The sequence below is a fragment of the Melanotaenia boesemani genome, chromosome 7 (assembly GCF_017639745.1).
Source record: "Melanotaenia boesemani isolate fMelBoe1 chromosome 7, fMelBoe1.pri, whole genome shotgun sequence".
In the NCBI taxonomy this organism is placed as follows: domain Eukaryota; kingdom Metazoa; phylum Chordata; class Actinopteri; order Atheriniformes; family Melanotaeniidae; genus Melanotaenia; species Melanotaenia boesemani.
In genome coordinates this window covers 19559125-19631213 of record NC_055688.1, presented here as the reverse complement: position 1 = coordinate 19631213, position 72089 = coordinate 19559125, and the positions used below count along the sequence as shown (strand labels likewise).

At 41.1% G+C, this 72089-nt stretch overlaps 1 protein-coding gene across 4 annotated transcripts; it reads left to right on the top strand.

Moving 5' to 3' along the window:
* Positions 1-14093: 14093 nt before the first annotated feature.
* pcdh19 (protocadherin 19) lies at positions 14094-67660 on the top strand. 4 transcript variants are annotated; one of them, XM_041990691.1, is made up of 5 exons: positions 14094-17349; positions 19797-20124; positions 42948-43006; positions 44800-44972; positions 64847-67660. In XM_041990691.1, exons 1-5 carry the CDS (start codon positions 15203-15205, stop codon positions 65404-65406), a joined length of 3267 nt encoding a protein of 1088 aa, XP_041846625.1. In that variant the 5' UTR covers positions 14094-15202; the 3' UTR covers positions 65407-67660. The 4 variants fall into 4 exon arrangements, with proteins under 4 accessions (XP_041846625.1, XP_041846624.1, XP_041846623.1 ...); XM_041990690.1 differs by having other exon boundaries at positions 44788-44972; XM_041990689.1 differs by having other exon boundaries at positions 19779-20124.
* The last annotated feature ends 4429 nt before the right edge of the window (positions 67661-72089 follow it).

The following is a 72089-nucleotide window of genomic DNA, read 5'->3' as shown; positions in this document are numbered from 1 at the left end:
TGGATATGCAGATGGACGGACAGTTTCATCCATCTTCTGCATCGATTATGCACGTAATTTACTTGGTTTTCATGGAGCTTAGCTATCTGTGAAATGATGCAGAAAATGGAGCAATACCACTGGAAATCAGAATAGCTGACATGTGACCAGCGAAGAAAACAAACCAGAGAAGAACAGGAACAGGAAGAAAAAATAAGCAGAAAAAGAATGAAGAGGTAGAAAAGAGGTAAATAAGATGTAACATCTTTCCTGATTATTGAAATGACAGCGATTTTAGCTTGAATTGCATAAGGGTGTTGGCATGGGGTTGGTAACTCGGTGAGCTGATGGGCCTTTTGGGGTTTTTCTCAGGTGAGTGACCCTATGACTTGGCAGAAGGCTGAGCTCTTTGAGCGCTTATTCATGTTATTAAATAGGAATAGCTGTTTACAAATTCTTTATCTTAGCAAAGCCATTTGCACTACAAGAGATTATGTAAATAAAGTGCACTAAAACTTAGACCTTAGGAAAAAATTACTAGGTTGGAAATAGTTACTTTTAAAATTAAGTATAACAGAGTGTGCACTATATTATGCTTCTTGCTCTTTGCTACTCTATGCAATACTGTAATTTCTCTTTTTATTTATGCTTAAATATTTATTTTCAAATACATGACTAGAATTAAGAGCACTGAACTCTGTTTCTTTTGTTTTTATTTGGATATAAATTTGATAAAGTTAAACAAAGATTAAATTCTGTTGTATGCTGCTGTATGCAGTTACTTTTGTATTTCACCTTTCTACCCTTTTTTTTACTGCATGTTATGTTTTGTTATAAGTTCAAGAAATGTTTCCTTAAATAATAATAATAATAATAATAATCTCCTCCCTAAGCCGCCACCTTATCGTTGAGGAGGAGTTTGTGCGTCCTGATGATCCCAGCGGCTATGTTGTCGGGGGCTCATGCCCCTGGTAGGGTCACCCATGGCAAACAGGTGTCTAGGGGAGAGACCAGACAAAGTGCGGCTCAAATCACCCCTATGATGATGAGAAAGCAAGGACCAAGGTTTCCCTTGGACGTGGGTCACCGGGGCCCCCCCTCTGGAGCCAGGCAAGGAGGTGGGGCACAGAGGCGAGCGCCTGGTGGCCAGGCCTTTGCCCATGGGGCCCGGTCGGGCTCAGCCTGAAAGGGTGACATGGGCCTCTCCTCCCGTGGGCTCACAACCTGCAGGAGGGGCCATAGGGGTTGGGTGGAGTGTGAGCTGGGCGGCTGCCAGAGGCGGCGACCCTGGCGGTCTGATCCTCAGCTGCAAAAGCTAGCTCTAGGGACGTGGAATGTCACCTCTCTGGTGGGGAAGGAGCCTGAGCTGGTGCGTGAGGTTGAGCGGTTCCAGCTAGATATAGTTGGACTCACCTCGACGCATGGCTTGGGCTCTAGAACCACTGTCCTTGAGAGGGGCTGGACCCTCTTCCATTCTGGAGTTGCTCCCGGTGAGAGGCGCCGAGCAGGTGTGGGCATGCTCATTGCCCCCCGACTTGGCGACTGTACGTTAAGGTTTATCCCGGTGGACGAAAGGGTAGCCTACCTCCGCCTTCGGGTAGGGGGACAGGTCCTAACTGTTGTTTGTGCTTACGCACCAAATAGCAGTTCAGAGTACCCACCCTTCTTGGAGTCCTTAGAGGAAGTGTTGGAGAGCACTCCTCCCGGTGACTCCCTCGTTTTGCTGGGGGACTTCAATGCTCATGTGGGCAATGATAGTGAGGCCTGGAGGGACGTGATTGGGAGGAACAGCCCCCCTAACCTAAATCCGAGTGGTGTTTTGTTGTTGGACTTCTGTGCTCATCATGGACTGTCCATAATGAACACCTTGTTCAGACATAAGAGTGTCCACATGTGCACTTGGCACCAGGACACTCTAGGCCGCAGTTCGATGATCGACTTTGTAGTCGTGTCGTCGGACTTGCGGCCGCATGTTCTGGACACTCGGGTGAAGAGGGGGGCGGAGCTGTCAACTGATCACCACCTGGTGGTGAGTTGGCTCAGATGGTAGGGGAGAATGCAGGTCAGCCCAGGTAGACCCAAGCGTGTTGTGAGGGTCTGTTGGGAATGTCTGGCAGAGTCCCCTGTCAGAAAGAGTTTTAACTCCCATCTCCGACAGCTTCAACCATGTCCCGGGTGAGGCGGGGGACATTGAGTCCGAATGGGCTGTGTTGTCGAGGCGGCCAGCCACAACTGTGGCCGTAAGGTCGTCGGTGCCTGTCATGGTGGTAACCCTCGAACTCGTTGGTGGACACGGGGGCTAAGGGATGTCGTCAAGCTGAAGAAGGAGTCCTATCAGGCCTTTTTGGCCTGTGGGACTCCAGAGGCAGCTGATGGGTATCGGCGGGCTAAGCGGAGCGCAGCTTCGGCGGTCGCTCAGGCAAAAAGAGGCCATGGAGAATGACTTCCGGACAGCTTCGAGGAGATTCTGGTCCACCATCCAGCGGCACAGTAGGGGAAAGCAGTGCTCCATCAACACTGTGTGCAGTGGGGATGGGGGGCTGCTGACCTCGACTCGGGACGTTGTGAGGTGGTGGAAGGAATACTTCGAAGACCTTCTCAATCCCACCAACAGGTCTTCCGATGAAGAAGCAGAGTCTGGTGTTGGCTCTGGCTGGGCTGAGGTCGCTGAGGTGGTTAAAAAGCTCCTCGGTGGCAAGGCCCCAGGAGTGGATGAGGTCCGCTCAGAGTTCCTCAAGGCTCTGGATGCTGTAAGGCTGTCTTGGCTGACATGCCTCTGCAGCATCGCGTGGACATCAGGGACAGTTCCCCTGGACTGGCAAACTGGGGTGGTGGTCCCCCTCTTCAAAAAGGGGGACCGGAGGGTGTGCTCCAACTACAGGGGGATCACACTCCCCTATAAGGTCTATTCAGGGGTTCTTGAGAGGAGGATAGTCGAACCTCGGATTGAGGAGGAGCAGTGTGGTTTTCGTTCCAGTCGTGGAACAGTGGACCAGCTCTACACCGTCTTCAGGGTCTTTGAGGGGGCATGGAAGTTTGCCCAACCAAGCTACATGTGCTTTGTGGACTTGGAGGAAGCATTCAACCGTGTCCCCTGGGGACTCCTGTGGGGTGTACTCCGGGAGTATGGAGTGCCGGACTCGCTTGTACGAGTTGTCCGGTCCCTGAATGACTGGTGTCAGAGCTTGGTCCGCATTGCTGGCAGTAAATCAGAATCGTTTCCAGTGAGGGTTGGACTCCGCCAAGGCTGCCCTCTGTCACCAATTCTGTTATAGCCTTTATGGACAGAATTTCTAGGCGCAGCCGAGGTGTTGAGGTGATCTGGTTTGGTGGCCTCAGGATTGGGTCTCTGCTCTTTGCGGATGATGTGGTTCTGTTGGCTTCATCGGGCTGTGATCTTCAGCTCTCACTGGAGCGATTTACAGCCGAGTGTGAAGCGGCTGGGATAAGAATCAGCACCTCCAAGTCCGAGACCATGGTCCTCAGCCGGAAAAGGGTGGAGTGCTCTCTTTGGCTCTGCAATAGGGTCCTGCCCCAAGTGGAGGAGTTCATGTATCTCGGGGTCTTGTTCACGAGTGAGGGAAGGATGGAGTGGGAAATCTACAGGCGGATCGGTGCGGCGTCTGCAGTGATGCAGACTCTGCATCAGTCTGTCGTGGTGAAGAAGGAGCTGAGCCAAAAAGCAAAGCTCTCAATTTACCAGTCGATCTACGTTCCTACACTCACCTATGGTCACGAGCTGTGGGTAGTGACCGAAAGAACAAGATCATGAGTACAAGGGGCCGAAATGAGTTTTCTCCCCAGGGTGGCTGGGCTCTCCCTTAGAGCTAGGGTAAGAAGCTCCGGGAGGGCCTCAGAGTAGAGCCGCTGCTCCTCTACATCGAGAGGAGCCAGATGAGGTGGCTCGGGTATCTGGTTAGGTTGCCTCCTGGACGCCAACCTGGTGAGGTGTTCCAGGCACATCCCATTGGAAAGAGGCCCCGGGGAAGACCTAGGATGGACTACATCTCTCGGTTGGTCTGGGAATGCCTCGAGATCCCTCCGTATGAGCTGGTGAATGTGGCCGGGGAGAGGGAAGTCTGGGTTTCCCTGCTTAGGCAGCTGCCCCTGTGACCCGACTCCAGATAAGCAGCAGAACATGGATGGATGGATAGAATTATAATAATAATAATAATAATAATAAAAGAACTGTAACATTTATTATCATTGTGTCATTTATATGATGTAAATTGAGGGAGCAAAAGCAGTATTGCTCCAAATTGTGGCTTATGAAAAACAGCAGCCTGAATAGGTTATCGGCTTAAGGCTGATAAAAAAAATAAATAAAAAAAATAAATAAGTATCAGCACTGGCCATAAAAAAAATCCATATCGGTCAATCCCTAATCAAAAGACCATATCCCTAAAAAAATGAATAAATAAAAAAATAAAATAAAAATAAATAAATAAATAAAAAGCACCATAACTTAAATATGAGCCAGTTTGTCAGGAGTCCTAATACACAGAAAAAGTGAGGAAAGGATCACAGTACACATCAGACTTATATCCCAGGCCAGGGTTTAGTCCTATTTGGTACAGATTACAAACGCTAAGATGTTTACTTTAAAATGTAAAGGACCTCCAACTCTCTATGGATCAAAAATCAGTGTGTGATGCTAAAATACAATCTGCTTACCACAGACCACTCTGTACTGAATGCACAATTAGAGTATACTAAACAGCATGATGTGCCTTTCAAGTCCCATCTCCTTAATCGTTCATTGCACAGAGGGATTTGAGTCTCCCAAGGAAGTCAATCCTCCTGTATCCCTACGTTTTCTGTTCCTAAGATATCTGCAAAAGGAGCTGCCAGCTCCCCGTAGCACCTTACACCACCTTTAACGCCAAAGGCTTTGAAGACAGCTAATTTCCATACTAATTTCCTCCTTTTCTCCCTCCCCTCACCGTAATTCCAGACCAGGCATGAGGCAAGAAGACGTGTGTCGCTTGATCTAATGGCGGAGGACTAATTGCATTCTGGGATACATGCCTAGAATTCAAAATGTTTGACAAAAAAGCATGTTGTTCAAGCAGACCACATGCAACATGGACACAATTAATAACCATCCTTCAGGGGAGAAAATTTGGACTGTCTAGCCTCCCACAAGAGTACTGCTGCCTTTATTGATATCTGTGGCCAGATAGAGACAAGCCTGCCCTCCCCGGGCAGCGTGACTCCACTAGGGCTCCACTGTGACTGGATTGTTATGAGGCTAACTTAGCCAGCCTGGTCCAATCATAAGAGAACAAACAAGCCCCTAACCACACTGTATACTAAGCCAGATCAGGCTTGGGGGGTGGTTTGTCAGGTTTTGCAAGGATAACATAGCATGAGATTATTTTCTCTCTCTCCCACTCATGCTTGCTGACTCTCTCCCTCTATTTCTATTTCTGTGTCTGTTATTTTGAATTCATATCTCTCTGAGGAGAATGAATGCCTTTTCGACACATGCAGACACACACACACTCACATGCGTACATGGTGGCATAGACACAGATATGCCTGTGTGCTTACACCCACATACGCTCTCACCTCCTATCTACCCTCAACACAAGCAGCCAAAGCATTCAAGGTCTCCATTTATATGGTTTAGCTGTGAAATTAAGATGAGGTGTTGACAAGCTAATGTTGAAATAACTAGACCCACTAATTTTCAGCCAGCCTTATTGAGTCTGTGCCATCAAATGTTCCTGAGACCTGGTATTAAGGTGATGAAGTGTAACATTTTAAACTGGCACAATCATAGGGTAAAGTCCTCATTACCATGAATGCACTGGTGGAACATTATGAAAAGCAATAAACATGACCCTGTCTTGTGCTTCTGCATCTATCACACAGACGACATATGGGTGCCTGCAGGGGTGGCTGTGCTTACCCGCCTGGGGTTTGCTAACAACGCTGTCATGGTCAGTGTAAGAACCTGCCGTTTCACTAGCAGGTAGTCAACTTTTGTAAGAGTGAGAATAAAACCCTCTTACTGAGGTTTTACAGTAAGTAAAAATATGTGCATCTGTTCTAGATGTTTTTGAGAGACAGCGAGAGGCACTGGCAGGCAGAATGGATTGGTAGTGTGTGTACTTGTGCAGAGAGGTTGTCATCTGCAAAATCTAACCTTGTTGTCTCTTTTAACAGCATACAGCCCAGTCAGGCTAGTCAGGATTTAGAGTATTACCACAGCTAAACCAGACACAGCTGCTCAAAACATTTTGAATATTAGATTAGATGGACAGATTAGAGAAGGGGTGGGGGGAATTCCGACAATATGTTTTAATCTTCTTGGCTGCTCTGGCTTTGAATACAAAGCTCGGTGAACACGTTTACTTAAAGCTGATACATCACCACCTTTACAATGGGGTTAAGATTAGCCAAACATATACCAATTCAAAGGCCACAACCACTAGACAGTGATGATGATGTCTCCCTTCATTGCTTCATTCCAAGAGGATGAAAAAAAGGACATGGCCACACTAATTTGTCTTGACGAAAAAACAGCTGTAAACAACCCCCATGTGTGCTGACGAGATAAGTGCCATGTTGTTGAGATGGTATCAGGTGGCAGCATTGTCCCACCCAGGCACCACACTTCATTTTCAGGTGTTCTCTCTCCCATGTTGTGCCTATTAATCAGAGCTGACAGTGAATAAACACAGCAACACAAAGCTAATTGACGATCCACCAGGTGAACAGAAAGTTGCACATTGATGTATCCTGCTGATTGTCTGTTTGTCAATTTAGAGTTTTGGGCTTGGGTGGCTTTTTGCATTATATATATATATATATATATATATATATATATATATGGAGAGAGAGAGAGAGAGCGAGAGAGAGAGAGAAAGAGAGAGAGAGAATCTGTATTGCAAACAGAGAGCACAGTGTGGTAATCCATGGACATGAATTTCCACTGCTTTTTTTTTTTTTTTTAACCAGCAGAATTTGCCTGCCTCCACATCAACCAAAAAAAGAAGAGTCCAGTCTGGACATCATAATCAAATCATAGAAGTGGTTCTATGATGAATTGGGTGTGTGCAATTTTCTCAGTCCTGGATTAAGGCTGTTTTGTGGTTCTGCATTTTTCCAGAATGATAACACACAGATTCAGCCAGACAAAATAGTAAAGAAACTGACATGATGAGCACAGTGATAATGTGAACGATGTGACTTAGACTAGCAGAAATTATTACCAGATCCTAGAAAAAAATATAACTTCTCTGTTGTGTTTTGGAGCAGGGGGAACAGCTTTTACCTGCCATAATCTCCAAAAGAGCTGGAACAGAAACCTGTATGACTGTTCTTTGCTATGTTATATATATATATATATATATATATATATATACTTTTTTTCTTGAATGGACCAGGCGTCCTGACAAAGAGAACTGATTTTACACTCTGGTGTAATTACATCAAAATGAAATCTGCAGCACAGCATTGTGCCTGTGATTACAAGCATTGTGCTTCATGCTATGGAAACGAGGAAAGGATGTTAACTGTCATGCTTTCAACAGTTAAGCAGTATTGCAGTCAATATAGCTGAATTTCTCAAAACCACCCTGATACCAAAGCGTCTCTTTTTTGCTTTTCATTCTTAACCAGTTCAGGGGGACTAAAGCATTCACAGCTACTGTAAAATATTTGTTTTCCAAATTCAGGGATGTTCAAAAGAATGTTGCAGGGAGGTCAGTACTTATCCGGAGAAAATGAAATGTGTTGACTGAAGCACTGGGTTTATGTGGGAGAAATTCTACTTTTGTTGTAATGGCAAATATCAACAATGACGCTAAATGTTTGTTTTCTAACAGACCTCCTTTTTGGAAAATGAAAAGAAAAAAAAAAAGCGAGCTTAAATGTTTTCCTGCTCTAACCCAATCTCATGATAGAACAAAAATATGTATATTGATCCCCAGTGCAAAACATTAATATTACACTGTACAGACTCAAGAACTGTAAATTTACTGTTTTCATGCTCTGCCCACCACCACACAGATACAGTTCTAATTTCAGGTCATCTTGCATCTCCATACCTGCTCAAATGATATCATCCACTTTCCATTTTCTTTGTCACATCTTCTCCATAAGTGTCTACAAAGAAAGACTGAGCTGGTCTAAATTCTTCAACCACATATGGTTTAAGTTACAGTAGTAGGTAGTTACATATTTATACACTGCCTATCAAACAAACAAACAAACAAAAAAAAAAGTCACACTTATATTTTTTTAAAGAGCCTTTAGCTGTGGTTTTGGCATGCATTCATAGTGGCATTGTTTTAGTAACCTGCATTGTTACATTTATTTGCATCCAGAGTTGCATCAATATTTTGCCAAGATCTTGTAGTGATGATGGAAGAGCACTGAGAACACTCTTGTTAAGTGACCAAAGTATAATTATGAAAAGAATTTTCACTTAATTCAAATGCTTTAATTTAGTGAGAAAGATTTTTGCTGACTAAATATTCTGGGTCAATTTGATGTATTTAGATTACTGTTAGTTAATTACTGTGGTTCACTCCAATTAGATTTGTAAGGGTAAATATAAACCAAGGACTTGACTTGATTTTCATGTGCCATGCAGCTGCCTAAAAAAGCAGCATAGCATAGCATGGCATGGGCTGCGCCTGTTTGTTGCTAACAGGCAAGAGAAGAGGGGACAGGGCCTAAAAGAGGTAGCCACGTGGGAACTTGTTGGCGCCAGGGTGAATTTGTCCAAAAGTAGGACCTGGATTTATCTGGATCAGTTTTGAGGTCTGCCATCAAATGATGACAAAAATGAAAAAATGTTCAACTTTCTTGTGTTGCATCGCAAGCCCCCATGTGCACTTCTACGTTAACCAACACAACATTTCCCATGCACAAATGTCACTTGGCTGGAGGAGGGCAGCGATTTTCACCTCATCGTGCAAGTTCCATAGGAAATTGTTGGAAATTAAGTGACGTTGCCTCTCGTGTATCAAGCCCATTAGACTTTAAGTCATTATTTATCAAAAAGACATTTAAGCGGAAGCAATGAGGGAGCATTTGGATCTAAACATTAGAGGACTGTACACAAAATTTGGTAATTGCCATCTAACAGTATAAATAGCTAAACCAATTATGCATAAATAGAACAAGCCTCTCTTAAACATATTTCATTTCATAAGCAAATGGGTCATTGGGTTACAAATTATTAATTGTTTAAACATCAACAAACCGCATATTTAATCTGTGTAGCTTTTGATGATCAGGAGCCCCACCACCCATGCAACTTCAAACAGCACGTTCAACAATTCTTTCATTTGCATCTGTATGTAACAAGGGCCACATCCATTCTAATACAAGACCATCTGCATCTATTTTATTCTTGTGCTAGACCAAGCAACACAAGAATGAAATAGTCAAACCTGACCAAACCAGAGCAAAGCTAATCAAGGAAATCATTGACATTTCCTTAACATGTGTCAGATCATTACCTAAATTTCCCTGAGGACTCTCCAAAGGGATTAATAAAGTATTTCTATTCTATCAGATTTGGGAAGGTCATCAACAGTTCTGGAGGACCAACAGAAGTTTTATCCCATGCTAACACTCCAACAGATGTTGCACAGTCTCACAGCAATTTGTGAAACCGTCATGATGTATTGATTTGTGGTCTTGGTTATAAGAAACAAATAAGTTCTCTTTCACAGACAGGTTTTCCATAGTGTTCACTTTGTGCTCACTTGTTTGATCAAGTTAAGGCAACTTGACCAGGTTCAAACTGGAGAAAGGAGAAGGGGGAAAAAAAAGACAGTTTGAAAGCAGTCTCAAAACAATCAAACAATCCTCTCACAGAAAATATATGATCTTGACCCCCCCCCCCCCCCACACACACACACACACACACACACACACAAGAAATGAAGTGCCTCCCTGCAACAAAAAAAAAAAAAAAAAAAATCATTTTGTACTTACTTTGCTATGAAACCAGAGTGGTAGACTTTTGGAAAGCACAGCACTCTTAATAGACCCAAACATATGCACTTGATTTTGACTTAGCTCAAAGACAAATGATGGGCAAGGATAGAGATGGTATTGAGTAGTATTAGGGGAAAGCTAAGCTGTGCCGGCTGTACTTTTCCTTCCTTAAGTCACCCATGAGTCTTAGGCCAGTGCTTTGGGGAGATTAAAAACAGGATTAAATTAAAAATCACATGACAGTCACCAGCGCATCAAGAAATAGTTGCTGAAAAGCACAAAAAGAGACAAATTTTAGTTTGAATTGTACTTTTAGCCATGCTGGTGAGCCCATGGGGCTGCATGAATCCTTAGATGGATGGTGAGAGTTGATACTAATTGATGTATCATGGACAGGAAAAGTGTGGAATGGAGTAGAGGGCGTATCGTCATTGACGAGAGGCCCATAGATTAAGCCTGTCAGTTCCCCTTCCTTTGTATGCCTCTGGCAAGGGGTGCTGAGGAGGAATCAATTTTTTTGTGAAGCCGTACGAGTGAGGATCATAATAATAACACCATCTTCAGCTGCAGCCAAAAAGAGCATGACCATTTCGCCCATTCAGAATCAATGTGCCACCACAAACTCTGCTGTATTTTTGCTAGCTTCTCTAAGTCCATGCAAGTGCATGAGCCAAGATGCAGAGCCGTACCGAACTTAGAGGTGATAACACCAACATCTGTCAGTGAAGCTTAGATATTCCTTTCCAAGCAACCAGCAGGGACAGACTACAGACACGAGCCATTCCTTGGCAGCAGAGGAAAAAAAAGTTATATGAACCAGAATAAGCCATTCTATGTGTACTTTTAGCTGCACTGGTTCAAGCTTCCAACTACAAACGCTTCAAATATGCTCAAAACTGATGTGAGGTTGAGAAAATCCCATGGAACCAAATAGCTAGCTCTGCCTTCTGTCTTCATGTTTTACAAAAAAAAAAAAAAAAAAAAAAAAACTCTATAGCTTTAAACTACACTCAGTGCAAAACAACATATGTAAACAATATATGGAATATCTTAATGGTACATGTGGAATCATGTTATATTTAATAATTTCTCTTATAGGAATGCTGATTGAACATTGAGAACACAGTCAATTAAGTGAATCGTGTTTGGGTCATTTTTCATTTCCATCACATAATGCTGTAAATAAGCACAAAAACTGAGCTGAACTTGTTATTTTCATAGAACTGTGTTAGGTGTTGATGAATGTGCAGCAATGACAAGTATGAAATGAACATTAATTAGGACTATAACTTGTCTCACTGCACAAAATAAATACATCATGTCTTCTGTGATGTATAGATTGTGACAACTATGGCCAGAAAGCTTGACAGACAGTTTAATGAAACGGTGGGCAAGTGAACACATCGAAACATTGATGCCAGTCAATGCCACACTGCTCACAAAAAAAAAACAAAAAAAAAATGAAGGATTTTAAAATAGTGGTCAAATCAATAAAGGACACAAAGGAATGTCAACAGCAGGAAGTATATTGGGGTAGTTTGCAGCTCATAAATGAAAAATGGCAGCGCTCTCTGAGAGAAAGAAATACATTGTGGCTAAATTACTGCTGTAGTTTATGGCCAACCCTGCCGGCTGTTGTCTGGATTCAAACTGCAGTTAGCTGCAGGGGGGGAAGACATCTGCAACATTTTTAACCCTCTTGGCTCTCATCATCTTCAGGCTCTCCAAATTGGACCAAACATTTTCAGACTTGAGGATGTTTAACCCCAGTGGTGTTTGGTTAGTGGCACAAAGCGCAGCTGAAAGATGAAAATGGTTGCACATTTACATGCAAAGCACACTAACACAAACCTATTTGTTGTTAACTGTTGCTCACACGTCCCACCTGTTCATACAGGCAATCAAGCAATGCAAACCTCTGCAACAAGAGAGGGAAATGCAAAATGTGCAATGCACTCTGCTGTACACATGGCTGTGAGAAAGCCCTGAGGATAAAAAAAAAGTCCCCTGCCACTGCCTACGGTTGTTTAACTCGCTGACATTAAGAATTTATGAGCTTAAAGATTCTTCTGGCGCACGCCTTATGCGACAGAATCATTTCTTAGAAAGTGTTGTGGCAGAGCAAACAAGTTACTTTGTTGATACTTGCTTGTTTGTCAAAATAGCATTGCATAATGCAAAAGAAGAGAAAATATTTTACAAAGAAACTAACAGAGACAGTGTCTTTACCTTAGTATTTGTATGTGGCAGTGAGTAATTTATCAGTTTCAGTGATAATAAACTAATTTGCTGTGGGGTCCTTTGAGGTGTAAGTACATTATTGTTCTTTGCAGTTTTATGTCAGCAAGGTCCAGATTTATCACAGAATGAAGCCAGTCATAGTGCCTTATCAGGAGGCGCTTAAAGATATGAACAAGTGAGATAAATAACACATGCATAATGCACAACAATGATCTTATTCTCCTTTCCATGTAGAGTTCAATCAGTATTGATTAAGTGTGGATGGATATGGCTCAGAACTAATTCACGTCGTGGGCAGAATATTAATGTGGTCAAACTGCAGACTTCTTTTCCAATAAAGAGAGGAAATTTATATACCGCTTAATTCATTATTCTTGTGGCGCGCTATTGTTTTTCATTGGGGTGAAAGAGTCCGGGGGCAAAATGGACAGGCTGAAATAACAGAATCGAGCGGCGGCTGCGGACGCTAGGTGTCACCCTTGTGACTTTGAAAGCTGCTTGCCCCGCGACAGGATGTGATGGCGGCTGAGCGCGCGCCGGTGAGAGTCGGGCAGATCGGCTATGATGACGAGGAGAGCGTGTGTGAAAACGTGTGTGTGTGCGCGCGCGTGTGTGTGTATGAGTAAGAGGTGAGAGCGAGCGAGAGAGAGAGAGAGAGAGAGCGTGGCTGTAAGCGAGTGTCGAGGAAGGCGATGACAGGCTGTACACAGCTTAGAAGGGGAACTTTATATTCAGTCCTTTTCTCATAGCCAAAGTAGTTTTCTGTACTTGTGCGGGTGCCCAGAATGCTTGTTACAGCGCTGAATTGTTCACATCACAAGGAGCCTTATGATGTCGTCCTGAATTACATGGAGATGAGAGAGAAGGGACGCTTTGAATAACAGCGTAATTGATGTGTTCCTTTTATTATGATGATGAGCAGCAGGCTGGAGGTCAGCACCCACCTCATTATTAACCTTAATAACAAATGTTTCTATTCAGAGACGGGAGGTTATTTGTTGGTTTTCATGTGTGCTAATTATATCTTTAATTAGGCCCTATAGGCTATGCGTTCACCTTAAAGTTGCATGGTTGATAAAGGAAAATAATAATAATAATAATAATAATACATATTCACTTACACACGTTGAAATATGAGCTTGATATTTACAAGAAAATCCAAGTTTTATTTTGACATATCTTTAAAAACTGGGTTATTGGCCTGTGAAAACCACCATCCGGACCTGCATTATTCGGTTAAAAGTTATTGCCTCACCATTGCGCCTGGTGTTGCTATAAGGTTAGGACGTAATGCGCATTAAACGCCTGGGAACCATGTTTGGGTGCAAGTGATGTAACGTGAAACCTACAATTGCAAGAGACGTGTAGATTATCGGGCCTTATACTGGGCTTCAAAATGTGCAGAAGGTAGCAGGAAGTCCTATTTGGTTCGGCAGCAAGATCTGCTCCGCGCATGCACGAGTGTGAGGTTCTCTGTGGTGCGGATGTGTCTTGTAAAAGAAATATGACTGAGCAAAAGAAAAAGAAAAGGAAAAAAGATAAACCCACTTCTGAAAAGTTGCCCCTATAGCATCTTGTCTCCTGGGGGAAATTATATTTTTCTCTTTATACTGTGGCACCCATGGGAGCTCTCTCAAAGGCTCCCCATGGGTCCCCCCCCTACCAGACCCCTACTTTTGGCATCAACTCCAATGATCATCTAATACTCAGCGTCGTGTTTCAGTTTGTACGCTGTAATTGCCCGTTGAGTCGTCCATCTGCAAGAGAACAGGTAGTTGGCCGTGTTTCATTGCTGTACTTTGCCCCACCCACCAGCAGCTCCAGCCCTCCTGTGTAACCCCTGATTGGCTGAGGGGATTGCGGGTCCTGAGACTGAGCGCACGGCTCGGAGCTGCGCGTCTGCCAGTGTGCACCAGTGAAGCGAGAGGAACGCTTGTTGGAGTCAACTAGACAGGCTGCTGGAGACGAGTAGTGATTTCTCTCTTTTTTTTCTGCCTCAGCCAGGCTGGATATAGGCTACAGTGTTTCTTTTTTGCTGCAGCTGAGCATGAAATGCGTTTTGAACATACAGTAGGTTCTGGAATCATTTAATCCCCCTGGCTTTTGCTTACATTTTGAGCGGATTTTTTATTGCATGGACTAATAACTGGGATATGTGTAGCCCTTTGCCAAGTGAGATACGAGGGAATTAATTAGTAAGTAAAAGCTACAAGACTTGCGGAGGGGACGAGAGACTAAACCTGCTGGAAAGGAAAAGGTAATCGGGACTTGAGTGATATGATGAGACATTCCTGCAATTGCACCTTTCTTTAGATAAATATATCCGGACTTTGTGATTGCAGACCCTTTCAGCTCTTTTCCATCTGATGTACTTTTTCTTGAAAGCCTATAGCTGCCGACCTGAGAGGGAATGTAATCACTCCTTGTAATATAGCTCATCACGCAGAACAAGATGTTTATCCAACCTGCGACTTAAATATTGACTGGCATCAGGGCGGAGAACTGAACACGGACTTTTGAGCCTCGTTGCTTCATCTGCACGGAAGATTAACATCTTTATGGACTTGCTCACAGAAGAATTCACATTTTAATTCTATGCAGTCCGAAGCTTTGTCCTCTTCTTTCAGCTCACTTGAAAATGGACAATGTATCCTATGAGTCTTGTGTAACAGCATTTTTCTGCTTGTTAAGAGCTGCACGGATATTTACGACTAAAAGACTACTGTGAGAAGATTCAGTATGTTTTCCCATATCTGCCGCCCTCAATGTTTCGCCCGCTGCAGTAGACCGGAGGATGCGCTGTGCCTGAGAAGAGCGAAATAGTCTAAAGCACTTGTTAGAATTGTAGCCTCCAGACCATGATTTAATCTGCATACAAAAGAGACATCCGAATACTTTTTTGGGAAGAATTTGAATGCGATGATTCATTTTTTTAATTTTTGCGATTCTCTCTGACGTGCATTCCTGTGAATAATTATCAAGGTCTTATTAGGGGAAAAAAATAAACTCAACAGGTACAATGCAAACCAAGGAGATGGAATTTATACAATTAACGGCTGTGTTCATTTTATTTTGGGTCGGGACTGAGGCTGTTATCAACCTAAAATATGGAATAAACGAGGAGATGAAGCCCGGGTCAGTAATTGGAAACGTGACAAGGGACGCACTTAAGCAAGGATTTCAGATTGCACCGCAGCCCCCTTATTTAAGGGTTATTTCCAATTCAGAACCACGATGGGTGGAACTCAGTCCAGCTGGAATCCTTACAACCCAAATGAAAATAGATCGGGATGTAGTTTGTCGACAAAACCCAAAGTGCATTATTTCTCTAGAAGTGATGTCAAACTCTATGGAGATCTGTGTCATCAAAGTTGAAATTGAAGATTTGAACGATAACGCGCCCAGGTTCCCAACGAGCCACATTGACATTGAAATATCAGAGAATGCCTCCCCTGGTACCAGGTTTCCCCTAGAGGGGGCAAGCGATCCGGACTCAGGGATCTTTGGAGTGCAGTCGTATTCCATCACTCCAAATGAGCTTTTCGGACTAGAAATCAAGACCAGAGGGGATGGGTCAAAAATTGCTGAGCTTGTTGTGCAAAAATCCTTAGACAGAGAGACCCAGTCCCACTATACATATGAAATCAGTGCAGAGGATGGAGGGGACCCTCCAAAGATAGGCGCGGTCCAGTTAAATATCAAGGTAATTGATTCTAATGACAACAACCCTGTTTTTGATGAGCCGGTGTATACTGTCAATGTAATGGAGAATTCCCCTATAAATACATTAGTCATAGATCTGAATGCAACGGATCCTGACGAGGGCACTAATGGAGAGGTTGTGTACTCATTCAACAGTTACGTCACCGAGAAAACAAGAGAGGCCTTCAAAATTGACCCCAGAACCGGGATCATCACAGTCAATGGGGTTTTGGATTATGAAACAACAAAAATATACGAAATCGATGTCCAGGCCAAAGATTTAGGTCCCAACTCTATTCCAGCTCACTGCAAAGTCACAGTGAATGTGATGGATACGAATGATAACCCACCTATCATTAATTTGCTCTCACTGAACACAGAGATGGTGGAAGTCAGTGAAAACGCGCAGCGTGGATATGTCATTGCGCTGGTGAGGGTGTCAGATAAGGATTCTGGGGCAAACGGCAAAGTGCAGTGCAGGTTGCAGGGTAATGTTCCATTCAGACTGCAAGAATATGAGAGCTTCTCCACCATACTTGTTGATGGCAGGCTGGACAGAGAGCAAAAGGACACGTACAACCTGACTATCCAAGCAGAGGACAGTGGCACTCCTCCTTTACGTGCCACAAAATCTTTGGTAGTCAAAGTCACAGATGAAAATGATAACCCGCCCCACTTTCTTAAGCCACACTATCAAGAGATGGTGATGGAAAACAACCTCCCTGGTTCATGTCTGCTGGCAGTTTCAGCAGAGGACCCGGACCTAGGGATGAATGGCACAGTTTCATACTCCATAGTCCCTGGTGAGATTAAGCACATGGATGTAAACACATATGTCAGCATAAACCCATCTGGTCGCATTTACTCCATGAGGTCATTTGATCACGAATACACCAGGACTTTTGATTTTAAAGTTTTGGCCAGAGACAACGGTAATCCCTCCTTATCCAGTAACGCCACGGTGCGTATTGTCGTGCTTGATGTCAACGACAACACACCTGTTATGACAAACCCTCCTCTGGTTAATGGCACAGCGGAGGTCTCCATCCCAAGAAACGCTGCAGTGGACTACATGGTGACCCAGGTGAAAGCCGACGACTACGATGAGGGGGAGAACGGGCGACTGACCTACACCATCTCGGAGGGGGACAGGGCTTTCTTTGAAATCAACCAGGTGACCGGAGAGGTGCGCTCCACCAGGATGTTTGGAGAAAATGCCAAATCCACGTACGAGATCACAGTGGTGGCAAGGGATCACGGCAAGCCCTCCCTCTCCGCCTCGGCCTACATAGTAATATACCTCTCACCAGACCTGAACGCGCAGGAGACTATTGGACCTGTCAACCTATCCCTCATCTTCATCATCGCTCTGGGCTCTATCGCAGCTATCCTGTTTATAACCATGATTTTTGTGGCGGTCAAGTGCAAGAGGGACAACAAGGAGATCCGGACGTACAACTGCAGGTACTGACTACATCCCGTGTGTGTGTGTGTGAGAGAGAGAGTGCGTGTGCTTGTGGGGATGCGCGTGTGTGCGTGCCTGCGCGTGCGTCCACGATTGCGCCTGAATCTGCCAGTGCATTGCTTTTATCATGCAGCATGTAGAGGCCCTGTATGTGAGGACTGCAGATCGTTTTCTTCCTTTCCTTTTCTTTCTTTTTTTCGCAGCTGCACAGCTGAAGTAAACCTAAATGAACCCGACTGCTTTAAATCAGAAACATTCTGCTGAGACCCACTGTTCTGTGTTAGGGAAACGTGATTGATGGATTTAATCCTTCCATTGTAACCAATTGACTCATAAATACGACGGTGCAACTGTCATGTTCAATTTGCGGATGTGTTGCCGGACAATTAACGTCCCACTGACTCAATAGCAGTCCCAGACATTTATTATTTAACGTCCACCGGCGGCTGATTGGCTGTTATCAGCTTTAATCTAGTGTGATTATGCATAGTCCTGTAGGATCACTCAGATTCCCCTCTGTTTTCTTGTGCATGAAAAGGAACTATAAAAAAATGCAATAGCCTATAGCTTGTTCAGATTATATAAAATTATTACTTCATAGTCATTAAACAGATTTATGGAAAGCATATTAGTTTCCTATCATGCTTTTATTCTGTTTTCTTCATCAGTTTGAACATCACTTTTAACTTTGATTTCCGGGCATGTGCCACATCACCACTGTAAATTTACATATAGATTGGATTTGAGAATTTAACCTGAAGCTAGAATCATATTTTGCTCCTCACATAATTTTTGTTGATTTGAGGCTAACTTCATTTTTGAAGCAGTAGTGATCATTGGACAAAAAAAGATCTAAAACTTTCTCTGTACTGACCAGATTTAATCTAATAATAATGATTTGGATTGCTCTTTTTCACTCTTGCCATATTTAGTTTATATAATCAAATGATTTCCAGTTTACAGAAATCAGGATTTCTTCATATTCAAGTGGACTTACCTTTAGATTATGGACCTGTTGAACCCATATATCTTGTCTCTCTAGAAATGTGTTCACAATAATATGTTCAGCAAGTGGGAAATTGAGCAAAAACTATGAGCTGACAAATTGATCAAAAAAAGTTTTCCTTGTTTTTTTAATGCCATTCAAACATTTTTTTGCAGAGATGAAACAATGACACACAACAACACATTCAAAATTCAAAACTGCTCCCAGTACTTTACTCTCCTAGTGTGAGCCTGTCTCCCTGCTGGGAGCTTTAATCAGCACTGATGTGCTCTGCTTCTCAGTCGCCACCTCAAATATGAGGAGCAGTTATCTCCAATTTATTGCTTGTCCTCTGTCAGTCTGCCTAACTCTGAAGTTTTTCCCTCCCAGATTTCAATTCAGGGACAGAGAGACAGCATGTTAAAATGCTGAATAAAAAAGCGATGCAGTGTTTTCTACCACTGCAGCTGCCCATTTTCTTTCCTCTGAATCAAAAAGGAAGGGGTGTAAAATGGGGACGGGAGCTGTTTTCAAGATGCAATCTAAAAGATAAATGAAAAAGACAAACGACAACAATGATTTTTGAATAGACTGAGGATTAGGTGTACATTTTAGTGAGGAACAGAAGCCAGTGAGGCCTTGTACTAATGAAACATTTCAGACAAGACAAGGGACAGGAACAGAGACATTCTAGTGATAGTATTTTCGGGGTATATGTAGGGAAAGAAATGTTATCTTTTATACAATGTGGTTACATTTAAACTCCAGAGTTTGAAACAATAACAATAGGAAAACATTGTGCATAATATTGCATGTCAAGTGACGTTTGTAGTCATCACTAGGGTACTAGGGCATCTGGTCTTCTGTAAAAAAAAATGTGCAAAGAGTGGATATTTCCTCAAATCTGATCATCCTTTGATAAAGCATTTCTGTGGTGCTCATTTAGTCTTATTAAAGTCAAAATACTCAGTTCAAGTTTACTGAAGTAAATGAGAGCAGTTAAGTGAATTTGAATCTGCAGTTCTCCTGCACTCTGCTAGTGGGCTTGCTTGCTAATGAAAAAAAAAAAAAAGAAAGAGTTGGTGTAGGTTGCGTGCTTTGAATATGATGGCATAAACCGGTAGTACTGCTCAGTATGTGTTCTTTTGAGTTGCTTCTGTGGTTTTGGCATGTTTGCATATTGTGTGCCTGTTTGTGACATGTGAATTGTTGAGCATGCAAATGCAAACAAACACGGAATGACAGCTCCATTGCAAACCGGGTGTGGGAAGTCATTTAGGTGTGCTGTTCCACCTCTGGACAAGGACAGTGAGATTTTGTCTGGCACCCATGGTTGAACAGCACCCTAGCTGGCACGATGGGCAAGCTTTTTTTTTTTTTTTTTTTTTGACCGTTTGGGCAGGGGAGGGGAAGGCAGAACACTGCTTTATTGAGTCTGTTCAGTTTCTTCTACTTGCGCAGGGTGGCAGAATACTCATATGGCAACCAGAAGAAGTCCAGCAAGAAGAAGAAGCTGAGCAAGAATGACATCCGCCTGGTGCCACGAGACGTTGAGGAAACAGACAAGATGAATGTGGTGAGTTGCTCATCTCTCACCTCCTCGCTCAACTACTTCGACTACCACCAGCAGAGCCTGCCACTGGGCTGCAGGCGCTCCGAGAGCACCTTCCTCAACGTGGAGAACCAGAACTCACGCAATGCAGCTCCCAACCATGGCTATCAGCACCCGTTCACAGGGCAGGGTCACCAGCAGCCAGACCTCATCATCAACGGCATGCCACTGCCAGAGGTGAGATACAATCCAATGTGCTCTGTCCTTGATCCTTGGCTGGGGTGCTTTGGCTGTCAGGAGTAGAATAAAAGAGGGAATTGATTTTTGTTTTTCTTCCCATGATTTAATGCAATGTAGCAGCAAAGAAATACTTTGTAGAATTAGCTTTTCATTAATGATAATAAATAGGTTTCCTCAATCCAGCAATGTTCAATATGCACGTCTTTCAACACATCTCAAGGTCTAGTGATATTTAGCATTCCATAGCACCAAAGAATAAAGTGTCAGTGAAATATTTGTCTGCTGCTGATGGAAAAGCTAAGCTATTTGAAATGGCAATGTGTCAGTCGAGTGGAATCCTTCAAGGCATTTCAAGGTGCCCAGACACTGGAGCTGACCTGTGATGAGAGTGCTTTGCCAAGCAGAATTTGGAGGCCTGACAAAGTGGATTATTTGGCCTCTCTCACAGCACTTGTTTTCTTTTTTTTTTTTCTTCTTCTTCTTTTTTTTTCTTTTGTGTGTACTGAGCTGCTGCAAAACGAACAGGAGTTTGTACACCTGCCAGATGTATTGACTCGGCTAATCAGCTCCACCACACATCATTTCAGGTGCTAACAGAAAGAATAATCATTGCTTAAATCTGTATGTCGTCCATTTGGCTGCAGTGTTGCCGCATGGCCGCTCTGCACAGCCAGCCATTGAATTACCCTGACATGCCATGTGCGGCTCCAGCAGAGCAGTGAAGGTCTGACTTGAAAGACTATTCAAGCTGACAAGTGTGTGCCAACCAGCTGATTTTTAGTTTATAGATTTTTGTATGTATGTACTCTTCTATTGGATTTTTCCTGTAATCTGCCTTATTCTGTTCATGACCCATTTCTCTCATGGGGAAGAGGGATATTTATGTTTGTTTGTGTCTGTGTGTGTGTGTTAAAGAGAGGGAGAATGTGCATCAGTCTGTGTGTTTGTATGAGAATGTGTGTTATGCTTACTTGTATAGACAGCAGCAAATAAGCTCCAGCTCAGTGTACACACACTACTGTAATTGATGAGTCCAATCTCCGTTTGACATTCAGTGAGGAGAAGGTGGGGGTGTTGGTATGGGAGTGGGGGTCTTAAAACAAGAAACACAAGATGGATATTGATATATTGACTGGATGATCCAGAGAGATCCAGGCACCATTGGATCCTGAGGGGTCAATGAGACCTACTTACAGGGATGCTGATTTACTGGGTCTGTCTGAGCTGCTTCGTGTGAGTGTGTGTGTGTGTGTGTGTGAATAACACAGGTGGAAAGAATGGGAAATGTTGTGGGGGGTTGTCTTATGGTGTTATGCGGTCAGTGGAGGCCGAGGTGGGGGATTCAACATGTACATGCAGTGACCCGTATGCTGTGATTTTGTTTGCTGGTAGGTAGTGCTTTGCAGGTCACCACCGCTATTCCTCAGAAAAAGAAAGAAATGGGGATGTGAGTGCAGAAAGAAATCAAAAACCTCTTGCAGCATCCTGACTCTGGCTGAAGCATCCAATAAAAGCGCATTAGCCGCAGGATTAGGATACCCTTTATTTGTTTCAGCTAATGAAAAAGAGGAGAGGGAGATAAATAGGGAGGAAGATTGATTTTGATGATTCATTATGCAAAGCTTGGAGTTGTCTTGATAGAGCGGTGTGAGGGCAGATAGATGGATAAGGAGGGTGAATCTTGAGTCTTAGTGCCAGGTGTCTGAGCCCAGACCACGTTTTCTCATTTTCTCAGAGGCAGTTGATCGGCTTGATAGAGACCCAGAGCTGTTTAGCATGCAGCCTCCACCTCTTTCCTTCTTGCACTAGATGTTGACAAACATCTCTTTGACCCAGACTTTGCACATTTTCTCTGGACTGAAAAAAGAGAGTATGTGTGTGTGAGATTGGGAGAAAGCAGGGAAGAGCGGCAGCAGGAGAGTGCCTTACCCTCCAACAGAGTAACCCAGCGGAACAACAGTTGTCATTGTTTTCTTTCCTCCCCATTGTGACATTTGCAAGAGACAGAAGCTATGCAGTGTGTACAGATGTTGCTCTTAAATAAAAAATGTGCCCAGTTTAATTACAGTGCCATTTATAGCACAAACAAACAGCAGCAAAATGACTGATAATTGCTTTGTTACAATGAGCAAGCATAGGCTTGTAACCACTTGACTCCACAAGTCCTCAACCCATATCCCATTGACTGATTAGGACACACGAGTGGCTGTACTGTTGTGATTACTGAGACTGCTTTGTCCCCAAAAATTATTTTCATCCTGAGGGCAACCTCACAATTACCCGTGATTCATTTATCCTCAGCAGAAGAGCCTTTTGTTTTTACAGCAGGGCACAAGGAGGTCCCTGTTTTTGTTTATTTTCCGAACAGGCAGTTTAAAATGATCACAGTCATCAGAACGTGGTCAGATTTGGTTTGCTAATAGATGGAAGGAGGATGTGGACTCCTGGTTATTTGTAATTTGTGCATTTGATCGATACAAAGTTCTCCTCCGTTGTTAGTTTATGTGGGGCAGCGAGCATCCTGCTTATGTCAGACCAGCTGGAATCAAGCTTTTCCTCCTACAGACAAAACAACACTCGCACACACGCACATTGCAGACTTGGCCAAGATAACAGTGACAGGTCTCCCTGTAGGCCTCATACCTTGAGTTGCATTGTGTATATAGTATTCTCCCTTGTGAGACTGTTCACTAGCATATACCTCCTTGAACATCACTATCCGTTGTTTTGCAAAGCATCAGCTGTGAGATGTTTGTTAGACCTGCCTGTGGTAGCACTAATATGAATGCTCACAGGAGAATAGAGCTGTCTTCCATGGCTTAATTATAGTGAATCACTTGGTGAGGGAGACAATTATACAGTAAAGGAATAGCCTTTGGCTAGAATGTGTTTTTTGAATTTGTAATGCACACTAAGGCTTCTCACACCTGTGAATCCAGATAATGAGCAAAGCAGGGAAAAGAGCTCTTTTTTCTTTATCGATAAACCTTTTCCAGCTAAGAGAATGATGATTTCCCTTTAGATGGATGACAAATCAATCTAAGAAGATGATGAATGAATAATAAAGTAGTGGACACTGCGCTGCACAGTGTTGGATGATTCAGTATTCCACTGAGAGTGTATCCCACGAGTAAAAAGATTTTTTGATAACTGAAGCATGCATCCAAGCTAACCATGTTAGGTTTAATGATAACAGATTGCAACGCATGCCACAGTGACAGGCCCCAGTTTTAACAAAAAAATAGAAAGTACACTTCTTGCAGTCAGTCAAAGAAAGCTAAATAAGAAAATGCAAAATTGAAACAAAACAACTGACAAGAGAGCTCACTGCTCAAGTTGTGCTGTTTTTCTGTTTGAGCAAGGACGACGTTTTGATATTGATGTTGCAAAAGACAACAGGGAATGATTCCAGTGAGGCTTCACATCCCTCTCTATCGCTTCACATCAGGACAATATGCAAGGGAGCATTCAAACGTGTCATATTGAGCATGCAAAGTAGATGTCATGCTGTCAGTGCATACTACACATCTGTTGAAACTGCCAATCTCCCCCCACACACTTACTCACAAATACACACATAGAGACAATATTTATTTTGTAGTGTCACATTTCTTCGAAATATGGGTGGGGACAGTATCATTTACATCATTATGAGCAAGCAGGCTCAGAAATCTCAGAAAAGCAGATATGAAAGGCATAAAGCAGCATTTTCAATAATCAAACATTGTTAGGATTCTGCATGTAAACGACTTTGTTTGTGTTGCAGTGATGATGTTAGCGCTCACTGGGACGTGTGGTTAAATATGTGTGCACTACCATTTTCAAATGATTTTTTCTCCCTTTATTGTTAATAAAAATGTCACATATTTACAGTAGTTTTTTTTTTTTAAAGACCCAGCGTGGTTTGACTGCATATGAAATCTTAGCAGCTATTTAAATTAGTTATAATAATGTTTAAAAAAGACATTTTAAACACCTTGCATTGTCAGGTGTATATAGCAGATTTTGAGTAGTTATTCCAGCTTCAGTTTCATTTAAACTTTGCAAGTTGTATCTGGCAGACTCATTGAGGTTTGTTTGTCGTTTTGAACAAGCCGTGATTGACAGAAAGCGAGGACGTCATTGATGGTTGAAAGTGTAACTGAGAGTAAATAACACGGAGCAGCAGGAATGGGAAGCAAAGCTTTCTGCCTGGTCTCGTCTCCGCTCACATGTTGTGGCTGCTCATGTTACAGCAACAACAGACATCTGTGTGCTTTTTCAAAATGTAGAAGTTTCTAAAATTCCACTGCTTCCAGGCTGCATGAAGAGGAACACGTTTTAGAGAGGGCAAAACTCCAGAAACATTTGTAGTTAAAAAAAATAAGAAACTATAGATGTTTTAATACACTTTTTTCTAAAAAAAAAAAAAGTCTAACACTTGCATTTAGCCTGTGCAGTTTTATGTCATTAAGTATAAAGAATGAAAAAAATGATACTTTCATTAAATTTGATGTATTATTCTCTGTATTTTCAACAGTGTAAAAATGATAAAATAAGCCCTTTCAAAGAAACAAATATGCAGTTTTTCAAATAGATTTTGATATACAGAAGGAAATAATACCTTACTTATAATATTATTCCATGTGTAGAAGGTGTAATTAGTGAATAATAAAAAAAATGTTCATATAATCCAATAATTAGAAGAGCACATGGTTAGCTTATTTTTTAAAAAGGGAAGAAATATAAAGGTTTGCTGGTGTAAAATATCTCTCAACATTCAACAATGACATGATATTTTTGCAATAAAGCAAAGGATACATGAATGCTTGATACTTTGAAGTATCTTATAATTATTTTAATCCTTTGTAAGCTTTGGAGGTGTGTGTAACATTCTTTAAAGTCTCCTCTTTCCAAAGAAATAGAAAAAGATCTTTTTATCTCCAAAAGCTTCAGACGCATGCCAGTAGAGTGGCAGACAAACCTTTTAATTATTTAAAGGTTATTTGTAAGACTGAGATTTTAAAAGTTCTCTTCTTTTCAAGTGTCAGTGTGTATAAGGTTAAATAACACCCTGTCTGTCAAAGATACTGTAAATTAACAGGATGACAGTGATTTATCCAGTGCCATCCTCAGCCGGCTCCTCCCATCGTGTTGCACGCACAGTGCTGGTGTGGCTGTGGGTGATAGAGTGACATTACTCAACAAGATGGCTTTCAGTTCACATGCAACCACTGCTAGTTTAACACTCGGTTGGATTTTTATAGCCCTGACCCTAACCCGCGACACCCCATCACTGCGTGTCATTCTTGATGTTGCAGAGGTACAATGAAATGACATAACAACCCCAGGCAGCCAGTCGGAAGCGTACGGGCCCGCCGGGTTGCCACCCTCTCGTTAAGATCAGAGCATCCAGCCAAAAGAGCTCAAGAGTCAAAACACATGAGTGACAACGTCTGATGTACACACGTCACCATGTGCGTTCTTAACCACATGTGACTTGTACAGACTGTACCGAGGGAGCAACATGGTAGGAAAATGACATAGCCCAGCAAATTGAGGAGAGCTTGGTTGAGAAAGAAGAGAGGACTGAGATCTATTTATAGAATGGCAATGATTTCCTTCAACCTGTTTTGCTGCTGCCTGAAACATGTTTTTTTTTTCTCTGTAAAATGCAACGTTCGCCATGCTGGTGAGATTATTTCCCACAAGCCGTATTAACCTCCGCATAAAGCAGTCATGTCACTTTTCTTTTGCAGGTGCAAGATGCTCAAAAAAAAAACAAAAAAAAAAACAAAGATGTTCTGATCGCTTTAATGTCCTTATATGTAAGATGAGATTTTTGCACCTCCTGTTCTTCCCAAAAATGTTAAGTTGTTAAACAAAATTTATGTGAATATATTGCAGGAATGGATGATACAAAGGAAGCACACAACTAAAAGAAAAAAATCAGACCAGCTTCTTCTTTCCTCAACCTTTAGAGATCATTTCACTTCATTAAAAATACAGAATATACACTTTACATTACTTTAAAAGCTCTATCAAATTGAGAGAATTAACTTTTTTATACACCCATTAAACTACAGAGGAAGGGGATTTTTGTGGAGCCAGAAATAGTTACATAATGACCGTAGTCGTCTGGCAATTTATGTTGCAAGCTCTTTATTGGACACAAATCTAAATGCAGGAAGGGGTATAATGGCATCGGGCTTATAGGTTGATGGGTCCACCCGCAAATGAGAAAAGGCTAAATGGAGTGAAGGAAATAGACACAGTGATGATGTTTATCGCTGGGGAAGGGGACATCATTACGTACCTTGTTAAGCCCTGCAAGCAATGCTGCATGGACGTAATTACCCATTTAAATAAGTTTCCTGCAGAGCTGTTTTATTTTTTTGTCCCCCCCCCCCCCCCCCCCCCCCCCCCCCGTTCAAATTAAAGTCTGTGGTACAAATATGCCACATTTTCTTTTCTCTAATGGAATGTTCAAGTCCCTACTCAGAGGTGTGAATATGTACCATCAACACGGATTTGTAAGCTGAAGTGGTCATATGCAGTCCTTTAACACATTTTGCTGTGTTTTTGTTCAACTTTCACCATTTTGCAAAACTGAGCAGGGTGGTGGTGGTGTGGGAGGGGATGGGGTAGTTTTAAGGGAAGCAAAACCACAAAACCTAATGAAAGTCTGCAGAAAACTTTTGACATTACAGGGCGAATGAAAAAAGAGGGGAGAAAAACCTAATTAATGCAGATTTTGCTGCCTGTGGTGGAAATGCCTGTATTTACATTAATGTAAGATAGAAAAGGTCAGCTTACACATTTAAAAACACAAACCCTGAGACTTGTTATGACCAGAAGTGAAATTTATTTGCAGGGGAAATTTGAAATATAAGTTTCTGTGTTGCGGTCTCTGTATGTCGAGAGGAATGTGGCTTTCTCTGTCCCTGTGGCTAAGGAATATTAAAACTGGAGCTATTGTATAATGTCTGCTGGCATTGCAGTGGAGGAGCATAGACACTTCTTCAGTATAGTTGTCCCTCTTTGCAGATAATAATAACAAAGAAATTTCTGTCCATATCTCGGTAAATCCTTCTTTTTTTAAGCTGTTAATGACCAAAAGAAAATGTTTTTCTGAAAGTAACCAAAGTGAGAAAAGAATAATTACACTTCTCTTGTAATGATAGTTATATCTGCCCAAAACTAATTTCATCCAAATGTGCAGAAAGAAAAGGTATTAATTAGAAATTCATGGATATCAGGCTTTTAATTGTGTTTCTCTGTCTTGTCTTAGTTGCATTGCAGGTTGCCAAACTTATAACCACATTGTTGTTTAGAGAGTTCCCAGGGCTTTTTCTTAAGGGTCGCTACCATGCCTCTTTGAATGACAGGGAAATGGGGGAGGGAGTCTGTGTGAAACATAACAATACTAGCTGTGAACGGAAACTTTTCCAAGCACCCAGCTCTGACACCAGGGAAGAGTGACCTTTCCAAGTGTCCTGTTTTTTTTTTCTTTTTTCACTTAAAACAAAAAGGGAGTAGGAGGATGTTAGTTAGCATTTTCCCCATCAGATTAAATGTCAACTTCTGCATGCATAATGGAAAGGAAGACTTTAAGTGAACAAACTTATGGATGAATCCAAAGCTCAGACAATTACTCTGAGGGACTGTCATTGTGTTCAGCTGTATTATATTTTAAATCTGGAGGTTTGGACTCCACCTGCTTGGCAATAATTACAATATCAAGTGAAATTTCATCCAGCTGGAATGATTATCCGTGTGTCACATGTCTACCTTGTAAAAGAATTTAAAGAGGAAAACACAGACAAAAGGGAATAAACATCATTGTGTTACTTACACAAATGCAGAATTATACCTTTGTTTTGTTCACTTCAGTGGTAGAGCAGCCTCTTCTGTTTCCCCCTCCTTTCATTCCAGCAAATTTATACAAGTGCTTTTGTTTCTAGACATAAACCTGGATTTGCATTAGGGAGTGCATGTATGGGCTGGTTGATGAGCACAGAGGCTGTTGGCAGGCCAGCTACTATAGCACCAATATCAGGCGCCTCAGAGGCATGCAGCAGTATGGCTGGAGCAGCAGCAGGGTAGCGTAATTGTGCATTGTTCATCCACAGAACAGAGGCAGAGCATGTAATGAGCTGTAGCATTTTCACCCAGCCAGCCTAATGGGCTATGACCGAGTGTAGGCCCTTTCGGAGCCCTCGCGTTCCCTTCTGCCCTGTGTGGCCAGTGTCTCTGCTTTTCTTTTCTCCCATTCCCCCATTCTTCTCTGCCCGATCAGCATCAGCCATTCCTTCACCCCTGTTATCCCCCTCCTTTATCTCTGCTCCTTTCCCCATTGTCCCCCTGTCTGAGGAGATGGTGGGACCCCTAATGTGTTCAGTGTGTGGCTCCTTTTCTCATTCATGATGTCTATAAAGCTCTAACCGGCAAGTCTGATTCAGCCTGACATAAATCAGAATAGCTCATTGACGGAGCCCCAAATGCAGTGTGATTACATTAAAAACCCAAACACTGAATACAAATAAAAGTTCAGGGGAGAATTTGCTGATGTTAGTTGTAGGGGATTTGTTGTTAGAACTCGACTCATTTTTCTATCAAAGGCTGTTTTGCATTTTGATTATCTAGTTCTCATGAAAGCAATTCAGGTGGGTCGGTTTCACTGAGGTTTGTTTTCCTGGGATTAGGGCTTTTCACAAAGTGGGATATTATTTACAACCATATGTAGTTTCTAGAGAGGTGGGGAAACCATTTCTTTGCTTGAGTAATACCAGTTCAAGCTAGGAAGACAAGAATGTGTGCTAGGGAGTAGATTACAGATACTCTGGAGTGGATGTGGAAGCTGAAAACACTGCATTGCAAGGGAATGAATAACTTTACATACACTTTTATCCTTTTTCTTTTGTTTACATAGGATCAAAAGTATAAAACTGAGATTTTGTCATCTGGCTATGGAACGTTAATGGCCATCACTCCTTGACTTTTCTCTCATGTCCAGGTTTTGACATACCAAAGCTCAGGCAGCCAAGTAAATGGATGAAAAACGCTTGGCCTGTCTGTCAGAGTGTGAGTGCAGTATATTCCCCAGAAACTTCCTTATTTCAAGATTATCTGTTACCAGTTTAGGTTTGTTGAAGTCAGCGAGAAGGGAAGGCAACATGTCTGCACTTGTTAAAGGGAAGATGGTAATAATCTCTGTGCTTTAATACCACAGATTGACTCCTCCTTTTGAGAGCACGGCAGAAAGGTCGCTAAGGAGCTGAGTTCATGATACTTTTATCTGGTTCAGGGACTGTTACATCAATGCATCAGTATGTATAATAGATTTACATACATGCATGCACGCAAAGGAACATTAACACTGCAGGAAGAGAGAAGCCTTCAGCTGCTCAAAATGCTCAAAGACTCCTTAAAGCGAACAGCTGCAAAGTTCACTTTTTTTCCATGTTACCTTTTATCGTACTTATGTGAAGATTTAAAGATTTGCTTGGCTCAGTTTCACAGTTTTTCTAAGAATTAAACACAGCATAGAGATGTAGGATACCTATGGTAACTTCTGGGTTTTGTATTTTATATATTTTGTTTTATATTTTAAACTAGTCCTTTTTTAAATAGTTTTTACTACTTTCGTTTCTCTTTTGTTTTTTGTTTTTTTAAAACTATGATTCTTATTTTCTGATGTTTTAGTGTCTCTTAAAGTACTTTGAATCACTCTGTCATTGAATTGTTCTATACAAATAAACTTGCCTCGCCTTGCCTACTGAGCTAGGCAGCATTAAACACACTAAAATGGTAGCTGTATCTTAAATGTCAAACAATTCCTTTATTTTATTATTGCCTAAATGTAATTTGCTTGTATAAATTATTTATCTCTGAAGGAGATAATCCAGTCCTAGCTTTGTTTTTCTCACAGTCTGCAGCCAAAACATTGTCCACTCTAAATGTTAATGTGTGGCTGCCCCTTTTTTGTTTGTATGATAGGACAGCAGACAAAATACCAATAGTACTGGGGGAGGGCAGGCTGAGGGAGCAGTGTTGTGACTTTTCATTTGTTCACTACCCAGTAATGATTATTTTAGCCTCTAAGCCCCAGATTTGGCCTTGTTTTGCTATGGGAAGCAGCATCAGCGGAGACAGAGCAGCCTTGCCCTGGCTGAGAAGCGTGTCTAGCGGCTAAGCTGGTTGGCAACAGGAGTCAGGTACACAACATGGAGGAAATTTGGAGTGTCGTCACAGGAGGTCAGCTGGGAAGTGAAAGGGTAGAGAATGATAGAAGTTGTTGTTTAGGCTGGGATGCGTTCAGTTTATGTACTATGCTCCTTTGTGAAATCATGTGGTGGCTGATTGTGAAAACATTCTAATTTTAGACCTTCATCATTTGCCATGTTTGCAGGGCTGGTAACAAGCCAGTTGCCAGCTTGCATGAGCAACTGCAGAAAGCTGACTTTTGGTTTAATTTGGAGGACCAGCAATAATCCAGACTAAGTCCCTTAAAGCTGAAGCCTCCCCCTTCCTCCCACCGCTGCTGGATTATGGGAGTGTCTTTAAACGGATAAGGACATGCTTATCACTGCTTCCCTCAACACTTGTTTGGGACTTCAGATGTGGAAGAGGATGGTCCATCGTCACCCAACGTGATCAGTGTGGCTATGAATCATAGAGATTAGGCGTCTGACAGCTGTAGATCAATGATAATCACAGTTTACAGTTTTAAACCCCCACACTCACAAAGACATATGGATCCCAGCATATGCCTCATCTCAGAGTCCCAGTGAATTTTATCAGCAGGCAGAATCTGACTTAAGAAAAACACCTAAATTAGATGTCCAACAAAACTTAAGTTCCTGTTTACTTTCTCATTTGCTTTTGTCATTTTCACAGCTATATTTATTAACAGTTTGAAACAAAGGATTCAGCTTTGGTAGAGGTTAAAATGGATTTTCAAGCAACTTCAGAGATCGGAGCTTGTGTCACAATGATCAAAGGTGCAATGAAAGGAATGGGCTAGCATGCATTTATTTCACACTATTTCCACATTTACTATTAAAATTGTGTTTGCTGGGATTTTGACATTATTTGAAATCTTCATCTGGACATTTTATATGTTGGAAAATGTTTGAATCATTTAGATATGTTTTAAATATTTACTGTTGCTCCACTAAGTCTAAATTTGACCAGATGAATTTATGATTAAATGAAGGCCACTGCTATGCATAGTTAAAATCAAGTCTATTGCTCAGTGGGAAGCTAAGCTAAGCTAACAGTCAACTGGTTCAAGCTTCATACTTTAAAGATTAGTGCAGATTTGATCTGCCTGTGTAATTTTTATCAAGAAAACCCATAAGAGCATTATTAAAAAATATGGAAGTCATTCATAACCATTGTAAGGGATTTTCAGTAAAGCTGTGTAGAGGTCAGGAAATCCAAGTCAACTAACATGAATGGTTTTGTTTAGTTAATGTAAGGGGCTAACTAAAGCATAGCAAGTCTTGAATTGTTAAAAGCTAAAGTTGAGTTTGGGTGAAAAACTGAAGATGCAGGAAAGGTTTTTCTTACCAGTTTAGCGCTATTTTTAAACACCCATTATCCCTTTAATGCCATATGTATCATATCATGCAGTTTCTAAAACCTTTTGCATAATTTTATGCTGAAAATTTTGCTCAAAACCGTGTTGAACACAATCTCTCCACTACTGTATACCTTTTGCACTACAACATTTTTGACAGATTACATTGTAATCAATGGTAAATATACAATACTCGTTTTAATTATTATTTCTCTTTACATTTTGTGAAAGGGCCAAATAAAGACTTTGAGATTAAAAATAAATTTAATTTTCTCACAATTTTTTTCTTGGATCAGGGTTTAAAGTAGTGTTGTTGGGAGTGGTGGGAGTTTTTGAGGGTGTTGTGCTGCAGTAGGGAACAGATCCATCTACTGTAGCTGAAATAAACATATGTGTTGCTTGAGATGCTATATTTGAGCATGAGGTTGTTGCATATCTCATCAGGGTGTGATGGTGGTGAGGAGAGGGAACAGAGAGAATTCCTGGTGGGTCCAGTCTGTGAACTCTGAGCTCTCAGTTTAGGAGCAATCTGGGAATTGCAGAGAAAGCTGAGCCACATGAGGGGAGCATAGAAATAGAAGCACCTTAGAGTGCACTTGTTTACCTTTGTGTCAACACTTTTGACTCAGCTCATTAACCTGTGCACCTGGGTGAAACAGAACATCTCTGGCTTTCCATCTCTTCCTCTCGCTGTCTTTCACAATTAATAGCAATGACTAAAGGTACAAATAAACAAGCTAAATTTGCTAAATTCACTAAATTCATGCTAATGAGCAGATGCAACAACAGGGTGACGGGGTAGCTTTCACACCTCAAAGGCAGTGAATCGATTTTGGCTGATTTCAGTTCACACATAAATCCTGTAGCACTTTCCTCAAATCTAATCATGGATCCATTTAAACTGCGTTAGCACAGGAGTCTACTTACCACTGAAATGGGTTCTCATTTTCTAATATTTTTGACAGCATTGGTAAAGAATGAGGCAAGTACAAAGGGAAGGAAACTATATGCTTTCCATATCTGAATAGGAAAGGAGTTACTGTGTTCATCTGAGCTCTTCCTTCCTCTCCTCCCATTACCCATGCAGCCAGCGTCCTCTCTAAATTGTTTTGCATGACCTTTGCTACAGTAGCTCTAATTATTACAATCACACAGGCCCTGTAAGGCACAGCTAATTATGCTGGATTTATCTGAAGGGACATTGGTGCCATTCTTCATAGGCGTGTCTTGGCTATCGTCAGTGCGGGTGATCTAAACCAAGAATAAGGTTAATTTGGATAATACAGTAATTGTAATTACAGTCACAATAATTACAAGCAGAGTTTAATAGCAATGAAGACAAGCCCATTAGTAATAGGTATCCAAATGAACTCATTGCACGTATGCAGTACCTTATGTAATTGAGAACAATGGCACTGACAAAAAACAGTGAGTGTGAGAAATGCTGCACAATATGCATAATGGCATTATTACAGAGCCAGATTGTTGCTGTTTCCTGACTATTGCTCAGAATCCACGTTTGACAGTGGAGGCTTAAAGATGTATTTTCAAAGGCATTGTGGGATTATCCGTTAATGTAGGTACCAGGACCTCTAGTCATTGCATCTCATAAAGAGTTGTAACTAGAAGAAGCAATATTTTTCAAAGCTCCGACATGAATGAAGCGGGGCAGTTGGAGCCGTCTTTTGGCTGGCGGGCAATTCGTGTAATGAGCCTAAGAGGGTTCCAATTATTCCACTTGCGATCAAAACGGAGACAGAGATTACTTCTCTTGCCTCTTTTTTCTTTGACATTTTACACAGTAACATCGTTTGATAGGGGCTGGGAGAGAGAGGAAAAAAAAAAAAAAAAAAACGATTGCCAGTGAGTCTGATAGTCTTGAACATGCTCCAGCAGCACAGTCCTTTCTGTCTAGCAGAGACAAGGCAATGTTTCTGCCCCCCCCCACCCCAATTTATTTATTTATTTATTTTTTAGACATGTCTGTAATAAAGCACCTTTTTCCAGTCCATGGTTCATTAGCTGTCTCGCAGAGTATGTCACCTGCACAAGACAGAGAGGAGGCTTTCTTATAACTTCAGGCTATGGCTACAATATTTGATGGCTGATCGCCACCATATTTCCACGGAACTATTGTAAATTGTGTGGAGGCATGTTGGGCACTCACTCACTGCAGTTGTTTTCTTCCGCTGCTTAACAGTGTAAATCATGTTCCATGGGATACAAAAGGGAGTTGAATTATTCGATTGTGTACAGATTTTTTCCTCTGCCTTCCCTGATTACAAGTAAAAGCACATTAGATGCCTTGGGGGTAACTAAAAGGATTTCTCCACTGTAGGACATCAAACTATATCAGCCTCAGAGACATAAATGATGAAAAAAGAAAAAACAAAAAGACAAATAATATTATGTACCACTGCACTGAGACAAAGAGAACACCAAATCTGCATCGGCTCAGATAAACATCCACCCCTAAGATATGTTCTTGGTTGATAACAGCTTAGTGTGAGTGTTTACAACACACAGAAACACAAGCACACAAGTACACAAAGCTGAGTTTTGATAAGCACAGAAAATTACTACATGTTGTTTATAGAGGCATAACAAAAGGATTTAAGGACTTCATTTCAAGAAATCAAGCTATGGAAAGGTGGATGCAGCGTCTAAAATGCATGTCAATTGGATGGATTTGACTTCATGATATAGTCATAATTAAACAAGATGCTCCTGTGTGTTTATGTTTGTGTAAAAGTGAGCTATTGTTTGTATGTGACTGAAATTTGAGAATACGGTGCCTTGGCTTCCTCCTGTGGATCTGCCGCAGGAGTAGGGGGCACAGATCCACCGTCTGCTGCTGTTTTCCGTGACCCCATATATCCCCCACAGTGAAAAACGATGTTTGCCCCCAAAGACGGTCCCAATACAAATTAAATTAAATGAAGTCAGTGCAGTTAATCCCTGTGTGTTTCAGCCCTGAAACGCCCCCACCCTCCCTCACGAATGAGTGCATCTGGACCCCTCTCCACTGGCCCTGCTCTCAAGCTGCCAGACTCCCAGTCCATGACAGAGACAACAGCCCCCCCCCCCCCCCCCCCCAGACTTTATGCCCTGCTGCTACTGTATGTGTGTGTTTTTGTGTGCATTGAAGTGTGTGTTTTACTGTAAATGTGTGCTGTTTTTCTCTTTCTGACTCACACAGTTTATTCCTTCTCATGTTTTGCCTGTGTCTCTGTAGGTGTGCCGTCCTCAAAAGAGATTTATTTTTGTTTACAACTGGCTTTTGCATGTCACTTTTCTTGTTTATGCTTTTTGTTTGTTTGTTTCAATTTTTCTTTTTAAGTCTGCAGTTGAATATAATGATATAAAGGATCCGCATGTTAACATCTCTCAGACTGCGAACTTAAAAGTAGAGGTGTAATTGAAAGAGAACAGTGGTGTCGGACGTTGTTTTGTTCTGCCTGTGTCCTGATGGCATCCTGTCACAGTCCTGTTAACAAGCTGGATTTACAGATGCAGTGGTCATCTGCAAGCAGATTATACTCTGCTGTCAATCCCAACACTGACATCTGCCTAGAAGGACCATCCTAAATATTAGCACCAGATGTGCATCACATTGAAGCAGCAAACAGGATCAAAAAGATATCCAGGCTTCCGAGGTTGGATTTTTAAAAGGAGCTGCCTGGTTGTGACGTAGGGTAGAAATGTTAAGTAGAGAGTCTTTCTATTATGTTATCTGGCACCGAGCCACATCATCCACCCTGATTTGAGCATTAGCTTTGATTTGCGTGACAGAGTTTTAGCAGCTGGTACACATAGATATTGTGTTTATAGGGTTGAGGGGAGGGTTTTTGACGAGCTGAAGCCTGAAGTGCAAGTTTCCTATGTGTGTGTGTGTGTGTGTGTGTGTGTGTGTGTGTGTGTGTGTGTGTGTGTGTGTGTGTGTGTGGTCACAGTTTGTGCGTTTGTGTGTGTATGTTGCAAATTTGAGCACCTGCACACATGCCCTTTGAAAAGCTCCATCACCCCTCCATCCAGCCAACACGCAGTGTAAACATGGTTTGTTTGAGCGAGTGGCCTGGGGTTGTTGGATTAATGAGCACTGATGAAGTTCCACTCGTATCCTAGGTGCTGCCTCCCTATTTGCTGGAGTGGCTGTGATGTGGTAGTGTGTCTGGAGGCGGTGACTCATTCCCTTTACCCAGTGTCAGATTAAGGCATGTCAATAAACAGACCCACTCAATCCATCTCCGAGTGACTGCATCCGCTCAGAGAACCTCCCAGTCTGTAATGAGCTGCTGCAAATCTCCATCCAACTAAAATGTCTGGAAAGATGCCTTGTCACAGGGAGCAAGAGAGAAAACAGGGAGGGAGGGCAAGACAGAGAGACTACAGCTGCACTGAAATGAGTGGCAGCCACCTTTAAAACGCCCAGAGAAATTTAACTGAGCCATGCTCCTGGTGGGGTGTGTGTGTGTGTGTGTGTGTGTGGTGGGGGGGGGGCACAATATCTGATCTCCTTATAGATATTCAAATTTCTATAGATATAGATGTGCAGATTTTTATTTTTTGTTGTCCTCATCCATGTTACATTTACAGAAAGTTTAGCTATCTCTTCTCATGTAAGCATTTAGAGGAGATGTTTACATAATCTTCTGTGTTTCTGAGTGTTTATTTTTAAGGCCTAGCCCAGGGGAGGTAAGAGAAACCTTTGGGAATATCTTGTGCTAATGGCTAATGTAGGCCACAACTAAAGAGAGAAACTGCTATCTAGTAAAAAGTAAATCAAATGTCTGCTAAAAACATGTTTGCCTGTTCTCAGTTTGAGGGGGGGGGGGGGGACGCAGAAACCACTAAATCTACCTGGATTAGATGTTCCCTTTAGCGTTTCCGAAGTCTATTCAGAAAAATCACCACCTACCTCTCATGTGGCGCCATATGCACATTAACGGATTTGGGGATGAGAGGAGTGTGAAAACTTTTCAGTCTGACATCTGAATTAGAGAAAATCCCTCAAGACTTGCCTGAAGGGGAAGTTCCTGCTATTTGATTTTGATTGGGCTCCACAGGCTTTATGAAAAGTAAGCTGATTTCTTTCAGGAAATAGCATAGATAGTCAAGTCGTTTTCTTCCCCTCCTCTTCTTTTTTTTTCTTTTACTGTGTTAAACCATGAATTGTAATGACATGCAGGTACACAGGTTTCTTTCTGACCTGCTGAAAGAATCTGAAGACACATGCAGACCCGAGCACTGAACAGGTGTTTAACGAAACCCTATCCTCTTTTTCAGTGCCACGCTGAAAAACTAGACCTCCCTTTCATTCTAATGGATACTATAACTCCATCTGAAAGGCTTAAAAGCACCAGCCTTGTCTCTGCAGACAAAGACCAAACAAAAACACCGCCCAAGACGCCACACAGTCACCAACCGTTTATAACACATTGGGCCTGAACCGTGATTCCCTGTAAGACAACAGCTCCGACTTAAGCCTCTTAAGCATCAGCCGTCTCCGATGGAATGCAGACGTCTGCAAACGGGTCCTATTATTTAAAATCTTTTCATCATACTGAAAGGGAGGGAAATAGCTTTGACGTTGAGGAGCTCATGAATAATAAATGCTGTTTCTATCAGTGTATGTATAATTAATCACATCTCTACTAACTGGACTTCTGTGAGCCTCAAGTCCTGAGTGACATGGAGACTGGTCCGGACTATTGTCTCTGCTTCTCAATAAAGGAGAGCAGGATGATCTGCAGATTTCTACGTGGCTGTGTTGCACAAGTGGAGCAAGTGACAGCCACAGCACCATGGCCTTTTCCCTCACAGAACACAAACCAATTGTTTAGGTCTGAATGGGCAAATATTTGTTCAATTTCACACAGGAAGGCAGGAAAAATGATGAGGAAATGCAAGCAGGAAGTACTTTTTTTGTTTTACGTATCTGTTTCATTGTGTTTCAGAAAAGCTGTTTTTTAGTGCACTCAAACAATGCGTAACACTTAGTTCTTGTGGTCAGGGACACAGGTGATCTCATAACAGTGTTCAGTTATTGAGTTTTTCTTTTTTTTAGTAGCTCACAAAGGCTGCGGAAATGTACAAACTGCAACCGAGCAGGAAGATCTCTCAAAAAGCTTCCCTCCACAGAATGACTCACTTTCATAGCATGATTGATTTTCAAATGGTCGACTAGTTTTGGGGTGAACTTATGGGCGATGAAGTAAATTTATGCTGCAAATGTGGCAGGTTATTTGTCACACATGTGCCCTTCTGTTACAATTGATTGTATATAATTTGAGTTTGCAGGAAAGCCAGTTGATATTAAATGGTAACAACTCTCTGTATTCATCACGCCGGGCCTCTCTTAGCAGGCAGAAATAGAAAATGTAATCTCATCCACAGCCACGGCTGTGCCTCAGGCACTCTTTTACCCTTTTTACCGCTGATCCTCCCTCTGGGGCCATGCCCTCTCTGAAGGAAGAGGGAAATCTATAATCAAGCAGATGGCAAAGGGTCTATGGGAAATTTCATAAACAAATTGAAGGTGTTTATGGTGGTCGCTGAGGTAGAGCGCAAAAGGTTTGTAAGAGCTAGTGTTTTTTACTTTCAAACATTGTTAACAAAATATAAGCCCACCCAGAACAGGTGCATTCATCGCACACATCGGGGTGGGTGTCATGCTGACTGAATCTGAGCTGCTTAGAGGCACCGCTGGGTGCAGACCCAGAGGCGAGGATGCCAGGCGCCAGTTCAGAATTGCGAGTCAGGGATTGTTGGGGCAGCGCTTTTGTGGCAAATAAGGAAGAGAGAGTGTGTGTGCAGGATTGCGAAGGAGCAAGAAGCTCAAAGTGCAGCATTTCTTTTCATAGGCAGTGTATAGGATAAGAAAGTCACCTGGAGACCCATATACTCACACATTCCTCTCCATCCACACTGCAACACTACATGAAAGGAGTTCATAGATCTGTAAACAGACATTTTTATACACCAACCACCCTTCCTCTGTGCTGGCATTTGCTGAGGTTTCCTATATTTTTTACCCATCTCTAGCTCAGGTCTTTTAGCTCAACCACAGCCAAACTATAGTAGAATAAGGAAACTTTTTGTTCTCTAATTACAGTTGTTTTGCCTGTAAACCCCCTGAATTTCTTCCCCTATCACATATTTGTTAGGCAATGAAATATCAATAACAAGGGACATTATGTGTAACAAAAATTTCCTTCCTGGACCGAGGGGAGTTCGTGACTGCGCTGCAGCAGTGAGGCACAACCTCATGCTGCTCAACCACACAATGAAGCAGACAAATTTGATCTGACCGTCTTAATTGATTCTGTCTCGTCTGTTGTTCTGTATGTTTAAACTGTGCGTTTTAGTGTGGCCGTAAGAGCATTCTTTGTCCAAAACAAGCATGTCTGGATGTTTTTTCTCAGCTAAATTGATGACATTAGAGTTGCATCCATGACAGACATAAGCCACTCACTTCTGTAATCAGTTTTTCTTCTTCTAGATGCTCAATTTCATTAACTCCCCCTCTCCAAGTCCCCTTCCCCCCTTTGTATTAGATCAAATTGATCACAAATGTTAACTTTGCTCATAAGATTGATTGTATGCAACTTTGTTTTTGGCAGGGCTAAATCCTCTGTAAATGAATAAATGACCGTCTTTAAATTACAGTATTTTGGTTTCATGTCAGACCATTTTTAAAACATAGAAGAAGACTGCTTGTAAAGTGGATTCTTGAGTAAAAGAATGTACTGCTGAAGGCATCCCGTTTTCAAAACAGCATGTTATTAATGCATGTCACTATATTTGTTCATATTTTTCCAGCTGTCTATCCAGTTTAAATGTAGCTCTGTGCTGTATCAGCTTCAATAATCCTTCCAGTCGGGCAGCTGTGTGACATTTTTTTCTCTCTTTTTCTCTCCTATCTGTGTGACATCTGCTGAACTTGTCGGGTGTTTACTGGGGTAACAACTGGTGTCTTCACCCCCCCTCTCGCCCCTCCTCATCTCTCTGCTGCTCCCCATGCCCCCACACAATGAATACACTTGCATCCAGACTACAGAACCAATTGTCACGCTGGGAGGAAGGCAAATCAAATCTTACGGCAGCAACTAGGCGAGGAGATTGCTTTTCCTCTCAGTCGCAGAGCAGCAAGTCCAACATCCCCATGCTTCAGTTTTTGATGGAGAGAAAGAAGCAAAGAGTGAAAAGTGGAAAGCTATTGGACTGCAGCAGCTGGACCGCAACTCTTTGGCTGGTCAAGTCACACCCATTTCCTCCCATCCTCACCATCTCTCATTCTCTACTCTCTTTCCACTTCCCTCCCCCGCTCATCCTGACACTACCTATCAGTCACCCAGCGACACCGGGGACTACATTCCTGCCTCCAGTTCTCCAGATGAAACGGAACAATAATTATGGGGATAGAGTGGCTCTGGCCGCCAAACTGGGGCCGCTCAAATCACAACAACACATTGTCCAACCTGATTAAGTAGCCATTTGTGGCATCCTCGCTGTAGTTAAGCAGTCCTCATCCTCTTGCCTGAAACTTGACCTCCCAGCAAGATATATTGACATGTCCTCCAATTTGAGGTTGGTCAGAAATGCGGGGGAAGACATTACATTTCTTTACAGGAAGCCTGGGCTAATGCATCTGATTCTTCCTCTGAATAGGCACTTTTGAGTGACTCATCAGTGCCCAAGGTTATACCCTCACATGATGATTTATTGTTTATTTCCTCTGACAATTTGATAAACAAAGAAAATCAACCACATTCCTTGAAAGAAGAGTAGCTGCAGTTTCCAAGAGCTGAAGCGGAAGAATGGGGTAATGCAAATGTAGAGGTGGCTCTCTCCAATGCACCTACACCCTTAGGAGGGCTCAGTCTAAAAAAAAAAAAAAAAAAAACAGGAGAGAATTGTGTTATGGAAAGTAGAGTTCCATTACAGGACAGGAATGAGTTGAAAGCAGGGGCATGCAGCCTTCCTCTCCGGGCCGTACTCGTACCGAACATGCCAACCAAACCAATTACAGGCTGCAGTCAGAATGACATTCACAAGAAATTTTCTATCTGGTCTTTTAAATGAAGTTTTCCTCTTGTTACTCATGCTTTGCATTTTCATTATTCTCTCAGTGGATGCTCAGCCACTGTAACAGATGAGGTGGTTTAATTTGTGGGATCAAAGCAGAGTACAAGTGCAGCAAAAACATTATGCATATGCAGAGCCTAATTTTCTTATTATATAAACATTATTTCATCTATACAGTAGTATGGATAATAGGAATGTTGCTGTGCATGGATCTACCAGAAGAAGCATATAGTTTCATAAACACCATATACGAGTACGTCAAAAAAAATGTGGTTAGATTTATAAATGAATGAAATAAAAAGTGCAAATCTCTCCATTAATTATTAATCTCAATTGCAGAATGTTGCAACTGCTGTTACCTTTGATATTTACTGGAGTCAGGCTGCATGGGAACAAAAGGAGTCAGGGTTAATACAAAAGAACAAACACTGTCTGCTCCAAATTATAGAATAATAATTAAATGTTAATTAGATCCCTTTTTACAAATTATCCTTGGTATAACAATGAAAAGTTAAAGTTTAATTAGGGGTAAATGGTAAAAAGGAGAAGGAATGATGCTAACCTTCAGCACAATCATGCTGCATCATAATTGAATAAAACCAAATAAGAGCCCTGGTCTGCAGTGTTGCTCATCATGATACAAATTTTTCTGCAAAATTTTCAGTAAATTAATTGAAGAGACAAGCTGCATTTTTTTTTCTAATTTTTTCAGGTAGGCATCTGGGTATGTAAACTCCATTCAACAGTAAGCTTTTACAGAAAAAGTGGACAGCATGTTGTGTTCTGCATGTGTTCCCAAAAGTACCATGGCATCAGTACCAAATAAAGAAATGTATTTAGTAGAAAAAACAAACTCTTACATTTTTTATAGACTGTAGCAACTGGGAGCCATTTTCCAGAATTAAACACCATACATGTTTCTGCTATGATTTGCCAGCATGACTGTTATATTTTTTTTGTTTATGTATTTATTTATTCATTTATTTCAAAAGAAATAAAGAAGACAAGGCTTCTGATCTGATTCCACTCCTCCACATTGTGGTTGCACTTCCATGCATGATCTAAAAAAAGTTGCACACTGGGTTATTTAACAGTCAGGCCATCGTTACAGCAGCAGCAGACCTGTGTCAGATATGTGGTCCACTTGATAATCAGCAACTGTGCTCCAGCAGCAGCATTAACCTTTCTTACCATCAGGGTGACTTTTTTTTCAAGAAGACTTTGATAGTGGCACTCTAGACTTCCCTCGGAAGTCCGCCATTGACTCTCAGCTTTTTATCAGGATACAGTATCTGCACCCTGGAATTTTAAGTGAAGGCTGTGCTTTCTCTCTGCAGAAACACCTGCATCTTATCAAACTTTATCTGAAGGATCATTTTGTGGCCTCTTGCAGAACTGGGAAAGTCCCCCGAGGGGTGTTGATATGTAGTTGCTCTCTGACATCTCACCGAGTGTGAGTAGATGCTTGGCAGATGTGAAGGGGCTACCTGCTCAGCGTACACTGACTTCTGTGTCCATGCACTCCTCTAGTCAGACATTCTCCCAGCTAAATAAATGTTGGAAATAAATGTCTGGTTGATCCCTTTGAACTGTGTTCTTTAATGTGGGTCAGAAATATATTGCATGCATATTCTAAAAGCCTTTTCATCTGCATTTGCAATGTTAAGATTCCCCTGGTACACTCTTAATTTCATCTACTTCTTTTACAGTTATTTATTTAATATTTCTACATTAATGTCTCCTCAAACATGGTAAAAGTGAAGAGTTCAGAGAAGAAAAAAGGGAAACTTTTTTTTCTCCCTGTTTCTGCAGGATAGTCTGTTCTCCCTAATGACTCCATTTTAAAGACAGTGGGCTGACCGGGAGGGCGGGGAGGGAGCAAAGGATCGAGAGCGGGGAGGGCGAAGAGGAGAGGCTGTGCTCACTGCAGCACTCTCCTCAGCTCTCAACTCCCAGTCAGCCGCTCTGTGTGTGTGCTTTGAAAGAGAATAGGATTCAGCCCTTTGAAAGCCGAGGCTGCTCACCAGGGCCTTTGTGTAAAATAACATTTCTACTGAAAGCCAATTACTAGTAACATTATTTTGGTTGCTTCCATTATTAAAAGTATCTCTCTCTGTTGCCCCCATCATCCCTCCTCCACACCCCCAACCCCTTCATCACTCTCTTGCAGACGGAGAATTATTCCATTGATTCCAGTTATGTGAACAGCAGAGCCCACCTCATTAAAAGGTATGTCTTGATTAGGAATTGTTACCAGCACCTCATTACCATTGTTATCTGTAATTGTTTTATCTAATGAGAGCACAGCCACACTTGCTGTAGTTTGCATGTGTACCTGCATGTTTCTCATTCAGTATAATTGAAATGAGAGGTTAAGATTTTGTGATAAATAGAATTACTCCCTAATGCAGAGACACTTGTTGAAATTATTTCTTTTTTTCAGGTTATTTTGTTACTCTGAGCAGCTGAATCTGCAAGGAATTATTTTCATTTTTAAAATTAAACTTTCTCCCTCTCCTGCACTGGAGCTCATTAGCAACACATGTGGCTTGGATTTGCATGAAGTTATAGCTTAAAATAACAACTTATGACTAAATAATGTTCAAAAGAGTTCTCCAGCACTGTTGAAGGCAGCAGTTTCATGAATAGTCATCACTTATTTTCCTTTCTTCTTTATCGATGTTAAAAGTGAAGAATAAATGTTTTCATTGTGCATTGCTATGCAGGAAACACGAACCAGGATGGCTGATAAGGTTGCAGGAATTCAGCATGGAGGGGGGTTGTGATAGGGGTCAAATAGTAATTCCCTCCAGCCATAGAGGTTTTTGTAACCAGGACTTTTTTTTTACCTGCAAATGTAAAACATTCTGGGCTTTTCTTTTGTTTCTTTTGAGGCCACATCAGCCCTTGAAAACCCATTACAACAATTTAACACCCACACCCCCACCTCACCACCAAAAAAAAAAAAAAAAAAAAAGAAAGAAAAAGAAAAAAGAAAAGATTCCTTGCATTTATGTAAACAAAGAGTATTCAAGTGTGGGCCTCTGCAGGATACTACAAAGAAATCCCCTCAGGAGCCAGTGAGCCTATGGTTTGGGACAGGTGCAATTACAGTGATAACATCACAGAGCCAGCATTACCTCTGCTGCAGTCCTCTCTCTCTCAGGCTGGGGAATGTCTGGCTTGGGTTGGGGGAATGCTGCTACCTTGTTCTGTCCTTCACTTCCTCTTCTTCTGCCTTAACTTTGTTTGCTCCCTTTTGTTTGCATCCATATTCTCTTCTCTTTACTGTTTTTCTAACCTCTGCGAGTCTATCTATGAACTTGGGTTATTTTCCTCTCCTGCAAGAACACATGTTCAGCCCTATTTAGTGTTGCTTGTAAAGCCGAATTTGTTCCAGTGGGATGGAAATCAAATGAAGGGAAATCACGCTGTTACTGTGCAGCTGTTGATTGTGCCCCCACACCCCACCCTCTTTATTGACTGTGAGCCCCAAACAAGACAGATGCTCAGTTTGTATGCTTCCAGCACTTCCTCCATCCATCTTCCTTCCAGGAACTCCTGATTACTGCAGGATTTGTTTGATTGCAGTGAGTGAGTGCCTCCTGTTTGTTCGTTGTGATGTCCTTGAAGTCAGTGCATCCATCCAAAATTTTCCCCTTTTGAAACATCCTATAGCATTTCTGTGAAGCACAAAAAAATTAATCTGAGAAAGCCCTCAAAAGATTTACACTGCTGCATTATCCTGCAATCAGAAGCTGGAGAAAGACTTTGTTCTTTTTAGGGGTGTTAACCAAAATTTAGATAAAAAAATATATTTAGCTTTGAATAAATGGAAATGGACTTTGTTAAAGGGCAAAGAATCCTTGAGGGGGGAAAAATAAATAAAAAAGGACAGGGGTGGAAAGACAGACAGCTCGTCAGAAACCATTAGAAACACATGGACGAAGGACAGAGTGTGCGAGAAGGTGATGTGACAGTTAATCAACATTTCCCTTTCTTCCCTCCTGGCCCCCATGTAGCACATCAACGTTCAAGGACCTGGAGGGGAACAGTCTGAAGGACAGTGGCCACGAGGAGAGCGACCAAACCGACAGTGAACATGATGTCCAGAGAGGACACTATGTTGACACGGCTGTCAATGACATGCTGAACATGACTGTCCCCCCTAATGTTTGCCAGCTGCCAGACCAAGGTAAAGAAACCTGCCTGCATGTTTGTGTATGTGTGTTCAGAGTTTTGCAGCATCCTTTGGAGTATGTTTTGCACTTTTTAGATAAGACCCATATGGATTTGTTTGTGTGTTTGAGACTGTTTTTAGTCCACTGGAGCATCTTTTAAGATCCATTATACCCATTGCAAGTCTCTGATGTACAAGCATGAATAGCTTTACTTTTCTTTTTTTGTCTTTGATGTCCTGCTTGTGCAGCTAATGTGAGGGATCTCTGACAGCTAAGACTACTCTTTGATACAGGCTTAGGCAACTTTATTGACTGATAGTGGCCGTGCTCTTGAAGCTGGGCTGACTTTAGATGTGCTTGAATGGCAGCAATTAGGCTCACAAAGGTACAAGGTGGAAATCTACATATTACCATGTGCCCTCATCCATTATTCAATGAGATCATTTAGCAGGGAATTAACGTTGATGTTTCATTTCTGACTCGCTGTTTAAGAAGACATCCATTTGGTTGGCAGAAGTCGGTGTAAGGGTCATGTTCATTCTTAACTACTGCCAGTCAGGCACAGGAAGAGAGTGGGTCAGTAAGTGAGGAGAGAGGAGGAGGAAAGCAGGATAAAGCTGTCTGAAGTGGACCAGGATGTTGGTATATGCACCTGGGGGTATTTACTAGGCTCAAAGGAAACACCACATACACAGGTGCAGTGGCTTCAGAGAGAACGAGAGTCAGAGTTTATGGATGTCGCAGACATTTTGAGATGATTCCCATTAGTAGTTTGAGTTCAGGATGAGGAGGAGACACTTTTTTTTCTTTTTTTTTTTTTTTATTAAAGCACACTCTTGAGATATCTTTCGCTGTATCTGAACTTTACATTTTACTCCATGCTCCAATTTTCAAAACTTGTTCCAAATTTAGGTTTTCTTCTCTCAGTTAACGTCAGTATAATTTTGGTTCCCTTTTACTAACACTGGCCTAGAAAGACTTACTACTTTCTCACTACTCTACTGTCTTCTTCCTCAGCTCTTATAGGGGAGAAATTTTAATGAGCCACAGATAATGGAAAGAAATCCTCCTTGAAACGCAAAAAAGAGTGAAGATTGTGTGATTTCTTTAAATTATTCAGCTATCTATTTTTACCAGTGGACTGTGAAGTGTGTGGGTGTGGCTTGAGAATCAGTAACAGATATCTGTAGGCCCGTTCTTGTCTGGTCCCTGGCATATTTAACCAACCAGATGCTTCATTTGGAGCAGTTTTACTGTTTATGTGCTCTGGTTGAGGAATAATGACATTAGACAACCTGCATTGTATGTTCATTAAGAATGGAGTTATACAAATGCCTCTTTCTTCCTCCCTGGCTGCTCTGCCTTAGAACGACTTTGCTGAAAAATGCATAGCGAGGTGTATGGGGTTGGAAAGAATGGTGACCATTAGAATCAGCTTGTCCCTGGTGTTCCCCAGGCAGCGGTGGACTATAATGAACAATGAAAAGTGAATTGGTCATCTATTGGTTGCCAACTGTAATTACTTCACAACCAGCAAAAATTCCTATGCCTCTGAAAAATGCATGCTGACAGGTCTTCTAATAGTGGGATCTCATTATTGGAGACAATTAGAAATGATGTACATGAAGAATATTACAAGTGGGGAGAGCTCTCTGAGGCAGTGCGTTTTTCATTAACACCACAGATGATTGTATCTGTTTCAGCAAAATGGATGCATGCCTCCTGAATGTGTAATGCAGCTCTACACCGCTGGTAAACAGAACATGAAGCTATTTTGCAGTGCTGTCCATTCTTTTGACCAGAAGAAAAACAGATGATAACAAAGTATCTGTTTGGAATTACAGTGTGTTTGCTAGTTATTGGCTTTTCCTGACTTCCTTTTTCATGCAACCTCCTGCAGTTTCACTTTCTTTGCCCAACAGTTTTCTTCAGCAAAGATTTAACTGCATGGCTTCTCTGGAATGTTTTTCCAAAGTTTGTCAGCCCCAGTGCTCATCGTTGTTAAATGATTTGACCAAAGATCACATGCAAATAAAATTATCCTCTTTAAAACATCTCAAACAGTCTAATTACATAGTGTGGTAAAGGGCAGGCTGGGATGACAGTGATGGGCAGATGATGCACAGCTGAATCCATCTCCCCTGCTGTATGAGGCTCTCAAATGATCCAAATTTCTCTGTAGCTCCTCTGGAGAACACCAGCTGCATCATTTCCCTGCTCCTCTTTTCCTTTGTGCAAACTGACTTCAACACAGAGGCAGAATTAGAACAATTTCTATAATATGAGAGGTGCTGTGGTTGCATTTCACGCATTTGCTGTGGTTTTGCTTTTAGTTTATTGGTCTTAATTGACAAAAATGGACACCAATCTATTGAATGAAGGAAATTTTCAGAAAACAAATAGGCATGTTTACTAAACACCCTGCTGCTTAGAAATCTTCTGGGAATAACTGCTGTAAAGTGCATCTTTCCTGCCAGCTAAAGCAGAAAACAAGTTGAGAGACTGCAATTGCCAAAGGACAACAACACACAAGCTGAGGATAGAAGCGCCTAGTTTTTCTGTGTGATTTTTTTTTATTGTTCTGCTTTCTTGTGTTTATAAGCACAGAGAACAAAAGGAAGCTGGAAGGGGATGGGAGGAAGGGTTAAACTCTCAGTCTTTTACACTGCAAATGTTTACCATTCCCAGTGTCATGTAAAGATGTTATTTGCCCAGGAGACAAGTCGTTACCTTTACACAAAGACCCTGCCTCCCTGTCATATTGTTGGCTTTCATGTGGGAAACCATTTGAGGACGAGATTCATCTGCAAACTAGCCCAGCACCACATCACAGTGGGCAGTTTTTCTTTCTGAAGCAATTTAGAGGTTTTGATGTTTGGCTTCTGTCCATGGGTTATGATTTTCTTCTTGGTGATGCGGTTTCAGCAGCACTATTCATTATTCCTCCACCAGCTGCCACCAAGGTAACTTTCGGTGAAGTGTCTATGAATATCTGAGTGAATAATTCTTTGTTGAATCGCTTCCAAGAATCTAAAGAGGCATGTGTGCCTTTTTTGAAAACCTGACCTTAAATATCCTCGACCAGTGTATAAGATTAGGAAAGTATTTGAAGAGCAAATTACATTAAATCTTTTAAAATGTATAAAGGAAGTGATATCCTAAACATGTAATGGCTTCCCCATATCTGCCAATAGAATAAAAGTGGATGATATCGCTGTAGCTATAAACTGAGAGGAAGAGCTACATGAAATGAATTCCTCTTTATCTTTACAGGCATGTCTGTGAAGTTAGGAGGGGATTTGGTTGAAATGTGCGACATGCTAGCTTTGGCTCTGTGGAGCCATTAGTGTCAAGGGAGAAGCCAGGGAACAGACTCCGAGGGGCTGGTGACAAAGGGAGCTTAATCTAGTTTTTTTTTTTTTTTTAAGTTTCTCTGATTGTCATAGCTCACACTGTAATTCCTTCCTGATATGGATGAGCAATGGTTTTCAAGGATTAAGATTCATGTATTGTTAAATCGCTCAAGTTATCTCAGCGGGAGGGAAAGAGGGAGCATCATGTCATTTTACAGTGTGTGATTTGTGGCTTTGTGACGTTTGCAGTCTTGCTTTTGGAATCGTTTCCAGGTCATTGTGTAAGTGTTCATCAAATGACATCCCTGCTTCTTGGCTTATTAGACTCAAAGGGATCTAAGACTGCTCAATTAGCCAGAGCAGGGAACAGTCCTCTTTTATTTCCGACATATTCTTTGGCCTCCACCTCTGGAGAATATCTCTCATCTATCTGTTAGCTCCCTGTGGGTGTGTGCCTGAAGCTGGAGCCCAGGAATGGAAGCCCCCTCCGTGGGCTGCAGATTTCTCCATATTCCCTTCTTCCATCAGCAGATCTGCAGGGTTTTGCTGTTCCTAATTGATTTCACCCCCACCCTCCACCTTTTCTTTTCCTTTCTCTCTCACCTTCCATATATCTTCCTCATCTCTTTCCATCTACAGACTGCAAACATCTCCAACCCACATTTCCCAACTTTGTGCCAGTCAAGCACTTCACTTTCCCTGTTGAATTAAAGAAAGAGTAAAGGCATCTCACATGTTTCTGCCGCAAACTTGCCCTAAATTCACCACGGGAACATTTCTAGTTTGCAGTTCTCTGATCTACTAACGAAAATGCTGACAGGTGTCAGAATGAGGAAGGCAACAGGAACAGGGCTGTGCTGACAACACGGGAGGAGGAGAGAGTCTGTGTGCGAGGGAGACAGAGATTGAGAGATGAGGTGAGAGTCTAGTAAGCAGTCTTGGAGAGGGAAAATAAAAAGCGGAGAAGAAGAAACAATCTGTCTGACAGGTAGAAGGTTTTTTTCTTTCTTTTTCTCACTCCAAGGTAACTGTGAATTTGGCAGACGATGTGACTGATTCTCAAACAATGTTTTGATTGAATTAAGCATCAAAACTCTTGTTGTGATTCAGGCTGGCAACAGCGCATGTTGCGTTATGATACTTTATGATTAGATTAACAAATAAACTCTATACTGGGACCATCCATTTTGATTTGGATTTGCCTAATCTAATGTGGAACTGGTGGAGGTAAAATGGCTGACAGTGACAAAGAGCTCCGTGCAATTCGGGCATTAAGCAAGATAGAGTGCAAACACACTCTGTGCTCACACACACCAGAGATTGCTTACTAGCAGGTGTATTGGAGTCTGTATTGAACAACCAAGAAGCAGATTTTCCTTCCAAGATGTGAAGACTTGAGGGAAAAAGAAGGAAATAAAATGTTATTTCAAGCTGTGTCCATCTGGGCTCCTCTTTTTTATGGTGCTTATCACTAAATAAAAATGTGTTACACTGTAAGGCGTCTGGTTCTGTCATATTAAAATTAAACCTAATATAATACAACAGAGCTGCCTGTAATTGATTTTGTATCTTGTAAAAAGAATCCTGTAGTTTTCTCTTATTTTACCTCTCTGTCATTACTGGTTCTGTTCAAACAACAGTTTTTGGTGTTTTTGAAAAATTGCCTGTGGCCTGTATTTGTTTGCCGTACTTTAATAGGTAAACCTACAAATTCTTAAAAAAAGTAAATCTTGTGCATTCTCATTCTTTTTGTAGAGTTTAACAAAGAGATACGAGCAACTAAAGCAAATGTGACATATTTTGATTCCCTTTTTGCGAGCATTGCCTCTAGCTGTGCTTCCTCAACTGCAAATGCTAGCGCAGACACAAATGAAGCTCTGTACAAAAGGTCTTCATCTTCGGCCGAGACTGAAACATATAGTAATGTTATAATACCATCGCAGCGTCCCTTGAACCTTCACTCTGCCATAGCCCTCCTGAATATACTCAGTGTATTTAATCAGCTGAAGAGGGGACTGCTTATCTCTTTGCACTTGTCATGGATAGTGTATTGAACATATCAGAGAGAGAAATGGGAATAGTTCATTATTTTCTAGGGCTCACAATGAGCCTGATGTATCTTATTGCAGGCCCTCCACTGACAGCTCATTTTCTAGACAATCCTGGCATTCAGTTCACAACGCGGCAGGGCAAGAGAGAGACAGAGGCTGAGAGAGGGGGAGGAAATACACAGGCAGACAGAAAATAGGGCTCCGGATCTCTATTGCTTATTCATGACGCTGTGGCATGCTAGGTGTGTTAATAATCTCAGCAGAAACCAAGTGAATCGCAGTTGTTTGTTGAACACCTCGCAAAGCTGGGCCCCAATCAGCAGCAGATGGGAAAACAGGGGGATCAGGATGATCCCAAACAGAGGGAGGGAGATTAAGAACAGGTAATGTGCAGAAGTTGATGGGGGCTGAGTGTGTATTAAAGAGAGGAGAGAGTACCTGAATTTTAAATCCATCTGAGTGTGTGTGTACACAGTGTATTGAGTGTGTGTGATTGCAAGTGTGTGTCTATAAAGGTTAATCAGAAATGGAGTGGGGAAGAGAGAGACGAGGAGAAAGATAAAGAGATGGCACAAGAGAAAAATACTGCGGGTTGGTGGAAACAGAGTGAAATTCAAGAAGCAGAGCTATAGCAATGTCTCCAGCCTGCATGCCTTTTGTGGCTCTGATTGATTCTGCTTCTTGTCCGAGGAACTGAGGCAGCAGCCATTTTTCTAACCGCACCATTGTGCTTTTAATTCTTTGAGATCACAGCTTGGACACAACACATTCCCCACTGTAATACAAAGCTAGAAGTAATAAGAATGTGGGTTAAAACAAAGAGCTATATGGCTGCAGGAACTGCAACAACACCTTAACAAACACCTTATTAACCTTATTGGTGTGGTGATTATTATTATTATTTTAACTAACTTGTTACATTACCAAGAAAGAACACCCCATTTACAATTTCTCACGCATGTTACTTATCTTGTCCAGAGTGTGTGTAACATATCCTTCGCCACAAAAATACCAACAACCCCATCCTTTCCACACAGCCGCTGCTTTAGCTGCACAAATCATGACTGTTTAAGAGCTGTAGCAGCATCCTCTCTCTCCATGGATCCTGCTACCATGCTTAGCTTGCACATGCTTTTTAACTTTTTAAGTAAAGCTCTTCACAGCTGATAGACACCTATTGTTGCAATGGTATTGTTTTTACTCATAAATTTCAAATAATGCACATACTTGCCATCTTGCTTGTGGAACTGCTGTACACATCCACACTAACACAACTGTTGGGTTGGATACCTTCCACTACTACACAGCTGTCTGCCAAGAAGTAGGGAGACACAGAAAATATGTAAATGTTTCTTTCTTTGCCAACACAAGGATCATTGATAGACTCATTTCCAACCACCATAGATAGCTTTTATAAAGTACTGATTATTAGATTAGCCAACAAACGTGTTACAGGTAACCTCTGTCAACATTGTTACTTGATCATCTTAATTTATTAAGGAGAGATTATCTAAAACTGTTTTATTTGCCCATCAGTTGCTTCTGAGGATCCTCTGGCACCAGGAAGAGGCAGTTGGGTAATGACAGGAAAGAGGAGAGTTTTAAGGAGCATGGATCAGACTGATTGGCTTGCAATGTAGCAAGAAGACTAGACCAGAGTTGTAATGAAGATTGAGGTGAATTGACAGTGTAGGAAAACAGAAGTGAGGAAGCATAACAGGTTGAAAAACCCAAACACTTTTCTGAGCAACCAGTCTGATGTGGGCATCCTGCCATGGACAGGTGATCATAATCTGAATACAATTTACCCCCCAGTTAGATAATCTTATCTTTATGTGCTGTGGAGTCAGTATAACCAGAGGTTAACAAAGAATCCTCTCAGAAGTGCAATTTTTAATTTAAAAATCTCTGCACCACCAGCTGGTGCAGCAAGTGCAGAAGCTGTTGCACACACTCCAGTCATGACAGCAAAAAGCTTCAGTGAGCCAGAGGAGGCTATTTATCCTCAAAAGGTACTTTTATAGATTCTCGTGCTTATGGAATTTTTTTTCAAGGACAATGACAGCATCAGCCACACAGAGTAAAAGTTGTTTTATGAAATGTCCATTATGTTTAAGTGACAAATCCCTCCAGTTTCTATTGTAATTCGCAGTAACAAAGACGGCGGTAAGGCGATGTTATTCTGTGATGGGGAGAATGTAAAAGTAGAACATGGTGGCATTTACCAGGAGACCAGTTTATTGATAGAAACATGATGAGTAAATCTGATAAAGAAAAGCTTACTTGTGTTGTTTTGTTCATAGTTGTGAATCACATTGCTCTGTTAATGGCTGTGTTGACCAGTATCTTGGCCAATTCCGGTCTGGACATCCTAATTTTTAGTTTTAGTGTAACTTAGGGAGCAGTAGAGTTGTATTAACTCTAATGGCTGCTATACAGCTGACACACAAATGTTTACGATCCTACTGGGGAGTGCATCCCCAGCTGATCAGCTAATACTGTCTGTTTTGTTAGGGTCTTAATTTCTGTGAATACAGCAACAGTTAAGTGAGCTGCTACAATATGTCTACCCTGAGGTTAGAAAATAGAAGATGTAATTCTTTGTTAAAAATTCAAGCTTATGTCCTTCTTTTACAATAGCATGACTTGCCTTGTTAATGAAATGGTATGACAGTAGACTGATACCATGTGGAGTAAACTGTTTGATGAGGACATACTATACACATGGACTAACTCAAAGGAGCCTCAGTGTGTGGTTGGAAGTGGGCAAGATAGTTGCAGAGTGACTGCCAAAGTAAGGCTTGTATTACAGGGATCCCAGGATATCAGACACCAGGCGGCCTGTGCTCCCTCCAGGCAGGGCAAGTCTGGCAGCTGGCCTGTAGCCCAGATAGCTATAATCAGCTCCATTACCTGTAGCACTGACGCCCATTTAGGAGTCTTTATAGTGGAACTATGGGCTTCACAACAGGGATTAAGGGTGCAGCAGAATTTAGGAAAAGTACAAATAGCATGGAGCAACACCTACTGCAGACACATACAGTTTACACAGAGGAACATATTCATAACTAAATGCCACGCAAACGTGCAAACGTGCAGTTAACAGGGAGAGATTTTCTGGGCATTATGTGTTTTGGCATAACACATTTGTTTTATCTTCTCCCTTTTCTGTGAACTGAAAGATTAAAAATATACTCTGCTCTGTTTAAAAGGGGAAAAAATCAGCTGTCTTTTGACAAGTACATTGTAGCCTGCAGTTTTCTGTCCAGAATACAAAGAGACATTTATCACTGCAGCTGTGGTAAGAGAGGAAGACATAGAGAGAAAGAAAGGGGGGGGTCTCCTATGCTTCAGCAATCAGCAATGTGTGTCTCTCTTTTTTTTTAACCCTTATTACTTCCTTTCTCTGAGGAAAAAATGCTACCTCCATCCTCTTAAACCCATTTGAAATCCTCCCTCCCCTTTTTCATTTCAACGTCTACACGAATGCTTTTGTCATCTCCGTCCTGGTTCTTATCTTAGCTCTCATCACCTGGGTTCTCCTGACAACATTATTACTCAAATAGAATATGAAGCAGAAATATGTAAAGTTATGTCGTCCTCCTCAGTTGTGGCAACAAAAGGTTACTACCTCAGGCACAGTGCTATAATATTTCCATATTTTCCTCTCCTCATGTATATTCAGTGAGAATGATTTATTCCTTAACATTTTTACAGCCACTGAAATGCAGGCTTTCTCTCACGGATACCCTGCACATACTGTAAAACTTATCATGGCAGAATGTGCTCATTGGATTTGTACTCCACAGAAGTTAAACGTGGGTTAAAGAGAAGTCATCCAAGCCACCTCTATCATTACTATCTTTCAATTCACCAATTAGTGTCAGTGTTCCCCACGCTGTCCCCCACATAACCTTGCAGAGATGAGCTCAGTATATTGTAATTCGACATTTTGAGTCAGTCTCACTAGTGGGAGGCACCTTATGGCTGCTGATGACCCACATTATCAACTATTGATGAGAGACTGAGGGCGCAGTAACAAAAAGGAGTGACCTGCTAAGGTATATGAGGACCCAGAGAACCTCCCCTTGCCCTTTTCTTGTCCACCAGTTTCCACAAGGCCTTAGCTGCATTTTGTCTATCAACACACTTTAATATTGAAGAAACCTCTGGTATTTATGGCATTTTTTTTTTTACCCTTTGTGCTCTTTTTATTTGCCTAACTACATGATCTATTCATTCAGATTAAAGGAACAAGTATTACTGCTAAACTAAACTGTGTACTCTTGCTGAATCAAGATCAAAATTGTAATAGCCTAAACACCACTACGGTAGTCAATCTGAATTATTTTTTCCATGTACACGCTGTAATCTGCCTGTTTGGACTCAGTTCATTTGTGAGAAAGGTCAAGAGCCGAACAGGATCCAGAGTGGTGTTTCTACACTGTGGCGTTGCTGGCGGTGATGGATAATCAAATTAGGATAAATTCATCACCATTAAAAAACATTCACAAAGGCCCTCTATTTTCCATTGTGCTGCTAATAAGATCTTTCCTTTAGGCTACAACATATCTTTCTGGGCATTAACCTAATTATCATATCACATTAGTAAGTTATGTAAAATCAGTTCAGTGTGAAACATGTAAAAACTCCAGAAACAAAAATAAGTGAGACTTTCAAGTTGTCTCCTCTATGTACCAATACAGCGGGTGCATCTTGCCAACCAAATGTGGCTTTTCAAACCTCTGTGTCCCCCATTTTTAAAATGAAAGGTAATGGGAGAGGTAGGCTGTTAAGTTTAATGGCACACAGGAAAACCTCAGAATGGCTCTTTTTAATGATGTGCCTCTTCTCATGCAGTCCTCGTTAAAGATGAGGCCAGAATGCTTGGAGAGGACAGGGAGAGGACTGTGGCCATGCAGACATTGCACACCCCCACCCCCTGCCGTCATTATCGCTGACATCTGCAGCAGGGGTTCTTAGGCGTTTCTGTGCTCCTTGTCCATTCGGCTCATATTAGCATCAGAAAAAACTCTAAATAAAGCGGCAATCGGGCCGTGACCCCCCTTGTATCTGCAGCGCTCCCAGACTCCCCATTCCTTCACCTCCCCTGCTGAACTCAACATAACTAGCTTGGATTTGCAACTGAATGTCAAATCTGGTGTTTGGCTGTACCACAAGGTAGGTTGTTCCTCAGCTGACTCTTGAGAAAAGGAACTGGAGGAACGAGAAGAGCGAGGGAATTGGATCTTTGACACCTGTCACTTCCACTCTGCTGCACCTTACTCCCTCGCCACACATAAGGACTTTTCATGTCACAGCTCAGCGTGTTATCATGAGTGGGCACAAGGCCTGAGAAATCCAATTACGACCACTGTGTCAGACCCCAGCCACCATCCTTATATATGCTGTAGTCATGTTCTTCAAATCAGAAAAGATGTGCCTATTAGTTCCTTCTCCTTTCTTCAGACCAGTCTTCCAACTCCATTTTAATCTGTGTGTCTTGTGGTACGAGCAGCAGCTTTTCTCCTTGACTCACTGACAGTCCTCTGTACAGTGTGGTGCTGTCTAGTGGGCGGTTAATGCTGCGGACATTGGTTTTGACTGCGTTATATTAAGTTGTATCACGGTAGAGACCTCACTGTGGTGGATAATAGAGAACCTGGGAGAGAATCAGCATGCCTCCCAGATGCCAAACAGATTGGCCTTCGTGACAGGGCAATAGGAAATATGTTAGAAAGCATTAGGCCCAGTAGGTGTAAATCAAATGCATTTACACACAATGGGGGAGTGTTTTTATTTCTTTTTTCTATCTGCTTCTCATCCCTAAATGACACTATCTATGTGGTTCAGTGGTAAACAAGGGAATTGCTTTATCAAGCCATGATCTGCTTCCCAAGGTGGCCCACTTCCTCTTACTGTACACTGAGTTATACCTGAGTTATACATGTCACAATGCATACTGTCTCTATCAACATCTTACAGTGCCCTATTTCCAGAGGTTGTGTCAGAAAAGACACAAGTGGAACATCTTTTTCAAAAAGTAGAAGAAAGTGAAGAAATAAGGACATGAGAGAAGGAAAGCACCATGCTGGCCTTTCAGTGATGAGATGAAATGGAATATAAAAAAGAAGTATTGGATAACACAAAATGAACATGATTAAAGGAGAAGCCACATTATATTAATTATGTAAAGAGAATTTTTGAGGCAAAGCAGTGGTTCGCAGTGGGAGGGAATCCTTAGATACTGGTTAGCTGAGCAGTGTGTCTTCCATAGTATTTTCTGTGTAGTGGAAAGAGCTGGATTGTTGATTTCTTATGAGATGGTTAAGCAAAACAGCACTTAATAGGAGAGGAAAACCTGCTTAATGGCAAATGTGTGAGAATGTAATGGTTTTGGGGTCAAGACTGTTCACTGATTATTTTGAATCATTAAATCCCTTCAACCAAATAGGATTAGTTGTTGAAATGGTGAAAATGTGGATTTACATGTATTGTTGAAGGATCTTTTGATGGACTTCTAAAATGCCCAATATGGCATCAAGCATTGCTTTACATCTCCTAATGTGAAATGAAAAATGTACAGTTTGTATTTCTCTTCTAGAAGTTTGCAGACTGTCACACATATGATGGAGCAATATCCAGTCATTAACACTCCATTAAAGTTCATTTAAGGGTATGGTACTTGGTCCTAGAAATGAGATGAGGTGACCTCAGTTTTCCCTCATAGTTGTGACATCAATCATCAGAATCCACAGTAGTGCCATTCTTAAGCCGGCTCTCTTTCTTTTCCCCCATCCCCGCTGACTCCATAAGCTTTCATCTTCCCCCCAACCCCATTCATAGATGTAATTTAAGTGTCTGTTTCTGCCCCCTTGCTTCTCCCAGACTCAAGGGTTTAGGAGCAAATTAGCTCGCCAGCTCGGTCAAGCTTAAATACAGAAATACGACATTTGTTCCAGTGTATTTAAAGATGTCCTCTGCTGATGCTTTGTAGGGGGAACGAGCTGAGCTGAGCAGACAGCAGAATAGAGGCAGGCGGGCGGGCAGGCAGACAAGCAGGCGGGCAGGTCCGGCTGGCTGCCCGCAGCCTTCTGTTCTGTATTTTGGGAAAAACATTGTGTTGCCATTGGGGTTTTGAAGAGTTTAATTTGAAGCTTGTTGTTAGAAGCACAATACAGAAGCTTTTTAAATGTGTCTATCGTGCAATTCTCCCAAAATACATCACATGACAATCAACACAATCTTAGTAATGTGTAGGAAATAAAATCATTTATTAATGTAATCAGTTTTTACTTCAATATGAAAGCTACAAAAACAAGATTATTATATATAAACAAGATCATAATACTTACTAAAGTGTTGCAATGTTCACAAGTTCAACATCCTCACGAAAACCCGGAAGAGCAGTAACCATATGGCAGAATTTGGATTTACTTGCAAGTTATGTTTAACGCTAGCTACTACCAGTTATGCAGTTATCCAGTCAAATAGATTAACAGTTCTGTCAAAATTTCCTTCTGACATTTCTAATAGATTCCATCCAGTAAGATGTTTCTTCCACAAAATCCCATTTTAGCTGGAAATAGATCAAATTATGTGAACAAGGTGTGCTCAAGTTCCAGTTTAATTTGCACTGTAATTGTATTCTTTTTCATCCTCTATCTTTCATATTTTAAAATAATTGTCTCTTTAAAACACTCCAAACCCAAAGATGAGTTTTCTCTCAAGAAATTCATCACTGAATTACATTCCCTGATTAGTTTTCCCCACTCAAATTTTATATATGGTCTCAAATTGATCTAATTTACCACCATAAAGTTATTAAGCTGAATTCCTGTCCCATTTCACAGCAGTATGGTGGGACTCTTATTGTTGCAGAAAAAAGCACAAATTCATTTACAATTTGTAGTTACTGGCTATATGTAATCGCACACGAAGCAAAACATACTTAATGATCTCCGTTTCTTAATTATACCATATTTACATGGAGAAAAAAAAAAAATGCAAAATGAGACTTGAGTCTCCATAACCCCATCCCAAGATCCTATAAAGCCTGATTAATTTTAAAAAAGTATCTGTACAAGTAATTTGACACAAGGACATTTACTTGACACAAAGAGCAACACCTTGACATAATCTGTGTGGCCTGTTGATACTGTTAATGATGTATTTCAGCGTCCAGAAAGGGGCGCAAGCTGGAAGTGTGTCATTTTCTCAACTAAATCTCGGCATGTTGTTGGACTGGCAGCATGGTTGAACAGTTGGGAGCTTTTCTGGCAGAGACGAAACTGGCCTTCCCACAGGCTTTCTGGTGTTCTGCTGCCACATAAGTGCATTGTACTGGTACTGGAGCCTGTGCTGAGAAGCTCTCTGCTACCAATTTAACACAGTTTAGCCTTGTGCAGCCATGCTTATCTCTTTATGCCTTTCTGCCTGGGTTAAATCCAGTTCACAGTGCCTGTTGAGAGAGTTAAATGGTCACTGGCTCATGTAATGTATGAAAACCAGGGCATGAATTATGACATTGGCTGGTTTTAAACAACAATAAACCAGCACTGAAAGACCTGCCCCTCTATGTGTTCCATATGACATGATATGAGGGAAGGGTAATGCTTTTTAGGCTTAAAAACTCTTACATGGACTCTATGACTCTTAGGAGCCAGAGTTGGCACAAAAGGGTGAGAGAATCCTCTCAGCAAAATATCATTTCTTGCCAGAGGAGTGAAACCAGCCCACCCACGTATGTCATCATGACAACCCGCTTGCATTGTTTCCACTACATCAAGCAGTCCATTGGCTAGTGGTCCTGCTCTTGAACAGAACAGTACTCTGCGATGACATAGTGATTTATAAACAGCATAGCAATTGCTTCTTTTTTTTCCTCCCGCTGTTGTTACACAGCTGTTAAGCAGATGCTGTTTGTACCAATTTAGAAGCTACTGCATTGTTTGTCAACACCAGTTTGGAAATTCATTCTTTATACCAGGACACTGATGTTGAATGCAGTGGTTCTGCTGGATGGGGGAGCAGCAAGGGAGAAGATGAACATTGGTAGTGCACTTTTACAGTTTTTTTTTTTCCTTTGGTCTGCTGCAAACCTTTTAAATAATTGGCATGCATTTAAGAAAAAAAAAAAAAAAAAAGGAACCTGCTCAAATCGTAATCCTTGGAGAAAATGAGCAGGTTGGACCAAGTGACAAGATGCCAGACACTGTGCACAGTCCTGAGTGGATCAGACAGTGAATTTATTCCTGATAAATTGACTGCTGCTAATGCTCAAAATCAGAACCAGGGCCACATGAACTCTTGGCTTTACCAACCATAAGACAGCACTAACAAGGCTGCCCAATGTGTCTAAAATTCTCAACAATTTCTATTTGATGAAGGGCGTGTTTAAAGACTTCTGCCCAGACAGAAAGGGATGAGAGGAAGTGATATTTGTATGACGGACTCATTTAATTACATCAATATATGTGAGACAGCAGTACTGATTAGATGGGAGAGAAGGACAGAAGGAGGAGAGTCATAAAGGATGGTCTTGTGCAAGAAGCTGTGAGGAATGAATCTGGGGTTTTAGGGGGGATAGCTTGATGTGACTGAGCCAGATGCTGTAGGGAGAAGGAGAGGACTCAGTGCTGTGCAGAGAATGATGACTTACGTGGTGCAGTAAGGGTGCCCCTCTACTGTTTGTAAAAACAAGACCATCACACTCTATCTTGCCACTCCCACAGGAGCCAAGCCTCCAGGCTGATTTATGGCCCACAGACTGAATTGGCTGGCTGGGATGACAGCAGTGCTTGGACTCTCCCTAGTGAGTAGTGTAGGAGGCTACTTGGCTGAGCTTCCAGCCTCAGCCGGCCATAGAGCTGTCCTCAGATAGGACAGACTAGATGTTAAGCTCCATTCGCAGAGTTAGATTCAGACAGGACCAAGTCTGTTAGGCCTTGAGCATGTTTTCGACTCTTTGCAGCAACCAGATCAGATTATTTTTCCCCTCCCCTGTGATACTTTTCATCAGCGTCTGCATCACAGACTCCATCAAGACTCTGTAGTAACAATTTAGATTTAATCAATCTTTGCCATCTGACTGCCAGGATGGAAAATTAATATGGAGAGCAATTAGAAAACAGCCATCTCACTGTCAAATATACCCCCAGAATACCTAGATCCAAGCAAGACAGGCAACATTATGGCAGCATATATAGTAAAAACCTTCTGCAGACCATTTAGAAATGATAAAGAGTGTTGATTGCCCTTAGACAGGGTCCTCAGAACCGTGGTCACATTATTTTAAACATTCTGTAAATATAGTTCTTTTTTTATGTTAAATCCATTCCATCGCATTGCAGTGGAAACAGGGTCAAAGCGTAATGACAGAGATGGTGTTTGCTGCTTCAGTCAACAGCTGAAAAACTGTTGTCAGACTCTGTTTGATAGCTTTGTCATGGCGTTGTAGTGGGGCTCTAAATCAAAGACAGCCAGGAAACAACAGGAAATCAAAGAGAATCTGCAAAGTCTATGTAGGCCACGAGAAAAGTATATCTGTTTTAAATTGCTTCAAATTATTTTCTTTCATTGCCTCTACATCACAAGTAAAATGCACATTATACTCTGGCATTTTGTACAAAAATATATATTTTCACATGACAAACAGAATCAGGACATTTATTGTTACTGCTACAACAAAAATGTCAGCATACAGAGGAAATACAAAAAGTAGTTAAAGCCAAAAGTGGCAGATGTTCTTTGTAAAATGATTTATCATGCCACACTGCTGCTCTAAATTCTTTTTAGGGTTCATCTGTTTTAAAACTAAACTGACTGAATTGTGTCAAACTGCAAGTACCCATGGCCTTGTGGTTTTAGTTGAACTAAGACGTCCACAGTGAGGATTTTTGTCACCTAAATCTGGGTCCAGACAAACTCAACCCTGCCTCTGGTCCTCCAGTCTGGCTGCTTACACTCATTTTGTAGGATTACATCAAGGTTGAGGCTCCATGCGCTACTTTTGGAAGGATAAGCGCCTGTGTTTTCCAAGCCTGGTTCCACATGTTAGCCAAACAGGACGCGAAGTACCGAGTAAAAGCTCAAGCAGTTGAACAGAGAGTTGTTTTTTCTTGTAAGCTCATCCTTCTGCTTTTGTGTTAAAGGATTTCAGTCTTTTGTTTGTGATTTCTCTCTCTTTTCTTTTTTTTCTACAACATTAACAACCAAAAAATAGTGCCCGCAGCTATTTAACATGTAGGGATCATGATATCCCCTCATGCACAAGGGTAAATTGAGCAATAAGCTAGCCAAGTTGTAGAATTCCCAAGCTGCAGCTTAAGATCTGTCTGGTATAAGTTGAAGTTCAGACACTTTGGTCTGATTGAGAGGAAGAGACAGGTCTGAATCTGCTGCTGGCAGCCTGCTAGGTTTCAGATGAAATGGCACAGAGTGAATGGGTTGCTCCCTGTGCTGATGCAAAGTGATGCTATTCCAGGTAACTACAAACAGAAAAACATGGACAGCAGTATCAGGAGGATTTGGCTCTTGCATTTGAAGAGGCAATATTTATTATTTTCCAATGCCTGCACATGTTGAAAGTGCTCCTGTGTGCCTCTACCAGCCTTTTGACCTTCTCTCTCAGTATTAAAGTGCAGTATGTCTGATTTGATGGCAGTGGTTTGCTGTACATATATTTTCTTTCCTTTTTAGACCCCATTGCCATCAGGCGTCATTGTATTTTGAATGCACAACACATTGCGTTCTCCTGCATTAAACCTCCCTCAGTAATTAATAGGTACTAAATCATCAATCGGAAATGTTCCCAGTGACATCCTGCTCTGTGCTGTACTTTAAGTGTGTTCCTGGAACTGATTGGCAGGCTTAGTTTCCTGACTTTTCCTGATGACTTTGAATGCACAGTCTCAGCAGGAGGTGCCTTCTCTGCCTTCTATTCTGTACTTGTTGACTTTCAAACCTAAGTGCTGCTGCAAAAGCCGTCAATTCATCTCCCCTCATTACACTTGGTTCATTTTTTCTTTTAATAGGAAGAGATTATGTCTTGTCAGAGGTCGATGGCCTGCCACTTTTTTTTTTTTTTTTTTTTTGAATTTCTCTCAGTGTTTTAGAGTCTTTTAGAGCAACATCTGCGTTTTATGAAGCTCCGAGCAGAGGCAGGATGTGTGATGGTTAATAGCACTTGGCTTTCGTAACAATGTCATTTACAACCCAGTTGCTTTCCCATACACCCCTAAAGGAAAGTGGAGAAAATGGCTTTCACTGCATATGCATGCACTGCTAAGTAGAGAACATGCAACTTGTGTGTATTTCTTTGTGCCTCAAGGCTTTTCATGCCTCAGAGAGGGCTTTAGGCTATAGAAATAAGCCAAAGTGTTTAGAGGAAATTGGTTTCATTACCAAGATTGCACATTTTTAATTAGGGGTGAAAAAGATTGGTGTGCCAAAAAGATTTTGCAGGAATTTTTTTTATTTATTAAATAGAGCTGAAATGTATGTTACAGCATTTAAATGCATACAGAAGACAAATCCCAAAAGTCCAAGTATGTCTTAAAGTATAATATTTGTGTTGCTAGATATTTGAATCTCTTTATCTTTATTGTCAGAAATCTGTCAAATAATATGCATTTAAAATGATCAAATTCAAACCTGTTTCATAAGACTGTGTTTGGACATTAAAACAGTGTGTTTGTTGTGGACCATCTAATCACACTTTCTTTTTATATATTTAATTATCATTCAATGCCCTCTGTTATGTTCTTTGTACCTTGTAAATACTTTTTGTTGTGATTTTATTATTACATTCTGATTATATATATTTAAACAAATTCCTCAGCTTATTGCCTTTGTCTCCATGATTGCTGCTATTGTAGTTACATCCCCCAATCAGCACGCATTCAAATGAACATATACACCAGCTAACTTGAAGAAAATATTCACTTTTTTTGCTCATTTGTGCTTTTCAGTCTCATAAAGTGAATCTGAGGCTATCTGCTCTATGGAACTACATAATTATGCTTAATATGGATAGCATAAAGTGACCATTTGATATTTTGTACTAGATATATTGAATCACATATTTACACAAGTTATAACTGTAGACTGTGTCTCGGGTGCTAGTTAAGAAGCCATCCCATTAAAAGAAACACATCTACTCTTTGTATTTGGACTTAAAGAACTTTTGATCCCCTAATTTCACTCATACAGTCATTTAGTTACCATGGTATATGTCAGTCCCATCAGATTATACTTTATGAGAGACAGCTCTGGCATATTTGCCCCTGAAAAGCCCATCTCCAATCTTTAAATATCGATCCCCAGGGCCTTAGCAGAGGTGCCTCTCATGAGTGTGGAAAAGAAAGGAGAAAAACAGATCATTAGTGATTTTAATTAGGTGATCTGTCAAGCTGTGATTGCCAGATGTAAGCGTGCATATTTGGGTCGATCACAATCCTTCTCACAATCCCTTCTTGTCATCCTGGGCCTTTGGAAAGGAGGATGGGCTGCTGTGAAGAGTGAAACAAGCAGTAGGGGAGCACAAAAATATGTCATTTTGTATGTGTGTGTGGCAGGTCCTCTGGTGGAAACCACAGTAAAGGTACAGAGAGGGATTTTGGAAAATAATCTGCTCCATTTTCCTCTGTCATATAATTTTGAAATTTATTTTTCTGATGTGCTATAAATCTGACATCATCATGAGGGAACAAATCTATAAATTTTAAGGAAAGACAGCATATATTACTGTTCTTTTGATTGTCAAAGTGTACATGGGGATCAAAAAACACACAAAAACAAAACTGCATCATTTAGATTTAATTATGAGACCATAATGTGTTTTTTGTTGCAAATAATTATGCAAAAATGTTCTTGAAAGTTCTTCCCTCAGCACAACAAAGTGCAGCACAGTTATACAGACTCAGACAAATCTTTTTTTCACTCCAGCGTTAAACATCATTACATATTTATAACTCGGCGCCAGATGACAGAGACAGAGAGGGAGTGAGATACGAACCAGGCAGCAACACCGCAACCCGTCTGGTTTCTTTCTATGAGATATCTGATTGCACTGTTTAAACTTGCCTTTTATCTAATGTTGCTGAAGAGAAAACCCAATTACACACAAGCTGCAAATGGACTTTTGATTTAACAATACATAATTTAATTGGCACATTAGATGTGCCCCAAACATCCAGCCCCAGTTATCAGTGTGTGGTGTTAAAGAGACTGCCATCACCAGTAGACATAGATGGGCTGCACTGGGAAAGCAAATCATTCAGAAATATCTAAATGGACTGTTTGAAATAAAATAAAATCCATCATTTTATATCAATTTCCTTTAGAATTTCATGAAAGGTTTGACACATAAATCAACTGATAGCCATGTGGGAGAAATATCATGAATTCTGGCTCTATGAAATTAAGCAAATTTTTCAAACAAATCTAACAATCTTCTTTTCTCTCTTCTTGTTTTTTCTACAGATCCCAGTGAGGGCTTTCACTGCCAAGACGAGTGCCGCATCCTTGGTCACTCTGATCGCTGCTGGATGCCTCGTGTGCCAATCCCGGCACGTGCCAAGTCACCCGAGCATGCCCGTAACGTCATTGCTTTGTCCATCGAGGCCACCACAGTGGATGTGCCACACTATGAGGATGGCACCATTAAGAGGACTTTTGCCACCTTTGGCAAAGATGGGTCTGAGGATGTGGAGCGGGGAGAGGTAAAGGGAAAGTGGACTCAGGAGTCTCAGGTGTGTAGCCCCAAGGCCAATGGAGGGGCTGTTCGTGAAGCTGGCAACGGGCGTGAGGCTGCCAGCCCCATTACTTCCCCCGTGCACCTGAAGAGCCCTGTTTCCAAGCCATCATCTGCCTACAATACACTGAAATGTCGCGATGCAGAGCGAATCGCCAACCACAGCCTGTTGCGACAGCCGGAAGGGAAGGACAGTGAGCCGGCTGTCAGGGAGATCAATACGCTTCTCCAAGATGGCAGAGACAAGGAATCTCCCAGCAGCAAGCGCCTGAAGGACATTGTGCTTTAGCAAGCTTCTCGATGACACACACACACATGCATACATACATACAGTGTAAACTCTCACACACACACACAACACACACACTTGCATATATATATATATATATATGTGTGTATATATATATATATATATATATATATATATATATTACTCCGCAATAGCTGTGTGTGCACAAAGGAAAGTCAGGCTGTGGACGTATAGAGACACATCCATTTGCAGTATACGAAATTCAAATATCAGTTTGGGCTGATGATAACGAACTGTAGTATGCTGCAGCTAGTTGTGTGCTCAAGCCCTGGTAGTGGATGTGGCTTTGTTGTAGACGCAGTACTTTTTCCTTGTTTGTTTTTTGTTCAGTTTCCTTTCTGCGGTGAGTGAACAGGCAGGTTACTGTTGACTGCATGGACACGGCCAGTGGAGCTCTCCAGCTCTTGAGCCAAAGCAGGACACTACATGTTTGGACACCTGAGGTGCCAGTTCATACGTACAGTTATGCCTTTTGAACTACTTTTGTATCACAAAGTGACATTTGCCTTCTTTTGGTTTTGCAGTCTGTTTTAGCTGCCAAAATCGCTATTTGTTCCTTTGTATAGTGAGCTCTTTCACCGTAATAAACAACCACAGATATACACAGGATTCATCAAAGCATAGTGAATTCTTTCCTTCAGCATTCAGGAGAAGGAACGAGAGGCCTCTCTGTCTCATTTGCCCCTTCTTCCTGACTGTTAAGAGAAACCTTCTCTGCGTTTCCCCGAGGACATCACGATGTCATAGGACTGTGAGGTCTTTACAGTATTTATATTTTATCACGGATGGAGCTAAATGAACTCTCTCTATCTGCAAAGCCGCTCTGAACACTGGAAGTGGGACACACAGATCTTTGTGTTCAAAATGGGTAGTATGAAAAAAAAAAAAAAAAAAAAAAAAAAAAGACTTACATCTTTTGAAATCTCCTGTGCCCAACCTTTGATTGTAGCCAGTGGAGCACAAATTAGAGCGTTGTGCTTTGGTCTTGTACTTTTTTTGACTTTTGACTATGGGGCTAGGATAGAAGGGATCGTCACTCATGTCTTGCTATGTGAAACTCTGTATAGGGTTTACTATTATCATTTTTAATAACCTGTTGTTATGTGACAATCCCTTTAATGTTTTGTTTCAAGAGAAAAAAGTGAATAAACATTGGTGTTCAACTGAAGCTACAGTAGCGTTTGTTACACAAACACAAAAATAAAAAAAACATATATGCCAAAATATATTTTATAAATAATTTAAAATGTAAAATGAGAATATTTAATGCTGTGTAGTTATTTTATGAGTAAGTTATACTTGAAATTAACTTGCTTTTGTTCATTTGTCCGCTGCTTTTATATTGAACCTGATTTGTTTTGTTTTGTATTTTTTTTTTATTTTGTTTGTTTTGTTTTTAATTTCAGAAATGAATTGGGATTATTATTTTTTGTTTACTGTGTGATCCCTGGCAACTGTTGACTTGCAGTCTACCTTGTTGTAAAGAGTTTCTTATTGGTCAGTTCTTGTGCCATCCGGTTTCTGTGTGGGCTACTAGAAAATGTTAAAAAGACAAAAAAAAAGTTTAAATTTAAAAAGAAAAAAAAAAACAACAAAAAAGTGATTTCAGCACCAACATTAGTGTGTCAGTTCAATGAGCTTAGAGTGAGATAGCAAAAGAAACCAAAAAAGATTTACACAAAACCATACAGATTGCAGGATGTTGCTAAATCGTAGTATCTATGGAGGACAAATAACAGCCTTCAGGGTACTTCAGGCAATAACTGGGTTTCACCTATAGGTCGACTTTGTTGTTGGACCCAGTTGAGTTCAAACAAGTTTTTTTATTTCAGCTTCAACTGAGGGCATTCTGACATGCATACCGACTTTAGTCAGCACTGCTGTCACCCTGTGCCATCTGTGTTCAGCTTATCTCAAAGGTGAAGTTAAGATCACAGTGGCAAAAACGGGCTCTCCCCTCCTGCGAGTACCACACTACAGACTGGGTGGAACCATGTTTGAACAGAGATCTTGGAAGAACCGTGTTGCACATCAGCAATGTGGTTTGATGTTGCTTTGCAGTAAACAGTATGTACAATGTGGGAATATATGAATGGAAATGGACAAATTGCATACAACCAACTAGATCTTGTAGCTGAATGTTTTGCTGGTCTCACCCATGGCTTCTGGCAACATAAAAATCGGAATAATCACTGAATGTATACAGCAGCTTATAATTAAACTATTAAATGTTCTCTGCTTGGTTTTCTTGTCTTTATTTGACACAAGTGAAGTTAGATTGAAGTTAGAATTTGCCCCAAAAGCATAATATACACCAGGCTCACAGCTCAGAGATCAGTAAAGAGGAGTAAAATGTTTATGTAAATTTAAGATCTCACAAACCAGAATGAAAATTGAGGGCAAATTAGCTTAGTGCAACCAATGAAAGTTTTAATATCAATTCTGCAAAATGTCAGTGTTTATATGCATTTAAAACTGCACTTAATCAACTTGAATAATCTATGGGACAATGTGGGATGTGAATGTAAAATTTATAAATGTTTTAATTATAAAATAAATGTATCCTTACATTAGTACATTTAAAATCTCTAATATAATGTGGATGGGAGCCTCTCTTAAAAATTGTGTCATAGCTCATTGACAAAAATAGAAATTTACAGTTTCTGCTAAAATTGGCTACATAATTATCCTACTGGTGCAGGTCCCACTTGGAACAAGCCAACCATGCCTCTCTCACCTGGCCTGGGAATGACTTGGGATCCCCTCAGACGAGCTTGATAAAGTAGCTGGGGAGAAGGAAGTCTGGGGTTCCCTGCTTAAGCTCCTGCCCCAGTGACCTGACCCTGGATACGTGGTAGAAAATGCATGGATGGATGGATGGATGGATGGATGGATGGATGGATGGATAGAGCCGGCCAGTGATAAATCCCATCCATCCCCATTCGTTGTATAATTTCTCTCTGGGATTAATAGTTATCTCTCATTTTATTTCATTTATTTCATCCTTCCATCTGCTGATTTTATATAAATGTGTAATAATTTTCAGGGTCATGGGAGGACCCTATCCCAGGTGTGAAAGTGACAGGTTACACCATGGACAAGCCACCAATCCATTACAGGAGCAACATATATACATATATAAAAAAAATGCACACTCAAACTCACATCTATTGTCAATTCGGAAAAACCCATTGCCTAGGTTCCACCTTTTTCTACAGTGTTAACACCTACGTCGATGTGCCACCATTTCTTAATGATGTAACCAAACTTGATCTTTTTCTCAGTGCACATTCTTCTTGTGGGAATCCAGTTTGAGACTATTTTTTTTAGCTCAGAATCTACTCAATTATCTAGACCATGGTAATTGTAAAAGCCTGAATAAAGGCAGCTGGACTTCTGTTTCTTGATTCTTGAAGACTATTCACATACCATCAAAAAGGCTTCTTCAGTTTTAAACAATTAATGTATGATTGTTCCATTAACTCTTACAAACAGAAACTCCCCACCAACAGGTTAGAACTGATTTCAAGCTCTTACAATGAAAATGTCTTTATGTTTTCTTGGTTGTGTTTAGAGTATAAAACTGCAAGTTAAGAATTAGGAAGGCTTAATTGAAATCAAATAAAATTTTATTTATAAAGCACTTTCATACAAAAAGTAGCACAAAGCACCCTGCATTAAAAAAACAAACAAACAAACAACAACAACAACAAAAAAGAAGAACACTTTAGCACACACCTAATCTTAATTTCTCTCCTCCGCCACAGTAATGAGACAATTTAGACATTTGTATACCACTAAAAGAATCTTAAAATCAATCCGGAAACTCGTGGGGTATGGGTGACCAAAACTGCCAAAGTGAAAAATAAAAACATAAATATAAAAATGTATCAATAAACAAATTGTCAAAAAATTATACAAAACATTTACAAAATAGTTTTTCCATTAAGAAGCCTTTAAAACATGACGCAAATTTATATTTCATTTGTCACTTTCAACTGTTTAAGTTTAACTTTGTGACAAAATTCCTATTTATTTACTTTTCCATGTCATTTTCAGTTCAATGTATTTATTTATTTGGAAATTAAAAAAAAAAAAATGTTCTCCTTTATTTTTATGCCTGTATTTATTTCTGTTTTCTTTTACATTTTATTATCCCTCAAATTATTAATTTTTGTATTTTATTTTCATTTATTTACTTTTGTACACTTGCATTTTCTTTCTCCATTTATTTTTCCAAGCATATTTATTTCTGTCTCCTTTCTACATTTCTGTGTCTCCTTTTTACATTTCTGTATGCATTTCTACCTTATTATGTAAATGACGGGGTTGGCCTTTTAAGGCCTGTCTTGGGGGCAGATCCTCGCCTGTTGGTCAATCAATACTAAACAGGTCACAGGCTGTTAGTGCTGGGAGAGCTGTGCACCCAAACCTCTCTGCATGGCTCTGACAAGTGTTGCTTCAGGAAGGAAATGAAGGTTTTATGCCGCTACAACTCTGGCAGAAATGGCTGACTTTCAATAGGGGACTGTACAGGATCGTTGGCATGTTGATCTTTTAGCTGAAAAATCCCACAATCACTGATGACTGTTTACTCTTTACTGTGGATGCAGTAACTAAGAGGATGTTCCAGCCGTGGATGTGCACAACTAACAGGCTGAAGGTTCTGGTATATGGGAGTATTTCCCTATCTCTAATAAAGAGCGCAATTGTTCGATTTTGCAGTAAAAGTTTCTGATTTTAATGCTTACATATCATACTACTCTCTATCAAAACTCTGCTTGGGTGACAGCTTCCATACCCACCAGACTTCTCAGTCTGTTTAATAAAAGCTGGTGATCTACTCAGAGACAACACCAAGATCCAGTAGCACCAAGTTTCTGAGAATCCAATGTACACCTGAGGTCAATTACAATATTTATTCTGTGGTTTGTCCTAAAACCAGATTAAGATATTGTTTTTATTCAAAACAGAGAGCTACCAGCATGTCCCAACACACAGCTTCATTGGTGTGTGGCATGTTGGAAGGTTCAGCAGAACATGGATGGCCAAAATAGAGTCACAGACGTCAGTTGCCATTGTATCTTTTTAGGCTTGTAAGAGGGATTACAATCACAGAGAGCTCAGGTACTCAGTGAGGAATCCCACTTCCTCAATGCACAATCAATTAATTATACTTCAGGAAATCAAAACGTATGACATCATCACTATGCAGAAGTTCAGTTACACTATCAATGTTTGAATACAGTTGATATGAAATGTCAAGATATATGCAGTAGATGAGATATAGAGAAGTTACAAAGTTAAGATACTAGACAGGAAGCTTTTGGTTGAAAGACTCTTGCACAGCTGTATTTCTCTCGCCTCCATTTTACATAGAAAGGTTAAAAGTTAAGCATAACAAAATAGATAATCTTTATCATTTATGGAGTACAGTTGCCTTTCTGCATGTACACAGGAAACCAAAACCTGAGGTATATGCAGAATAAAATTCCAGTGCAGAAGTGACAGACATGCACATTCATACTGTCTGAAAATAAAAATAATACACAAACTTAGGATTAACTGATCCTGATGTAAGAGAACATGCGATTTCTCTTATGGTTGCTTAGTTGATTCTTCAGTTTGACGCTTTATGATATGCACGAGTAGGCAGTTAGTAGACATTCATGGTCCATACATATGTCAATAACCTGCACTGATAGCAACAAGATCAGCTAATTGATGAAGAGCGTGTCTAGAAAGGTCATCGTGATCAGATATATTTTAAAATGAAATTCTAAATGGAAACATCCTGGCGTAGATCAAGAGCGAGTTGTAGTTACACACAAATGATGGCGTCTTATGAGGATGTACCTCCGAGAGCATCATTAAAATTGTATCATGAATACACATTAAATGACAGAGTTCAGATAACAGATAAGGATTGCTCACGCAAACACCTACACACTCGCCATCATGGGATCCAAGCGATACGCCCACTAAATGTGAGGATTAAATTCTGTTCCATAAAGTGAAGAGCAAACACAGACACGCACTTCCTCCTTCATAGTTAAATACATTCAATTTTGTTCGTTACCATTAATTCTAAAGCAGACATTTGTGAATCTTCCGCCAAGTGAGGTGAGTGTAGAAAGGTTCACACATGCCTTTTTTCACACATCTAAAATCCCCAAACGTCTCTTAAAGCACTTAAACGTTGCCGCTGATCAGGACCATGTAGGCTGTCATTGAGGCACTCATTCTGCTGGTGGTTAATGCGCTTTCACAACTAAGAGTATGGTGTCGTTACAACACTAGGTCCCGCTTGAAATATCGATTTAATAGTCAACTTTGAGTTGAAAGGTCTGTGAAAGGGCTATGAAATAAGTTGAATAGCAAGAACGTCTGATTCTTTCTCTCACGTCTACAGCCTCTTCAGTGACATATTCACTTGATAAAGGCTCCACTATTCACCTCCCCCCACAGACAACAGATGTTTTCTTGAGTAAGTTTGTATGGACTGATAAAGAGAAGGAGAGAAAAGATGTGAAACAGGACACATTCCAGCACTAGAAAGAGAAAGAAGCAAACAAGTGAGGGGAAACACACAGCTGCCACACAGCTGCCCTCTATGATAAGAAAAAGAGGCTGGCTTCATTTCTATAATTAATTTGCCATTC

What these genes read in the sequence shown, in the direction of transcription:
- pcdh19 (XM_041990688.1), top strand. Translation starts at nt 15,203, where the DNA reads ATGCAAACCAAGGAGATGGAATTTATACAATTAACGGCTGTGTTCATT. An exon ending in ATCCGGACGTACAACTGCAG is followed by an intron (nt 17,350 to 19,778) that starts GTACTGACTACA and finishes GAGTCTGTTCAG; the next exon opens with TTTCTTCTACTTGCGCAGGG. An exon ending in TTGCCAGCTGCCAGACCAAG is followed by an intron (nt 44,973 to 64,846) that starts GTAAAGAAACCT and finishes TTTTTTCTACAG; the next exon opens with ATCCCAGTGAGGGCTTTCAC.